The 53089-nt window shown below is 31.6% G+C and overlaps 1 protein-coding gene across 1 annotated transcript; it reads left to right on the forward strand.

Annotated features, from left to right (window-relative positions):
- Positions 1-23554: 23554 nt before the first annotated feature.
- On the forward strand, positions 23555-50411 carry LOC132739907 (uncharacterized). Its single transcript, XM_060727739.1, has 4 exons — positions 23555-23663; positions 47775-48414; positions 48947-49105; positions 49798-50411. Exons 2-4 carry the CDS (start codon positions 47848-47850, stop codon positions 50392-50394), a joined length of 1323 nt encoding a protein of 440 aa, XP_060583722.1. The 5' UTR covers positions 23555-23663; positions 47775-47847; the 3' UTR covers positions 50395-50411.
- Positions 50412-53089: the final 2678 nt, after the last annotated feature.

Below are 53089 nucleotides of genomic sequence, written 5' to 3' on the forward strand. Positions count from 1 at the left end.
CCTCATTTGTACGTAGCCATCAAGTGTTAGACTGCATCTTGGGAAATAATCATTATGTTGTACTACCAGTACTAGTTAGTCCAGGAAGTAGATATAACAAACATACTATTGAACTTGTATTTGAGCTCTCAAGATATCAGGGGCGGATAAAGCACATGGTTTATTTAAATTTCATTTAGAAAATGTAACTGTCCTAAAGAGTTATTAAAAGCAAATGACCAATCATTTCATCTTAATAAAAATCTTATTTAAACTAGTTTTTAAAACGTGATTCCTTTAACATTATCTTCCTAAAAAATCTCTATCTTTATAATTTACAAATACTAATTTTCAATTTATTAATTATAGGGCTTTCACAAAGAAAATGGAAAAACAAAGATAGTTAAATATGATGCAAAAGGTAACACATCTATTTCCCACTAACTGTGACTATAAATTTCATTAGATCTCTGGAAAATACTAAACCAATCAATTATGCAGTTTAAACATTGAAGTTATTCAAGCATGTTGATAGATAAAGATCTCTGCCAAGCCCCCAGGCGGAGTTTAACAACTGGATGACAGCAATAAATGTTTTGATAAGGGAGTACAATACAGCCAATATAGTTTGAAACTGACAAAAATATATTCCAGCCCAGCTGGTAAATGTATCTTTGGGCTGACCTGGGGGGGGGGGGGGGCTGCAGCCGTGAAGCCCGGGCCTGAATCCGCCACTGGATATAAGGGTGGTCGGTCATTGCAGGCGCAAAATGACAAAACCGTTAAGTTTGATTTATTATGAAGATACAATGTATGAAGCAGAACAACATCGACACATTATAATAAAGCATAGTTTAGGAAGAAGAGCCAAAAGAAAAAGCTGACCGTAATCTAAAATACCTTAAATTTATATAAATTCCATAACAAAAAAGGCCACTAAATAAAAGTACCTAGATAAATGTATCCAACAGTCAGGTCGGCCTCATGATGAAAGTAGTACTTGTATTTGAGCTCTCAAGAAGTAAGAGTTGTCGCAATGTACAGATGCAAAATAGTGAACCACTACTGTAAATGTGGATTTATTATGAAAGTACAATGTATGAACAAGAACAACTAGGACAAAACTCGAGATTGTTTATACAAGAAAAAAAAGTCGACCGTAATATGAAAGCCTAAAGTACCTCGAAATATGTTTCAAAACAAAAGCTGGCCGATTCACAAACATATCTAGATAAATAAATTTAACAATCAGGTTGGTCTCATTAATAAAGTACATTTGCATGAATATCAGAACCACGCAAATAAGCTCGCAGCACAATACAATACTTTAATACAAACAAACAAAACAAACTGGCTGAATTATGAAAGTATTTAGAGATAGGTTTCGTAAAAGATACTGGTCGATTAATAAATGTACTTAGATGTAAGAAATGATGAAGATAGGTACTTAGAGATAGGTTTCACATTTAACACTTGTCGATTAGTAAAAGTACTTAGATATCAGAATCCAAATAAACAAGCTCGCAATATAATAAAGTGCTATGATAGTAAAGTCAAAATGGCTGAATCATGAAAGTACCTATATCTAAGAGATAGGTTATGCACAGGAAACATGTTTCAATACTTGTGTCTAAACATTTTAACAGAATCTGACCCATTGTAAGTAAAAAGATACTTCACAGGTGTTTCCTTGAACTGATTTTCCAGAAAGAAAGCTCCTGAGAACAACCAGAGAAAATGTAATACAAATATTTATAACCGTATCCCTAGAAGACTTGGATTCTATAGCTCTTTGATTTTTTTTTGTCATTCGGTTGCAAACATTCCCCATATCATTGAGAAAACCTTTCCTGTAATTCTAGCGATTTCTCTGCCAGTCGAAAATGGTAATTTTACTGAATAAATATGTAAGAGACAACACCGACTTATCGTCTGCTTAGGATACAGATAGTTATGTTGCCTGATTTACGCCATGTCGTGTTTTCGCTTCTTTGTCTCCAAAATTAGAAAACACAAATGGACGAAATGGTGACTGAGTCGTCTCTTCATGTTTTCGCTATGACGGATTTTCGATGCAAAAAAGCGAAAATACGACATAAGAAGGGCGACAATGTGACACGTATTTTTTCGCATTTTAGCATGTTGAGGGAAAGTCGCGAAAATAGACATGGCGCAAATCAGCCGCCATAGATAGTGTTCTCTTGCAAATTACAAATTATATCTAACACTTTTAGAATTTGTGTAGGAATCACAGAACTGACTTTTGCAAGACAAAACAACACCATCCTGTGAAATCACTGATTTAACAAAATAAGCAAATTAAAAGTTAGTAAATAATGTCTTTTTAAACTCCAACCATCATCTAGAAATAAAACTTACCTGACCCAATTTTCCCGAATGTATTACACAAAAAATCTCAGACATTTGATAAAAAACTGGGACGATGAAAGATCAAACGGAAAAACATTGACCATGAAAAACACACTGATGGGAAATGAATCTATGTGCTAGTATCCAGAAGTTATATAAAATTTAAACATAAATCAGTTTTTATAAAAAATACTCATATGCAATTTTCCAGTCTTCAATGTTTAATGTTCTTTCCAGTCTTGAATGTTAAATGTTCTTTCCAAACATATTTGTTTCAAACACTTTGTACCTGGCTATTTTCAGCTACCGATAATCTACACAAAGGTACACAAATAACTTTCAAGACTAAACCTGAACTCATTAATTATGCCACGACACATTTGGAACGTTTAAGAGGTGACTTGTTATTTTTACATGAAATAACTCTTCGAACCTAAGTCGATAACGAATTCAGCCGGTCTTAATCACATCGTGTCTACCCAAAACCTATAATGACCACACAATCGACCTGTAACAGTAGAAAGATCACTACACTTTAATTATTATTTCGACTGTTTTTTTTATTATAAAATATCGGTTTTGTGCAACAAAATGTCTTTAAATAAAGTATTTTTCCTTATCATAAATCATATTTAGATAGGAATACTCATCATTCTAATCACTGCTTGGAAATTGCGGCCTTTGACTGTTGATCTTGCTTAAACTGCATGGACTGCTTTAGTTCAGGTTGTCGTTGTTGTTGTTGTTGTTGTTGTCGTCTGAGTTGCCAAGGGAAACCCAAGAGTTACAGAAGGACGAACTATTTCGTATTCTATCTTCCGAGTTAGCCATTTATGTAAACATAACGTATATGTTTTCTTTACAATGCAAAGTTTTTGACTGAAGAAAAAGTCTTAACAAAGATAATCAAGAATTTCTTGCACGTAAAGCTGAAGTCCGTGCAAAAACTGATTACAATAAATACTACAACTTTAAAGGTTGATATCAATCTGACTAAAGTTCAGATTTAATCATTTCTTACATGAATGTCTGATTTCCCCTGATTATATCATAGAACCAATGTTATAATAAAACCCAAATGCAATATATCATATAACCCTTTGTATCATAGAACTTGTTGTATCTCATTGAACCAGTTTTCATAGAACGCGTTGTATCATTAAAACAGTGGTTAAAACAGAACCTGCCATTAAACCCGTAGTATTGTTAAATCCGTGATGTCATAGAACCCGTTATCTCATAGGTATCATAGAGACATAATTTGTATAATATATTGTGTGGTATTAATCAAAATCAATGGTATTTTAGAACCCTTGGTTGATTTTAAAGCCGTGTTATCATCGAACCATCGAATTCATCAAACCAGTTGTTTCATAGAACCCATGGTACCATTGAACCAGAGGTATCATATAACCGCTTATATTACAGAACACGTGGAAAGGTAGAACCTGTGTAATCTAAGAACGTATTGTATTATAGAGCCCATTGTATAATAGAACCTGTAGTATAATAAGAATCGAGCATACGTTGCATGTGTTTCTAAATAAACTTGTAAAATAAAGAACATGGTTTACATAAATCCATAAAAAACACGTAAACCAAGATATTAACAGAAATGTCCAAATAATTAAATGGACAAATGTAGCAATGATCCTGCAAATTCCTCATAATTTAACATATAAAGGTGGCATCCACAGATTTATGTTAATTTTCATGCATTTTTTAAAAAATCTTTTAAAAAGTAATATACTGTCTGTGACTGTGAGATGGTCGGGTTAAAAACCTTTCCAGAATCAAATTTGATGTCATATTACCCAAAGTTCTAAAAATAATAATGATAATCTACCCATAGGATCTCCAGGCAGACGGATTGTTTCTGTGTGTAACAGTTATTCAAATACCTTAACTATATTTTACAACCATATGTGAAATCATTTCCGTCTTATGTAAAAGATACATCTGATTTTTTTACGCAAATTAATATCTTTACAAAAACTTTCAGATGATTCTTGATAATGAAAAGTATAGTAGTAAATATCAACGGAGGAAATATGTACTCTTCTCAAATTGACACTTGAAAATAATCATTTTCGATTTAATAAGGAAAATTATTTACAAATTTTATGTACCGTTATGGGTAGTTCGACAATCATGTTCTATGGCTTCGGCAAACGCATCGTTATTTATGTGCAAATTAGAATCCGATTTTTTTTTAAACAGTTATGATCTGAAAGCTACGAAATGGCTTCGCTTTCTAGATGATATATTTTTGATATGCAGCTTTACATGATTCCATAAACAATTTAAATACGTGTCACTCTACAATTAAATTTGCATACAACATATTGGAAATAAATGTGTCATTTCTGAATGTTAAAATTCTTAAAATGAAACTAGTACATTATCAACGGAAATTCATATAAATTGTTCATTAATATCTGGACTACTCTAATAACTGTAAAGAGGGTATATCATACAGCTAAGCTAAACATTACAGACGTATCTTTTTAGATAATGATAAATTTCATGAATCTGTTATCAATTAAGAATCCTTAAGAACAGAAATTATCTTGCTAGCAAGCTAAATTATGTATTTACAAAAGTGAAAATTCAACCCAAGAAGAAGCTCTAAAAATTATAGGAAAGATCACAAACCAGCGCCAAATCATACCGTTCGTTATCCCTTATCACCCGTCGTATAAATTATAATGAAAGACTGACATCATATAAGGACATGTTGACATCATATAATGTTAAGTTGACTCTATATAAAGACGGTTACACATAATATAGTCATTAATGCACATCGTATAACAAAAGGTTGGCACCATATAAGGACGTGTTGACATGATATACATTGTAATGTTAATTTGACTCTATATAAAGATGGTTTCACATAATATATTCATTGATGCACATCGTATAATGAAATATTGGCATCATGTAAGGACGTGTTGACATCATATATTGTTAAGTTGACTCTATATAAAGACGGTTCTGAATGGTTCCACATAACATTTTCGTAATTGCACATCATATAATGAAAGACTGACATCATATAAGGACATATTGACATAATATATTGTTATTAAGACTCTATATAAGGATGGTTTCACATAATATACAGAAAATGCACATCATATAATGATAGAGAGACATCATTTAAGGACGCGTTGACATCATATAATGTTGACTCTGTATAAGAATATTCCACATAATATATTCATAACTTCACATCATATTATGGCAGACTGACATCATATATTGTTATTTTAACCTTATATAATGATGGCTCCACATAATATTTTCAAAAATGCACAGCGTATAATGATGGATTGACATCATATAAAAACACGTTGACATCATATATTGTTCAGTTGACTACATATAAAGATGGATCCAAATAATATATTAATGAGTGCACATTGTATAAGGACAGGTTGACTCAATATATTGCTATATGGAACATTTAGGTTTATAATTATAAGACAGCCAAGGCTTTCCATAGAATACTGTCAAACTTACCGAATTCACGGTGATAGGCCTTTCTCGTAATTCGTAATGGAACACCAAGTCCGGTTGTAGCCACAGGAATACATTCAAGCTGACCAAACCCACGCCGACAGTCCTTTCTTGTAATTCGTAATGGAAATCAACATCCGGTTTTTGCCTCAGGGTAAACAGTCAAGCTTACTAAGCGCACGGTGATACGCCTTTCCTGTAGTTGTTAACGGAAAAACAATTCCGGTTTTAGCATCAGTGAATACGGACAAACTGACCAAACCAGAGTTTTCGGTCCTTGTAGTAGCTCTTAACGAAAAATAATAACGGTTCTAGCCTCAGAGAATACAGTTAAGCTGAACAAACCCACGGTGACAGGTCTTTTTAGTAGTTCTTAATGAAATCAAAGCACTGAATGTACTGATGGGGAGGCTATGAGAGAATGTTTCAGACTTATAGTTTCTTTTCTTTTTGCTTAAAATATGCTACCAAAATAAAAAGATATGCACATTGCGCTATTTATCCTTACTGTTGTGTTCAACCATTCATATATATGGTTAATGTGGTTGACTATTCATTTTGTTAATATTCCAGAACATTTCATTGAGGTCTACATGCGGACTTTTAATCATGCAAATTTTGAAAAAACCTAAACTGTCAATAATAAATGACATACCAGCAAGTATGACGACTGTTCATTATCAGATAACATAACAATAACATTTTACAACTGACGATTCCTTATCAAAATATTCTAGGACTGTTCATCATAAATACTTTATGTCATTTTAATATTTTTGAATGATAATAACAACTGCAAGTGATGCAACATTTTTATTGAACATAAAAATTATACACGTTTAGATGTACCATAATTGAGATCAATAAGATACTGTCTTGTGATGAGTATTAATATTCATGCTCTACGGACAGAAGGTTGTCTTCTCCAGAAGCAAATCTCGAATAAAATCACGTTTCAAAAAATTATTCCCATTTCATTACTGACGGCGTCGGATAATATTAAAGCTAAATATTTCTTGAAAAAATACATATCTGCAAAACTTATTCAAAACTGAATCAACCTAAGTGAAAATTGATCAGGAAGTTATATCTTCTTTTTTTACCGCCAACACTCAACCAACTTATGGTAATTACTAGTTAATCGATAGATTCTACGTGTATTTTTAAACCTCACTAGCTTGAAATATATACTGCGGAAAATCTGTTGTTAACAGGGTGTGCGGTTATTACGTAGGATTTTCCCTGTCGACCATTTCCCGCAAATAGATGAGAACATCGAAGCCGTCAGTGCTATGAATGGTGTTATAAATGGCGTGTTTTGGAAGTTTTTGTTGAAACTTCTCCAAATCCACCAGAGGCGTGCACGTCGCGGAGAAGGCACACGGAAGGTCATAGTCAAGTCATGATAAGTACCAGAGGTGATTGGTTGACCTGTCGTGACTTACTCTGGAGGTTTGGCGCTAATAGATGCCGTTTTTGTTGTCGTCAGTCAGAAAGTTGATGCCTTGACGGTATTGTCGTCTCCTTGACCACCAAAGAACGAAGAATGGGCTTCCAGGAAGAATCTGCTTGAAAAAGACGTCCCCGATGCTATAATTTCGGACATATTGTTATTCCGGCGCCGAGTATAAATAAACTTAAAACACACACACTTTTGTTGAAAACAAAACAAAAAAAACAACAACACGTTTTCTGTAGTAATTTTTCAAGTGTTAAAAAATGAATAAGAAATTCCTCTTATGCCGCCGATTACTTTTAGAGCACAAACATAAAAGTTCTTTTTTTTATTTTTCAAATAAACATTAATCACTTCAGCGCGCGCAAATATCGTTTTAAAATTAAAGTTTCGTAAGATATGTTAATGACTTCCCGATGCTCGACTGTAAGTAATTTGTATATGTATGCGTTTTTTTTTTACTTTTTTATTATTTTTTGTTTTTGTTTTTTAATTAAAGCTTCTTATTCTTTAATATTTTTATGTATCTCATAATCTGTATTGAAAATTTGAATTTTATTACACATGGACTATCAAATTATGATGTATGCCCTAGAATTGAATAAACTTTCTAATTACACAATACGGGGTCATACTGATCTTCGCGTCTTTCTCTGAAATAATTATTTCCTTGTTAAAACATATTTGACCACATATATCTGTCAATTAACTGTTCACTTTACTTCCGATTTTTGTTGTACGGAAACACATGTTTCTATTTGTGTTTTCTAATCAATTCGAATCTATAATCAGTTTAATGGGATCACCACCGGGTAAACGACTACTACGTACTTTGGTCATGTTTCTAACCCCAAATATTTGAATGTTTCTATTGGGATTAAAATGAGCATAGTTAACTAAACAACTGGTTGTATAAATCCCTGACCTGCCTAATTCTAATTATGAGATTAGTGAATATAAAAGACTTTCACTACAAAATTTTCCTAAACAAAAGAGCACATGTTTAAATTTATTCCTATACAAATGAAAGATCAGAGTAGGGATCTGTCAATTGCCAAAGATACTTTTATGTTAAATGTTTGATTAATGAATTATGTAAGATGAAAATATAAGTATTGCTTTTTTTATTTTGCTAATGTAAAATGTAATATTGTGCTGGAATTTTGTCGGAGGGTCCTTAGGGGTTTTGTAGTTAAATAGTTTTTTTCGGCGATAATGGTTCAAGAATATAATGTTTTCAAACTATATGTTCATCACCATCAGTGAATTTTTAGTTAAATGTATTCAAAATATTTACTTACAGCTATATGATATAGCGGTTTATGAGCGTTTTCCGCGTACAGCCTCCTGGGGTGTACTAATAAGTTAGTTTTCCTTAGTTATCACGCAAGCATGATCCATGTCTCTGATGTAAGCGACAGTTTACAATTATTTGTCTTTAAAAAAATATTAAGGACTATTAATGGTTTATAACAAAAAAAGAACATGCATGATATTGAGAATACGGTGTTGCAACATTCTAGTTAATGACCCGTCATAAACAGTTGGTCGCTGCGTAGTAATTGGAAAATTGTTATCAAAAATAATAAAGAATATTTGCCACTAAATTAAAGCATTTACTAATAAATGTTCATTTATGCTTTTTGTTAAAAAATATTGATAAAGTTATTATTTTGAAGGGTTTTCATACCAGAACTATTTATTACAGACGTACGTATGCCTAAACCTGATTACCGCGGCAGTATGACGTCACGGAGTAGTGATTTAAACAAAAATCAATAATTTTTCAGAGAATTATTATCTTTACAAATTGCAGATATGAAATTAAAGAATGAAAATATTTTCATATTGTAAATGTCTGTGATGAGTGATGAGTCAACTTAGAAAAAATCAAGGTACTATTTTTTGACCTGATTACCGCGGCAGTAAGATTTGACGGACGGTTATTAACATTGGGTCGGCATAGCCTCCCCAAAAACCATGTCCGGTTCTAGCCTAGTGGAATAAAGTAAAGCTTACCAAACCCACAATTATATGCCTTTCAAATAGTTCTTAACGGTAAACCAAGTCCTTTTGTAGCCTCAGGGTATACAGTCACGTTAACCAAACCCACCGTGATAGGCCTTTGTAGTACATTTAAACGGAAAACCAAAACCGGTTTTAGCCAAAGGGAATACAGGCAAGATGACTTTGTTCTCCATTAAGAAAAACTAGAAACGCCTATGATCGAGAGTTAAGTCAGCTTGTCTGTATTCCCTGAGGCTAGAACCGGGCTAGTTTTTCAGTTGAAAACTACTAGAAAGTCGGTTTTGCTTAATTGTACTCTTTAAGGCTAGAACCAAACTTGAATTTTAGTTAAGAACTACAACAAATGCCTATTACCGTACGTTTAGTCTCAATAAAAGGCCATTCTAGTTCATTCTTAATGGAAACCGAAGTCCTATTCTAGCCTTAAGGAATACAGTCAAACTGACCAAATCCACGGCGAAAGGCCTTTCTAGTTATTTTAAACGCAACTCCAAGACGGGTTGTCGCCTCGGGGATACAGTCAAGCTGGCCAAACTCACGGTGATAGGCCTTTCTAGTAGTTCTTAATCGAAAACCCAGTCCGGTTCTAGCCTCAGTGAATAGAGTCAAGCTGATCTAACCCCGCTTTGAGGCCATTCCTTATCGAAAACCAAGCGGTTCCAGCTTCAGTAAATACGAGAAGCTGACCAAAACCACAGTTTTAGGCCTTTCTGGTTTTCCTATCTGAAAACCAAGTCCGACTCCAGCGTCAGTGAATACAGTCAAGCTGACGAAACCCACAGTGATGGATCTTTCTAGTAGTTCTTTACGGAAAAATGTCCGGTTAAAGCTTCGAAGTATACAGTCAGGCCAAACAAACCCACGTTGATAGGGATTTCTTGTAGTTTTAAACCGAAAACTCAGTCCGGTTCCAGCTTCAGTGAATAGAGTCAAGCTAGGCCATTCTCGTAGTTATTTTTTTATGGAAAACCAGGTCGTGTTCTAGCCTAACGGAATACAGTCAAGCTTACTAAACCCACGGAGATAGGCCTATCTAGTACAATTTAACGGAACACCAAGTTCGTTTCTACTCTCAACGAATTCAGTCAAGCTAACCACACCCACAGTGTTTCGCCTTTCCTGTAGTTGTTAACAGAAAACGAAGTCCGGTTCCAGCCTCAGTGAATATAGTCAAGCTGACAAAACTCACGATAATAGGCTTTTCCGGAACACCAATTCCGGATCTAGTCTTATGAAATAATACATTAAATATTGGAGTGAAATTGTTTGAATTTGTGAATTTTGAATTGGTATCCGATAACAACTGCCTATTTTCATTTCAATATAATTGTAAATTTAAATTGATAAATCAAATAAAAGTATTTATAGTTAGAACAGAATAGAACAGGTTAAGCATACGGGAACTTAAAATGTACAAAATTAATTAATTAATTGATTTAATTAATTAATTAATACCATTTGAGATAGAAACACTCGCATATGACAAACGTGTAGATTTTCTTATTGATGTTCATATTTTATTATGTACCAGCTATATGTTCCTTATGATAAAAGAGGGAAACTCGTAAATAAAGTGAAAATAAACCAAATAAACCACACAAATTATCAATCCTAATAACAAAAATAAAGAGTAAGCATGCAATTGGTTGTGTCTCTTATATTCGTCAGCGTACCGTCTATTATAATTATACAATCAATATTTTTACTGAATACATATAGTTTTTATTTGAAATATGATTTAAAGTTAGTGTTATTATATTTCCCGTGACATTTTATTAAATGGGATATTCACTGTATGAAGAAAACATATATCAAAAATAAAACTACACGTATATAGTATGACGAGAGAAAAATAGTTTATAATCTAGTTGAAGCCGAATTCGTATTAAAGATTCTAAGGCCTTCTCTAAAACGAACGAAAATAATAAGCTGGTATATTCGTAACGGTCAGTTTGTGAAATCTTTGACTTACTGTCATAAAAATGTAAACAACTCAACTATTACAAACACACAGGTGATCAAAACAAAACAGATAAAACACAACGTGACATACTATATTTTACACTGTTAAGCCGTCAACATTAAACTTTGACAGGAAAGAGTCTGAGTCTTTCTTTGTTTCGATGCGGGCTTTATTGTCAGACTTGTCTTTTATCATTATTACACCGTCTACGGTCCATGTTCTGCTCACAATCTTGTCTTTGAATAATTTGCGAGTCTGTTGAAACAACAGGCTACGTGTATGTGTAAGGTCTACATTGAGGTACACGCACGATAACTCACAAATTTTACGATGATGTCCCTTGGTTTCATATTTGAAGACGTAGCTTTGAATGGCTTTGCCCTGTGCGACCGATCCACGTCATCAATGGTAATTTCAGCCCCCACTGCCCGAGCGACGTCAATGCACGATTTTTCTGTGGATTAGCCACTTTTTTCTGGTACGCCACTAATGCGTAACAAGTTACGCCGAGAGTACTGGTCCGATCTGTCTGTTTAGCCTCTGTTACCAGGAGCTGGGTTTCAAGCTCGGACACTCTGCTTTGCAAGGTTTTATTTTCAGCTTCAAGTGTCTCGACTTTAGAGTTGATATTCGACATAACACAATTGTTGAGAGTTCGGTCTGAAAAGTGGTTTTAAGAAGCGAGCTTATTTTCATGAGGTCTTCATTAAAGAGGCGTATATGTGGTATTGGTTCATCCAAGACAGTGATCTGACTTTCTTTGTTTCGTTATGATCAAAGGGCGACGAGAGTTCCCTCTTATTACTTTCAGAAGACACAGGGTTGCTTGTGATCAATTTGTTTACACTCATATCAACTAACAGGATAAGCTTTGGTTGTGGTGTATTATTAAAATATTTGTCAGCGTGACAAGATATGTCAAGTCGATATGTAACGGTGTATGTTCATATATGGTATAAAGTTATTGGTATAAATGTTTATATAGCTATTCAATGGAGCGCGTCATCAGAAAATTCAAATCAAAGTTTTCTTGCTCACCATTATAAGCATATCAATAATTTGCTTCGTACTCCAAGTAAAAAGTTTTGTAAACAATTTTGTGTTCATTAGTCAAGAAATTGACACTTATCAAGCAAAAATTTGTCCGCGCAATTTTTTCTAACCCTCCATTATTCTAACCGGAACCGGAAAAAGTCAGTTGAATTAAATATTGTTTACGAATTATCATAGTCATTATATTTCTAAACACAATCGCGTCACCTTTCAGGTTCTATGTAAAATCAGTGATATAGAACATTCTGAGATACAAAACAACTTAAATATATCTGGAATATCAAGGGTGAAATGTTAATTGAGAATTATTGATGAAATAAATCTTTAATGTTCCGCAGCACTATTTTTCACTATAGTGAGACATATTTTCGCATTTTCACTTGTGTCTTGCCGGATTTCTTTGTTCTAAATACAGCCAATACAAAATAAATTAAGGGGAATTATTTCAAGTTGTAATATAAAAAAAAATGTAAATAATAAACAAAAAAGTCATTTTTTTATAAATACAGGATTTATCTTCATTACTGGAACTCATGAAATTTTTATTTTCATACCCCCCGATCAAAATAAATCCTGTATTTATATTATGCCCCCCCCCCCCGAATTCCTCCCCCCCCCCCGAATTTCCTCTATTTTTTTCTTAATTGTTTGAATATCACACATATATATAAATAATAACATTAATTTTTATGTACATATTTACCATTGCAAGTACCATTATTAAAGTACAATGTATTAACATATATTAGTGATATAAATTAAAACAGTCGTGGATATAAGACCAAACAAATCATTAATTTTTATATCGGTTATATTTAAAGATCTTATTCTGCTTTTTTTCTTTTTTTGCTAGATCGGTTTGATGGCGCCGCTTTTAAACTACAATATCAGATAAGCATTAAATTATCGGACAGAACACAACTCCATGGGGATGTGTTCTCTTTTTTCTTTATTTAAATTGAAAAGTTTAAACATGAAAATAAATCATGTTTTCGTATTCGTATAATGTTGTGGAAATATAAAAGAGAAAGTGACCCTTTCAAGATATACTAAGCGCATCCTCGAGTAAAATATTTTACTCACAGATTTTTTTTGAAATCTATGAACTTCCTACTAAATATGAAAGAATGAATAAACTGCCTCAATATTACGGGACAAGTTAAATTAGTCCTTTCTTAAAATAAAATTTAAAAAAAAGTTGTTTTAATGACACTAAAAATTCATAGTGTCACCACGTATAGTGTAGAATCTTAAACAAAACGTGAAGATTTTATATTTACAAAGAGACTGTGTTGCAAATATCAATAGTTAGTTCCATTTACAAAATCTGAGCATATAGAAATCTTTAAAATCATCTCAGAAATTATATATAGTTTCATAAATATTTTATTATCTTATCAGCAAAGTCATTATTTAAACTTTATGAATAGATTATATACGAATAATGCACTAGTTATATGCAGAATAAGGTTTAAGTCTCGGCCTATAAGAAACGAAGAAAAAATGAAATATTTTCAATAAAAAAAACACTCAACAATTAAAGTACTTTTGATAACTCCTTTAAGTATTTTCTACAAATACACAGCAAGTTTATATTAAAACCGGTTTATCAGGTTTACAGTCGATACTAAAAATAATCTACTCGGGTATTCCAATGTGTGACGTCACACGTCACAGGTGACTTAATTTCGCGTTATATTGATTAATCCTGTTGATCGCTTAAATGTTTTAGCTGTGAGTGTAGCTTAATTATTTATTAAAGCGTCGGATATTAGCTTTAAAAAGGAATTTGGAGTGCAACGTCTCGAGTTAGACGGGCGTGAAGTTATCGAACTTAAGACTGTACAAAAGAAGGAAGCGTTCAGGATCTGATATTTATTCTTGAAACGTAATTTCTATAAATAGACAATTGTATTGCCTATTGGTTACTCATTGACTGTGAATATAATAACCATTAGGTTAAGTTTTCTTTGGTCAGTTGTTCTACTGAGATTTCATTTGTACAGTAATGAAAACATTTTAAGATGAACCTTGTGCTCAATTGTCATACCACTAGATTTATGTTTCAAAACGCAATGGATTATTAACTGATTAAAGTAAGTAATAAAATTTAATCATAACATAATTTAGTCCAAATACTTAGACGTAACCGCGGATTTGAAGCTATTTTTTACATGGGTCAAATCCGCTTTAACGTCTAAAGATATCTATTTAAAAATCCATAGCAAAATGAAAAACAATAAACATGCACAATCATTCAAACTTCCGATGTAAAATGTTACAAATAATCATAATCCTACCGAAAATGTGATTTTTCCTTATCAAAATCAACTTATTCAAATTTTAAACAATTTAAAACACATCCCATGTAAAAATTGTGTAAACAGCCTCCAAATTGTGTGTACTACGCAATGCGGTGATTGCTCGAACCATATTTTTTAGACGAAAGTTTTAATGCGCGCACCTGTCAGCGTCTTTAATCACAACAGAAATTTTTTTCGTTCAGACTAATTTCGTACTATTGTTTTTTTAGTGACGTCACAGCATGACCGGGAATTTCCAATATGGGGGTCACCGCAAACTGTCTTTCATGTGTCTTCTTAAATATATGGATAAATAAACTACTTATCGTGAGTAATTATTGCATATTTTCACAGATTTTGGGAAAATATGCTTCCGTCTTTTATGTAATCAATTGCTTTTTGTGATAAAAAACATTTAAGTTGTGATTTACCGGTAAATTCAAATCGACTCGAGAAGCATGTCGATTTGTGCTATGGGAAATTAGCCAGTTATGGAAAGACTTCGCATTTTTCGATAAACGTCAAAATGTAAAAAAAAAGAAAATGCGATGTCTTTCTATGAAGGACTAAACATAATTATGTATCGTGCATTTTTTTGTTATTTAACTGATTCAATATTTTCATTTTAACTGTACTTTAACAAAGCAGACATCATCATTTTCTTTGAAAAATAGTGTTATAATATGCTTGTGTGCGTGCGCGCGTGCGTGTGTATGTTTTAACAAAGGTCATTGGGATAGTTAACAAAGGTCATTGGGATATTCGGTCACTTTCGGTTTCAAAAGACTTTTGAAATTTGGTATAGAGGCACAAGCGTTTATCTATGAAGGATATGTTATGTTCGTTACAATTTTATGGCAGGTGTTACGTGGATGACAAAGTAGGACTTGTTGTATAGCGTTCACCGGAAATAGCTTATCAAAAAATCGAAAACGAAAGTAGATCTAAAAAGGTTTATGTCGGGCTCACCCGAGGTTATATTCCAACTTGTTTTTCAATCATAACTTAATCATTTTTTTCCAAACTTTCCGACGAAAGCTGTACAACAGTGCTATTGGTATAAACTGTAAAACACTTCTAATGTGAAGGATACGTTTAGACCTTGTGATGATGTGCAGTGTTGGATTTTGTTCGACAGACGGATATTAAAAGCATGTATGCATAATGACATTACATCGGTACCTATCTAGTTGTTAACCTCATAACTTTAGGGAGTAGACTCCTTTCCTTATCAAAATTAAGACGTCATTTTTTATTTATACATTTTTTAATTCATACTCTGTAGCTTTTATAATATTTTTGTTCAAGATTTACATTGCACCAACAAAGTAGCAGACGATGTATAGAAATAGGGAACCAAGCCCAAACTTTCTAAACAATTATAGAAATCATACAACGCGTATAAACAATCTCTTTTGTCTTGTGAACAAAGGCTGCACACCCTAGACACATGAATTGTAGACGGCCGTTTCCTCCCCCGAATATTAAAAACTAAAGCCAATATGTTGTACAAGCACTAGTCCAGTGACTTACACCGTAAACACATGAAAATGTTTGAATACATTTTCAAGAAATATGTAATGGGGTTATGTCAATCATATACTCAATGAGGTTTAGATGGTTTATTCAATAAAGAATAAAACCTGTAATAAAATAAAACAACAATAAGACATCACATTACAAAACAAATCTTTACAAGACAAATACATTTCACAAAATACATAATACAAAATATTACACAACAATTCAAAATTCTGGAAACAAAGTTATCCCTCGGAAGCATTAATCACAACAAAATAACATAAGAATTGCAGACTCGGTTTGATTGAGTCTGTACATGAGGGATAATGAATAAGTTCAACATCCCTCACGCCCCGTAGCACCGGCTTGAGCGGTACTCAATTCTCAACACTTTATAGTGTTGGCATCAATGATCCCGAAGGACCAGAAAATATAACAACACTAAAGTGAAGTACGGGGCCACTTTTTACGGCTGCCACACGGCACTTGACACCTGCTGTTGTAAAGTACAAAATTCTGGAAACAAAGTGATCCCTCGGAAGCATTAATCACAACAAAATAACATAAGAATTGCAGACTCGGTTTGATTGAGTCTGTACATAAGGGATAATGAATAAGTGCAACATCCCTCACGCCCCGTAGCACCGGCTTGAGCGGTACTCAATTCTAAACACTTTATAGTGTTGGCATCAATGATCCCGAAGGACCAGAAAATATAACAACACTGAAGTGAAGTACAGGGCAACTTTTTACGGCCAAATTACAAGTTTCAAATTACAATAAAAACAATTTCACAATTATTGACCAAGCGACGTTATTAACGTCATTATCTTGAAGATCCCTTTAACGGGTGAAACCGGTTGATATTTCTCTTCAATTATTTATTACAGTTTTGATAATAAACAATTGCAATGTAAACTGGAAAAGGCATCACTTCATTCTTTTTTTTCCCGCTATATATATATATATATATATATATATATATATATATATATATATATATATATATATATATATATATATATATATATTTTATATATATATATATATATATATATATATATATATATATATATATATATATATATATATATATATATATATGTATATATATATAACAAAAAATTACAAAAAAGAGAAAAACATTAACATTAGAAAGAATACTAATTTAAAAACTTTTTTACGCCTTAATCCATATACATGCGTCTGGTTCTCATTCTATTGTCACATTGGGCAGGTCGGGCCATTTGGCGTCCCCAAAATTCCATTTTTTACTCTTAATTTTATAGATCCAGATCAATTTTTAGAACCCTAAAAACTTTTTTTTTAAAGGCAAATAAGTGGAGTATGCCGTAAAAGTATGTGTTGTAGGGTTCCAGTGGGAGGATAGAGGGTTTCCTTCTTTGTTTCTTGTCACGTCTGGTCCGATGGTCGACCTGCTGACTCAGCGGGTCTGCTCTCTCGAGCCTGCGCTTCCAAGAATGTGGCTGCATGATTATTTTTTTAAGTAAAAAAATACTTCGAATAGACCAAGTCGCATTGGCTAATCTAAAAGCTTAAGCTTCCTATTTTGATTTAAATTTAGATTAAGGTATTAGCACCCTAATGCATTACCTCCGCTTTGAAGAGTATTCAAATAGGCTAGAATTACTGTTAACTACATTGAAAATGAGGGCCATGGGTTCAATCCCCAGAAGGGTCAACTTTTTTTTTCTTTCTTTTTTTCTTTTAACATTATTTATGTATCTCTCATGTCCAATATGGAAAGAAAAAAGTGTTTAATTTTGAATTTTTAATTTATATAGGTATTTATTGGCTAAATTATGCTAAATCTAGTAATAAATATGGTACCTGATATATTCAAAGTGTAATATAATCAAAACTAGACGGTAAAAGTATTTCATATTTAACAAGATCAACCGATATACTTTTTTAAAAATTTAGGGAAACTTTGAAAACAGGCACTCATTTGGGTAAATTTTAAGAATTTTTTGAATTAGGCTTCCTTAGTAGAAAAATGGTCAGACATGTGGTAAAAATGGGTGGGGTAGGGTAACATTTTTATACAGATTTCATAAATTTTAAATAGAAAGCATAATTTTGCTTATGTGGATTGTTAGCTGAATGGTACTATTTGTTTCTTACCAACAATTCATGGGAAAACATTTTTCATTAGAATGTTATTGCAGATTATTTAAAGGTTCCTCATTTCTAAAAAGGGCCCTCATAACATCATAGCTTGAGTTCAGAAAAGTGGCCATAACTTGATTTCCGTACGGTAAACTTTGTTTAAATTTTGCATACAGGTGTACTTTAAGGTATACATCTGACCTATGATGTCAATTCTTTAGTTCCTGATAGTGCCCATTAGGGTCCTAATACCTTAAATGATATGCACGGGAAGACATATCAAGAACGGGCACGTGCAGCAGACCAAAGCCTCTAGGCTATGGGTGTGTGATGTCCTTATAAACTTACTAACTTACGAACGGTATAGAAAGCTCCTTCAAGTATTTGGTTGTAAATTCTTTATTTGACAACAATATCATAAAAGTAGTGAATTCGCACCCTATGCCCAATGATTTTTAAGAATCGGTTACATATTTTATAATTTTTGACTCGTTTTATTAGTATTAATATTTTTGTATTTTCGGCCACCTGTGAACAGCAGCTTTGAATGCACACTTCTAGTGCTACAATATTTCAATTAAGATTTGACAAGCATATTTTTGTTTGACATTTTTAACCTTTAAGCTTAGTACAAGTTTACACTACTTAACTAAACTTGCAGTCTCCAAAACCTGTTTTTTTAACATTTCAGATGGCAGATTAAAGTCTAATTAATTGGAGGCAATGAATTATATGTATCATATATTATAAGGCCTTAGCACAATGTTGGTATCCTTTGGCTGGCCAACAAAGCATATCCAGTTGGTCTGATGTTGAACCAACTATGATAATACTATTTGTGTGGTTGGTCCATCTGAGGACCAACGATAATAAAATTTCTGCAGTTGGCACAACTGAGGGCCAACGATAAGAACTGCAAATCAGTCATTGGGGCATCTTCACGGACTTCACTGGCTCAAACTCGGTGGGCTAGAACACCCCGTTTTGCTCGAATTGACTTCTAGGTCCCGGCAAATTTCCATATATTTTATTTAAAAAGACAACGCTTCGCTAGAACTACAATGGCTGGAACGTTCGAACTCGGACTACGATCCCTAGAGTGTATGTAGAATGTAAAATGTCATTGATGGCTCGAACTCAAGATGTCAAAAAATGAACGGTATAATGATCATTGCCATTAATGTGCGAAAATTAGATTCGCTAATTTATTTTTCTTGTATATCTCTTAGCGATAATGACATTTCGTGTTTTATAAATGAGGATTTATTAAACGTGATATGCAAAAACGAATCTCTTTTAAAAAGTAAACTAAAATCGTCAGTTTGAATTGATCTGTCGATGTAGCGCTACATGTATATACATGCATTTCTTTTGTACAATGATATTTGATTTTGTGCTATAGTGATATTGAACATATGCTTAGATTGTTGATCGACTTTTTTTTGCTGCATTGTACATGCATCATGTTTGTTGGTTTTATTTCATTAAATAAGTATGAAAATTCTGTTTATGATTTTTACTTCATCTCGGTTCAGATGTATGTACCAAGGATTGGTCCAACATTGCCCCGATTAGCAAACTGGCATAGGGCCAACGTTGTAGACTAGTTCGTTGTTGGACCATCTGGGTTCGTCTCTGTAGTTTATTTGTGTTGGTGCATTTTGCTATACATTAATAAGTATATGCAAAATGTATGTTGTATTATAAGGATCAATGTTTCAGCTTACCAAGATCGAAAGTATCAAACCATATCCCTCGAGTCTTGGCCTTAATGTCCCCATATCACCATTTTTCAGTCTTTTAATTTGAACGCTCAAAGGAATATTGAAGCAGGTATAAACAACATACAAGCCAGACACATCATTATCATGCATGATTTTCCGTCATATAAGGCAGGCGGCTATTTACATTTTTTTGAAGAAAAATACTCATTAGACCCTCCACCATTTTTACCGCGCCACTGCGTATGATGTAGTAGTCTAAAAGACGCCTAAATTTAAGCGATTTGATTTTCGTCGTCAAAATTTGAGCGACTACTTTTTATCAATTTGTACAAACAGGTTTTCCTTCTTGAATGTAACACTAACTATAGCGTCCTTAACATTAAAATAGCGAGTTCAATTTTTCTTTTTATTGTTACATTTAGCAAAATTTTGAAATAACGGCTTAAATTTGACATCTTAGACAAAGGATCTTTCCTTTTTGTAGAAGAAATGAATATAGGTTAAGGCAATATGACGAGGCCGATATACATTTCCGTAGGTTTCTTTCTTGAAAACTGCAATAACTTAGGCGTCCTTAACATTAAAAAAGCGAGTTCAAATTTTCTTTTTAATGTTATATTTGGCAAAATTTTCAAATAACGACTTAAATTTGACGGCTTAGACAAATGATCTTTCCTTTTTTTAGACGAAATGAACATAGATTAAGGCAACATGACAAGGCCGATATACGTTTCCGTATAAATGTGAGGCGTTTATTAACTTTCAACAAGATTTCATTAACACTGATTACATGTATACGGTCAACTTTGAGCGAATAAAACAATTTAATGTTCATATTAACATGTTATGAGATAATATATTTTGAAATATGACCAACTTTGAAACCATTTATCACAAGATACTACTTGTAGCGAATCAAAAATAAGATAATTGTGCTGACGTGTTAATTCGTTTTATTTCTAAAAATAAAGATTGAATATCTAATTAGATTTCGGCATATCGACTGACTTCTAGAACGGTGAAACGCTAAACATGTATTAAACATACAGATGAACTAATTCGATTGAATGAAATGATAAAAGAAATCAATTTTGATTTTATCAATACCGTAATGTCATATGAATTCATTAATATTGAATGACCCACTTAAGAATCTCAATATTTATAAACAGAAAATATGATATCTACCTTGATTGATATGTTGGCTTGAATATTGATTTTATCTGTAAATAGGAAAGTCCTGACGTGTTTAAATTTCATTGGTGTATCCAAGGACAGTCAGGTGTAGGGCGCGTAGCCAGGTGTATAACTACTTCCCGCTACCCAAGACCCCTCTACAACTATATACAATTTAAATATGAATAGAATTATTCCAAAAGACAATTATAGTTAAATTGCAAATAAGTACATGCACTTGTTATTGCAATATGTTTCATCATATACACGTATGTATTAAAAGATCACTTAAATCTGTAACATGTTGAAAGTTTATAAAAGGTCTCACAATTACAGCCAACACAATTCTTATTACTAGTCATGTATTGTGTGGTTTTATTAACCTGTCAATTGAATACTAATTATACTAACCATGCACACAATATATTAATATTCGATAGATTTCAGGTAAGTTGCGTGAGGTTTGATTGAATCAAATATAATCGTGCTGAGCGTTATATAGCCCAATAGGGTAAACTAAGGTTTGATAATTTATAAATGTCCTCCGTGTTGTAAGATCGAGACCGCGTAGGTCCATCTTTTTATCCCCCGCCGATGGAATCGGGAGGGGGATATAGTTTTGGTGTTGTCCGTCAGTCCGTCAGGCCTTCCGTCCATCCGTCCGTCCGAATTTCGTTTCCGGAGTAGTTCTCTGCAACTACTGGCTGGAATTCAACGAAACTTTGTGGGAATCATCAATATCAAGAGGAAATCGTCATATCGTCAGCTTGTTCCGGTCAGACCCTTTAACTCAGAGTTATGGCCCTTGATTAGTTATGTAGTATGCATATAGAGTAAAAATCGTTTCCGCACTACTTCTCCGCAACTACCGCCTAGCATTCAACGAAACTTTATGGGAACCTTCAATACCAAGAGGAGATGCGCATATCGTCGGCTTGTTCCGGTCAGACACATAAACTCAGAGTTATGGCCCTTGATTAGTTATGCAGTATGCATATGGAGCAAATATCGTTACCGCGCTACTTCCCTGCAACTCATGGCTGGAATTCAACGAAACTTTATAAGAACCTTCAATATCAAGAGGAGATGCACATATCGTCGCCTTGTTCCGGTCAGACACTTAAACTCAGAGTTATGGCCCTTGATTAGTTATACAGTATGCATATAGAGCAAATATCGTTACCGCGCTACTTCCCTGCAACTATTGGCTGGAATTCAATGAAACTTTATGAGAACCTTCAATACCAACAGAAGATGCGCATATCATTGCCTTGTTGAGGTCAGACACTTTAACACAGAGTTATGGCCCTTGATTACTTATGCAGTATCCATATTGAAAAATATTTGTTTCCTCACTTCTTCTCTGCAACTACTGGCTGGAATTCAATGAAACTTTATTGGAACCTTCAATACCAAGAGGAGATGCGAATATTGTCGCCTTGTTCGGGTCAGACATTTTAACTTGAGTTATGACCCTTGATAACTTAGGCAGTATACAACCAGAGCAATAATCGTTTCAATGCTACTTCTCTGTAACTATGGCTGGAGTTCAATGAAACTTTATGGGATACTAAGAGGAGATGTGCATATTTTCGCCTTGTTCCGGTCAGATACTTATAATTCAGATTTATGGCCCTTTATTAGTTATATAGCATGCATACATCTCATTGGCATTTCCAGATATTACTATTTAACACAAAGTTATGGCTTTGTTATTGCCTTGAATATTTATCAAGTTCAAAGAATATTACTGTTTATGCCATGATTAATATATAAATAAAGCTTTATGTCTTCAGTTGTTGTGTAAATAATAACCATTACTCGGCGGGGAATATAAATTCAACGAATTTGCTGTTTTATTTTCAATATTATTGAAGCTATGATTGATTTTTATATTGTTCGTTTTATTTTAACATGTTTTGCGCTTATTTTGCTAATGGGTATACTCTTTTGAAGTACTAGTAACATGTTTAAGAATTTATTAATATCTAAAATTAATTCGGATTAAATAAATAAATGTTATTTTAATGCCGTAAAACGCATGCACAATACAAATGGAAACACAACAGTGTTTCTAAGTTGCTTCATATCCATGTGAACAATTTTGCAAGCATTATTTCCTTTAAAATAATTTGCAAAAGTAAAAGAGTAGGTCTAAAACAATGGCAACAGAAAGGATCGAACCAAAGATCTATCATATACTAGTATAAGGTAAACACATAACCGATTGTGCAATTGCGGATGTGGCAACGAGCTATGTTTTAATGAAAGGAGTGTTGTTTTAACATAGCAAACGTTAAACTGATAATCAAGAATAATTTCTTTCAGGTTTTATTCACAATGAGCAAAAGATAATGTTGTGGTGATGTTTTTACGCACTAGTAGTTGAAATACGCCTGGTATTCTTGGTCTACCAGTATAATATGCTAGGCCTATAGGTAAGTAGCACACATAGGCATTCAGCCAGTATAGCGTTGACTTGATAGTTTATGTAGCGTTTTATGTCCTGTTTTTAGACACAATTAGCTATATACCATAACTTTGCTAGAAGCTTAAGTAAGCTTCAACAAATTTGTCAGTAATTTAATAAGAAGAAAAAAAGTCTGTTTTAACGCTTCACTGGAATTTATATATCAATATACATAAATGTAAAATTTCATTTAAGTGTCATTAAATATACACAAGATATCAAAATATGTAGACTTTTTTTGTAAAAAAGTATACATAATTGACCTACAATTGAGCATCGGGGAAAGCTTTAAAGCTTCAATTTATATATAGATTTACGAAAATCTTTAAAACTTGAAAATGATAGGTGCCTCCCAATTGATTATTGTTTACAATATTGTTAAAGGTATTTTATTTTCTTTTCTGTTTTATTTCCTTTAAATTAAAAAAGTAGAAAATTAAAGTGAAAGAAACAGTGATATTTTATAAAAACAATTGCATTTATTTGATGTATACAAAAACCTTTGTTTTGACAAATCTAAAGTAAATTGTTTTACATAACTATTAAATATGATATTAAAAATCTCTCTTGAAATGTAATAATATTCTTTATTATATACTTATAAATGAAATATTGAAAACTATAATTGTTATGTTATAATGCGTATTTTCATTTCCCGTTTTTTTTCACTGTAAAAAATGTTTTTCACTGGTGTCTTGCCGGACTACTTTCATCTAAATTTAGCCAATACACATCATTTAAGGGGAAGTCTTGCAAAATTAATGTTATAAAAAGAGAAACATGTATACAATTAACAGAAATTCATTTTTTTGTAAATACAGGAATTATTTTCATCTTGTGTTATGAAAATAATCATTATTCCACTCTTGGCTACCGCCACTCATGAATATTTATTTTTGATATCACTCGATAAAAATAAATCCTGTATTTTATAGAAAAACTTAAATATCCTCTATAATTAAGCATTTTACATTTTTTTCAGGTCAAATGTAATAATATTCTTTATTATATACTTATAAATGAAATATTGAAAACTATAATTGTTATAATATAATGCGTATTTTCATTTCCCGTATTTTCACTGTAAAAAATGTTTTTCACTGGTGTCTTGCCGGACTACTTTAATCTAAATTTAGCCAATACACATCATTTAAAATGCGTTCCAGAATAAAAAAGGAAATTCCAGATGTCCTTTTTCCGGGGGTCGACCTACAGACACTTTTTCAGCAACAAATTTACATGCAGAGAGAGAGATTAAGATAGGGGAATAATTCCCCTATCTTTTAAACCTCCGACGAAACGCATTGCACCTGTTCGTTGTGCGGATAATATTTTACTATTTTCTATATGGGTTTATTTCCTAAGGATAATGTTGAAATCGTTGCTCGGAGTTATTTGATGAATAGTCATAGAACAAAATATTTCTCTTACTTTTGAACGAGTCGATAATAATGCCTTATTAATAAATTGAAGACGACCAATACTTTTTTAAAATATGAAATAGGGCGGTAAAAAAAAACTAATGCAAAAATATCTGATAATTTTTTCGGTACATGCTTACATACTTTTGTTTGAGAATATATAGTAGAGAAAAAAATCATACAATATTAATTCACATAAAATAGATAAAATAATAATGGACTATATAAAATATGATGACATTTATCTATTAAATATGTCATCAAATTGGGAAGGACAACAATATGTTAATCAAATAACCCACACGTTTGGTTCTTTACTTTAAACTATAGGCATTTTTATCTTGATGCTATTGTTTATACTATATTAAACATGTAATGTAAAACATATTTTTATTTATTTTACACGTATGAATAAATCATTCAAAATATTGACGAAATGTAATGCGTTTTTATTCATTTCCGTATTTTGTCTGTATAAGCTTTCTATTAATGCAGTATAGCCTATTTTCGTCAATATGCATATTACAAATAAATAAAAAAGGGCTGTAATAGCTGCACTCATTTTAAAACAGAGGGAAGAAAATATTTGACTGAAATTTATTATATTTCTATAATTACGCTATTTGCGCCGCGTCACGACAAAACCAACATAATGGGTTTGCGACCAGCATGGATCCAAACTAGCCTGCACATTCGCGCAGTCTGATCAGGATCCATGCTGTTCGCTTACAAAACTCTTTAACAAGTACAGAAACTGATAGCGAACATCATGGATCCTGATCAGACTGCGCGGATGCGCAGGCTGGTCTGGATCCATGCTGGTCGCAAACCCATTATGTTGGTTTTGTCGTGGCACGGCTCATTTATTTTCATTATGAATATTAATTTATTATATCTTATCCGTGTCTTAAACGACTGGTGAAATATTTATTTTCATTCTTCTCAATCAAGTAAATAGTAGGGAAAAAACAACTTAATCTCCTCTTTTCATTATATTCTTAAACATCCTTAATATTGCATACATAAATTAGATAATTATTTTTCCTGTTTTTAAACTTTCAGAATTTACTTTTTACTGCAGGAAAACTTATTCCCGTATTATCACTAGTGTCTTGCCGGACAACATTTTTCTGAAGTCAGCCACATCACAAAATTAAAGAATTGTCTTTCAAATTTTAAAAAGTCGAACATGAGAAAATGTATATAATAAACTGATTTTTTTCTCTCTAAATACATGATTAATCATGAAAGTTTTGATATTTCTCTCGTCGTGAAATATCTATTTTCATACTATAATTCCTGTATTTATAGAAAGAAACTTAACCATCACCTATTTAAATTGAATCATCTTTTATCTTCTATAGGTAGCGTATTAAAAACAAATATAAATGATTCCGTCGTCACTTATTTATTATTTTATTTTTAGTCCGATACATGTGTAATCCATTGTCCAAGATATGTTTGTTAATTGCTGAAAAATAAAACAACTAAAATAGAGAAACAGCACTTGGTGAAATCTATGTATGGTGTGATATCTTGTTGATTTTTTCTATTACATCAGTTTCTTCACATCAAAGATCCTTTATCTGAAAACAAATATTGAAACAACGGTTAATCGTTTTATAATACAACCTAGTTTAACTTCATCGTTTGTTTTATTGATCACAAGCATTTAAATGAAATAAAAAAATAAAGTAGCTTCATTTTGTATGGATTTATAAAATGTAAAACCAGATTCTGTATTTATATATATATTAATATGTATTTATTTATTTATAAAAAGCTTAAACTTTTAACGTAAATAAGATAAATAAGAAAATAACTCCCATACGATGATTTCATAGCATATGTATTTCACTCATATAATTATACAAGGATTGTTTAAAACATATCTTCCTTTCACTTTACCTGTACACTGACATTTGCCTAAAGTATTATTTCAATATTCTACAATAAAATGAAACAATAAGTGAAATTTCTTGCAACCTGCTGCATTAGCATAGTATAAAAGGTGTCATAAATATAAAACATTAAGTGAATAACCCCCGCCTATTTTTAATCAAAACGCTTGAATCGTTCTAGCTAATAAACCAGTTAATTATAAGATTCATTACAGCTGATGTAAGGGTGGACTCACGCCACAACTGAGAATTCATTAATAATTTATCGGCTAGTCGAAGTTCATGACCTCGTGTAAATTGTTTACAAGTGTCTGCAATTTGTATCAATTTTCAACATGGCTAATGAAGCTACGACTTTCAGCGAACTTATTTGTTAAATTCTTCACATGGCCTATAATAGATACAAAAAGATACGCATTTTAAAATAATTTTATTCTAAATGTTTTAATAATATCGTTTTAATCGCTTCATTATTATGTTTTATATTTTTTTTTGTATCTAAAGATATCATATCAATATTCTAACAATGTGAAAAGATAAAGAAAATGTTACTAAATCATTTGTATTTTCTAAAGAAACAACAGAGATTTCTTCTCAGTTTTTTATTGCTTCAACCTTTTTCGTCTTTTGGGTCTTAATATAATCGATAATCGACATAAAATGATGTACAACGAACATATATTGCATAAAAAGTCAACTTTTTAATTCATGATAATGATAAATATCATATCGCCTGAACAGAAAAACTGAAATTAATACCTTTGATTTGCATTTGATGATCGCATAATCTTTCGCTCTATTTAAGTGTAGTCCATTTGATTATAATTTATAAAACAATAACACGCTACCACATCCTAATAAATGTTGTATACATTGTACTTCTGCGCATCATGTTTCCATTACGATGGGATAGCTATAGTGTCCGCTTAATTCGTTCCAGATATTAAATTACGCGTCAGAATGTTCCGGTAGCAAATTAGATGTAACACCTCAGTGTTAATTGCAGACATAGACGATTACCGCACTGAACTTGCATTATTGTGTCATAAAGGTAGTAAAATGTAAAAAAAAAAATGTTTTACTTAATAGTTTACAACTGTAACAATAGGATGAATTTATAAATTGGTCATCACGAGCTGTTATGTGTATCACGTGTACCGAAAACTAGTTTTAAGGCAATAAAATTGGTAGCATTTCTGATGCATAATTAGACTAATCTTATTGCAGAGTATATGTATTCATGCGTATATGTCTAGATTAAATTTTAAGGAACTGTGAAGTTCTATTTTTTAAAATGTTATCATTTACTCAGTATACAAATCAAGTCGCTGTGAGATAAATAACAACTAAAACAAACATTATTTAAATGAATTAAGTGTCACTGATAGTTAAACATATTTTCTATCATAGAGTTTCTTATATATATCAAACTATTAGTAAGAAGAAATACTGATATTTCAACAAGAAACTAGATTTATATTTCTTAAGTAGCCAAAGTTAAGCATTTTGATAATAGTGGAAACTTTCTCTCTATTCAGGTTGTTTAGAGTGCATCTTGTCTATTCAGGGAAATGATGACTTTAGACTATAATAAGGTCATTCATTCGCGGGCGATACAAACTCCAATATTGTAATCAGCCGGAAACATAAGAGCACGCGTTTTCATTGCAAACAACATGCAGTTCCGCACAGTGATACGGGGGTATCCATCTTCAAATTAAATGTTACGTCTTTAGACAGAAAGATACTATATAATTGACCCTCCGCGAAAATTGCTTAAGCTTAAGTACCGCTGTTCTTATATTCATAAAATAAAATCTTAACCGTTAAACAAAACAACCCGTTTAAATGTCCCAAGATCCAACATACACGTATAATTGTTTGACGGACGTTCCTAAGAATAACGCCTAATGGCAGGTAATCAAGATAACTCAAACCCAAACAATATACAGTACAAACTTGAGTAAAAAACAACGAAGTACGCATTTCAAAATATAAGATAGGTACAAGCCAATTAAGTACTATCTTATTCATTTAACACGTAAGGAACTAATATTTCATTGCAATTAGATTGTACAAGCACAATTAACTTATAATCCAAGATATACGTTGCTTAATATATTGTTCAAAACTTCGCTTTTTCAAATACATGTTCATTATGACCCGGATGCGCATAATTGACAGGTATGTAATACGATAACATCTTATTTTCATCAGGTAGCAGTATTAGCCCAAACCAAAGTTAAAACTAAAAGGTGACTCAGTACATAACTATAAGCATACTGCTATATTTCACTTTGTGATAACAATAGACATTTTTCTATCCCCATTAGCCCAGTTGAAAACATTAAATGATTGCCGTATGTATATTGACGTAAAAACATCGTCGGCCACGTAGCAGAATTACACAGGTACCCCAATATAACTATTGCGAGACTTATGGTCTTTACAATATGAATCATTGAAAGCAAGAAATAACGTTAACATTTATAGGTTGGTACGAATAAAGACGGCACCAGCTTCTAGAGATAAAAAATATTGTTTGTCACGCAGCGGAAAATCACGGATACCCCCAAAGTATTATAGTCAGGCTTATGGTTCCTACAATATGAATCATTATACTAAGCATGAAATCACAAACATGTATAAAGGTGCGTATGTATTAAGATGACACCAGACTTCCCCCAAGAATAAACGTATCCATAAAGGCAGAGTTTATTCCGCTGTCCAAACTATATTAAGCGAGGTGCTATGTCTCAGCCTCTCACTCAGACTGGGCACTAAATAAGTGATTTCCAACTTCCTGAAAATGGGAATTCATGGTGTGAAGCATAAACGCGTGTCATTTGATGTTTACACAGACAACTTACAAAGAAATAAAATGTTTCTATTATGCCTAACTTTGATTTTCTTCTTTATCTTGAATATTTATCAATTTAAAAAGAATAATATATTGGCGAAATACCTGGTAAGGAACATGGTGGAGTAAAACTCAAGCTTACAATTTTGTCGTACGCGCAGGGGAACATATTTTAGTAACAATTTGCCCTTTACCGTTGATCACGTGACATCCTGTATTGTGACATGTATTTGTATCAATGTTTGGGACAGCATCATAATTTGAAAAATCTATAAGGACTCTTCGATACCAAAAAATATACCGTCTTTCGCAATTACGTTTCATTAGGCTTTTTTTTCCATAAATTTAGATGCACATTTCATTTCTATCTATCAAGATTAAATAATCCAATTTTACATATACTTTATGGTTCAATATAAAAGTGGTCAAGATTAAAAGATACTCTAAATATACCATATTCATATAAGTAAAATTGAAACTGACTTAAAATGATATCAAGCGACGAAGTAGAACAACATCACTTATATCACCGCGGTAAGAGCTGTTTTGAACAGTGTTTCTAAGACGAATAATATAAAACAAAATGCACACAACAACATAGGAACACAATCTTTATTTGAGAAAAATATGAAAATGCATGTAAAATTAATTAATTAAAATATCACACGTACATGCACCTATTAATTACATTATGTGACATCGAATTTTATTTTGCATGATCAAGTGATTTTTACTTTATGCCTTCTGACGTTGGACAACAGATTGTGCAGGATCGGACATTATACCAAAGTTATTTAATCCAAATTAGTTGGTTTGTTAAATTAAAGCAAAAGTTTGTATTAAATAAATGTAACTGTAAGAATTACATGTTGTTATACATTTTCACAATAACTATAATGTTAAATGTATAGAATTAACGTAACGTTATATTTTGCCGTCTTAAGCTACTGTATTAAGCGAAACGCGTCAATTACTCTGTAAGATAAAACACTTTGTTGATGAAAGGTTATGATTATTAAAGGTATTAATAATTATTTACAAATATTTTGTAACTTTGAAATCAAAACAACGACATTAATAAATAGAAATATTTATATCTTTATGAACAAAAAAGCTATTGCTTTTCATGTGACTGTTTTCACAAGGGGATTTTGCGTTGAATTGCTTTGTAGTTGGCTGGGTTACACTGAACAAGCAGACACAAGTTTGTTGTAAAATAGAAGTCTTATTTTTCATTTTATAATTAAATCATTAAACAAGAGAAGCATTAGATATTCAAGAGAAGATATGTATATATTGTATAATTTCAAGCTATTCAAGTGTTAAGTCATGAACACATATTGATAGTTAATTTAACAAACATAGAAAGAATTACTGTGTATTAACAAATACAAATGAGTGTAAATAAAACATAATTTACATTCAATAATTAACATTCAATAAGTCAATAATATAAGAAAGTTGTTTTCTGTTATATTCAGTTAGTACTTATATTTAACACAAGATTGATAGATAAAATAAATACGTAGTTTTTAATACTACAATATTAGAAATGAAAATATATAAAATTTCTTACCTGAACAAGCAGACACAAGTTTGTTGTAAAATAGAAGTCTGCCTGTTCAGTTTGAAGACTCTCAATTTATACCAAAAGGGTAGACCAATAAATGTCACCTTGTCAAGAAATACTAATTAAACATATATACATGAAACATTAAAATGATATAATAATTTGTAAACATCTACAGTCATTTTGAAATACACTACTCTTTGGTGCTGACTTTTTTACTGTCTAACTCTGCTTGCGTCACTCTATCTTTTGTAGCTTTGAACAATTCATTGGTGGCATGGATTTAAATCTTGTTTGTCATACTGCCCTCTAATACAAGCTGCTTACCATTCCTTGAACTGGTCTGGCAGACTGCATCAAAACTTCCGTTAGGGTCGCCCTGTATTGCTGAGAGGGAGAAATGAAACGTTCTCAAGCTGTCCCCACCCTCTGGTATTTGGATACTCCCTTGGTTTCCTTGAAACTGTATACATGGCTTCTGTGTACATGAGGGCTTTCTCCGTAAATATTCCTCTATTATTCGCAATGAGGTATCTGTCAATTTAACTTGAACTACACTTCTATTTGAAGTAGAAATTGAATTTGAAGAGAGACCATATTGAAACCCTTCTTCCAGTGCAGCCATTTTGGGTCTAACTTTTCTTTTAGTGTTATAAATGCCTTTTGACACTCTTCAGACCATTCAAACTTCACATCTTTCCTCAATAAATTATTAAGTGGCCTTACAATTTCGGCGTAGCCTAAAATGAACTTGCGATAGTAATTAGTTAAACCAAGATACTCTCGTACATTCTTTTGACTTTTAGGTACTGGAAATGATTTCACAACTTTAACCTTTTCAGGATTAACTTCTATCCCTTGTTCTGAAAAGAGATGACCTAAATACTCAACCCGAGGGGCAGCAAAACGACACTTTTTAGGTTGTAATTTGAGATTAGCTTGTCTTAACCTGTCAAAGACCATTTTCAAATGAACAAGATGGGAAGACCAATTAGGACTATGAATTAAGATATCATCAACATAGACTAGGGTAAATTTGAAGTTTAAACCCTGTAAGACTGATGACATGAGGCACTGAAAAGCAACGGGTGCATTACGCAACCCATAAGGCAGTCTTTTGAAGTTGTATGTACCACTATGACAGATGAATGTAGACTTGTGCTTAGTCTCAGGATCAAGGGGAATTTGATGGAAACCAGCTTTTAAATCTAAAACAGTGAATATCTTAGACTGGTTCTCAGCAACTGAGTCAATTACATCCTCAAACCTTGGAAGAGGAAAGTTGATAGGTACAGTGACAGCATTAAGCTTTCTGTAATCAATTGCAAATCTATATGTATTGTCCTTCTTCCTACACATGACCACCGGGGTCGCCCACATTGCATTTGAGGGCTCAATAAAGTCATTTTTCAAGTAATCTTCAATCTGTTTTTCAATTTCGACCTTTACTAGTGGAGGATATCGGTATGCATTTTGTCTTTGTGGAGGTGCATTGCCAGTTTCAATCCTATGGGAGTGTAACTTAGTACAGCCTAATTGAGAAGTGTTAGTTGCAAACATATCTTTATTTTCATAAATGAACTGTTTTAATGAAGCCAATTGCTCAGTGTTCAAAACACTGTTATCTAGGGAAATACCTAAATCTGCAAAAACCTTTTCATAATCTGGTAGACATGCTGTTGCGGTACTGATATTGACAGGTTTGTCATTTGTCACTGAATTCTCCTGTTTACTGCCAAGAGCACTAACAGAATTTTCCTCAATAGGTGTAAGTTTACCTATTACAGAATTGCTTCTTAAAGTGACTGGTACAGGTAATGGATTTAATATTCGACAAGCTGAATATCTGTTTACAGATTTTAATAAAGCTCTTGCACATGAGACCTTTTTGTTCAGTAATGATTGAACAGGCTCTAAAAGTACTGCAGTGTTGACAGGTACTTTAGACATATTTATAGGGACTAGTGTTTCAGACATAGGCTGCAAGGTTACAGCTTTCTGCAGACGAGCAAGTCCTGTTACTACACTTGAAACAAAATTGACAATTGGTATACCAGACTCACTCCTTAGAGTAGAAGTACTGAAGTCAAGAGAGCATTTATTCTTAGTGAGAAAGTCTATTCCTATTATAAGGTCATGATGAATATCATCGAATACATGGAATTTTTGAGTGAATTTGGCATTTCCTATGTTAATGTCTAACATAATGCTACCTTTGACTGGAATAAGTTTTCCACTAATACCTTTAACTACGGGAAACTCGCTTTTCTGGAGAGGTTGAGGATTGGGGAAAATTTTATGTAAGAGGGATTGTTTTACGCAACATATACTTGAACCGGAGTCAACAAGACTGCGAATACAGTATTTTCTTATTATGACATCCATGTAATTGTTTTCAAGCCTTGTTTGTACTGAGATGTTTGCAAGTGATGGGATATTTTTGGGTGTGCATGTTACTTTGATTTGACCTTTAGTGTGTTGACCTTGCTTGATACAATTACTTGAAGTATTTTTGTCTTTATGTTTTAGCCTTTCCAAATGGTTCCCTCTAAGACCACTGGCAGGCATGGACCCCTATTGTCGTTTGGGTTTACTTTGACATATTGTTGACAGGTGACCCTTTTTGCCACATTTGTCACAAGTTTTATCTTTGGCGAAACATTGATTTGCTGTATGTTTAGGAAACTTTCTTCCACATCTGTAGCACAGATCTTTAGGGTTATGATTATTCCTATTGTTAGGTTTTGACCAAGACCTTTTGTAATTGTTTGTTTTAGATGGTGTATGGTAAAAGCTTTGTGCTGCATTAACTGATGCTTGAGTTTCTGCTATTTGGTTGACCTGGCCCTTAATTTCTGCGAGGTGTACACCCATAGCTTTTTCAAGTAGATCGCTAAGGGCTTGTTCTGAAAAGTTGACCTGTGCTGGCATCACTGAGTGTGCACTTTCTGACAGTTCTGCCGTTTTGATTAAATCCTCCAAAGTTGTTGGTGGATTTCGCCTTAAATCTGCCTTAATGTGAGGTAAGACGCCATTTATTATAGCACTTAGGACAGTTTTATCTTCAATATCTCCTAACCTTGCCTTTTGTTGTATTATCGTTACAAAATCGCGTATTGATTGTTTTGAATTTTGTTTCATTAGGAACAATTCAGAATGAATTTGAATTGGGTCAATACGTTTTCCAAATTGTAAAATGAACCTTTCTTTTAGTACCTCAAAATTATTTTTTATTTCTTCTGGTAAGAAAAAGAACCAATTAAAAGCAGTTCCCAGAAGATAAAATCCAAATGTTAACGCCAAATCGATATCCTTAAGTTTAAGGTATTGGCCATAATAGATGTATCTATTTAGCCATACACGAGGCTCATCACGTGCGGGGTCAAATTTCCCTACAATGTCAATAAACAAGGGCCTACCTTTAATTTCTGGTGTTGGTTCCATTGTTGTTTTTCTAGGGTTGTCCGATGTGCACGTGGAGACTTCTTTAGTGAGCCCGTTGGATCTGAGATTTCTTACAAACTCTTGTTGTGGTTTCCTTCTGCTCATTCAGTGAAATTTGCTATTTGCGGATTCTCACACCAGTTTTCACAAGGGATCTTTGCGTTGAATTGCTTTGTAGTTGGCTGGGTTACACTGAACAAGCAGACACAAGTTTGTTGTAAAATAGAAGTCTTTTATTTTTCATTTTATAATTAAATCATTAAACAAGAGAAGCATTAGATATTCAAGAGAAGATATGTATATATTGTATAATTTCAAGCTATTCAAGTGTTAAGTCATGAACACATATTGATAGTTAATTTAACAAACATAGAAAGAATTACTGTGTATTAACAAATACAAATGAGTGTAAATAAAACATAATTTACATTCAATAATTTACATTCAATAAGTCAATAATATAAGAAAGTTGTTTTCTGTTATATTCAGTTAGTACTTATATTTAACACAAGATTGATAGATAAAATAAATACGTAGTTTTTAATACTACAATATTAGAAATGAAAATATATAAAATTTCTTACCTGAACAAGCAGACACAAGTTTGTTGTAAAATAGAAGTCTGCCTGTTCAGTTTGAAGACTCTCAATTTATACCAAAAGGGTAGACCAATAAATGTCACCTTGTCAAGAAATACTAATTAAACATATATACATGAAACATTAAAATGATATAATAATTTGTAAACATCTACAGTCATTTTGAAATACACTACAGTGCTTGGGGGAGTTGTCTGTCTGACAGCTGTCAGCTGTAGCTGTGTGAAGCTGTGTGACACTATACATTTATGTTAACATATGCTTGAAAGCAGTGATAGTTTAGAGAGTAGACTGTACGGTATAAACTAGTGTCAAATAATGGTCAAAATGGCTTAATAATAGCAAAACGAGATAAGGCCTCGATTAACGCAGTTTTAGTAATCCATCAGAGGGTGATTTGCGAAATCAAATCACAAGCATTTTGGAACTTATATAAATATTATAAAAGATACATGTATGTTATAAGATATAGCTATATACACATAAGATAAATCAGTCTTACGAAACTTTCAAATCAAGAGATAAAATATGTTTTCTTTCTCCACATTTTATGGATCTTATCGTTTTAACAGTACCAACCGCTTAATATTTAGAATGCCAACTATTCATGTAGGACGTTCTTTTGTGATGTTGTTTGGTGTACATATAATAATTAACATGCAATATATATACTTTATTCAGAAATAAGACATAATATGTCCATAATCTTACATAGCTAAATTCAATGATATACAAAAGGTTATAATATCTCAATTTCATAATCAAATATCATCTAAATAGCCGTTTTTTGAACAGTATATAAACTATAAATAACAATTGTTATCATAAACTGATCTTATCTTCAGTCACCTGAAAAATATATATCTGAGTGATCTTAATTCACAAATCTTTTTTTATAACAGGTGATAATTTATTCTACCTAAAAAATACAATTTTAAGAATTACAGAATACGATATATGCGAGATATAACAAATTTAAATGCTTGTACATGCACATGTATATATCAGTGTAATTTACATAATTCGGTTCAAATAGTTTGTTCTTAGTACAAAACGTTTTAAGACATACAAAGATAACTTCTGAATAACGACTTATCATTGTTTAAAAGCTCATTAGCATTTTAATACATAAGCATTTCTCAAAATAAAAACTCTTTTATATAACGTTTGCGTAAATCAATATACAGGGGACATTCTAACAAAAAGTGAAATTCGCCCTCTAATGTTTTACAGATTAAACATTTACGATCTGAATATGGGATTTTTAAAGGTTTATGCCACCTTCCTGTTTCGACTTCTAATCTGTGAGCCGAAACTCTTAGCCTTGATAATGCAGTTCTTAATTGCGTGTTTTGGATAATATCCAAATATGCCTGAAATTTACATGTTTCATATAGATTATATGTTCTTGCTCTAGATTACCCTTGTAATTGACTAATCCAATTTTGAATGAAACCATTAGTAAGTCTGCTTTTAAAATATTCTAAAAATAAAGTTTTATTTCCTACTCCCTGGTTGACTAAAAGTTTGTATCTAGCGAGTTTAGCTGTGGAACAACTCAAGAAATTGAACTAATGACACTTTGACCTGTTATTAACTGCGTAATCCGAGAGTTTATGAGATGTCAGGTAATTAAGATCGAATTGATCTGAAACTGGAAGGTGTGGCAGCCAGATATTGTATGACATGTACTGAAAAAATGCTGAGAAAAGTGTTTGAATAAAAGAAACCCAGAAAATAAGCAAGTACTAGAAGTTACTGAATTACTCTGTCAAACGAGTGATGTGTAACTATCGATAAGCAGTTATAGAGAGCGTTTTTATGTTAACATTTCCATAGATAATGTTAAAACCTGTTTCATGTTAAATAATATACAATGTACATGTAAGTTACATTACATAAATATTTTTAATGAGTCTTCAATCAACACATCATTTAAAAAAAAAAAACTTTCAACGGAATATGATTGTGTTGCTTTAGTTTCTGTGCAGATCTTACCGATCAATTTGAAAACAAATATAAGAAACATAAATCTGACCAAAATATAGGCATGTTTTAATGAAAGCAAATTATGCACAATGAAAAACATATACATTTCAATGTCGGAATGACATATGATATCGTGTGATACATATTAATATGATAACATTCACGATTCTATCAGCGGACGGAGGTCTTAATTCATTACTGCATCATAAAATAACGTGTCACCAAATTTACAGTCATATCTTTTATGGTGCAATCATAGAAGAAATTTGAGAATATATTAGACACAAAAACCTTCAAATTTATAACAGTAGCTAGCACTAAGGAAAGTAAACAAATATTAGTCATTAAACATAATTCATCAAAAGTAAATGTCTTCCACGGGTCCCTATATCAATCCTAAATTAAAACACAGGCCTTAATAAGTTTTCACTTATAAAGAGAAAAAAAGAATCCCAAAAGAAAGCCCAACACGGCATAATTGAAAATGTTGCATGCATTTTCCATCTTATATGTTTCCATCTTATATGTTTATCTTTGGAAAAACATTCATAAATTTCTTATAACCGTAAATAATTGGACGAAGCTCATATGGTTAATTAGTCGCCGGTAGAAACCGGCGACTATATTTGTAACAGTTTGATATTTTGCCTATGGAAGGTTTAGCCCTTGAAATCTGAAAATAAAAGCATATCAATCATTGAACAATTAAAGACAACACTTATTTTTCAGTAATCTCAAAAATTCAAACATATGATGACTTTGCTCAGTGAAATGAATATGCACATATTGACATCTTAAAAGCCAACATTACAATTTTCATAAAATGAATCAAAAACGTATCCCCAAGGATCAGTTATTGAATATTAGGGATACTTTTACTTTTTTTCTATGTGTCAAGCATTGCTATTTTATAATATATAAATTATGAAGGACATATGAAATGACACTTCAGAATTATTTGGTTGTTTATATTTTATGAGACCTATTATATTACATTATTTTATCTAATTATAAACAAATTCTCCCTGGTCTTTTGGTAAGAATCACGTGACTACATGTTTATACATTTATATGTTGTATATCGTTATAAAATCTATTAATAGTAACATATTGCTGATAAGACAGGTAACTTGTTAATGGTTGGCAAAATGTGTGGTGCAAACCATTGTAATTTTGTACAGATAATTGCATAAGTTATTTTTCATTAATCAGTTTCGTACTTTATAGCATTAGAAAAAACCTGTTTACTCATATTTTACACATTAAAATAAATTTTCAAAAACCTTTTCAAAGGATTAAACTTTCCTTTCTGTAAAACTTTCGACAAGAAAGTTTACGTTGAACATCCCAAAATAATGTTATGCTTAAAAGGCACATTATTGAAATATATAATGGTAATAGTTGATTTCGGTATATTCCGTCGGTTTCCGTCACGCAGGTTTCCAACTGTATGACTTTAGGGGTCCGAAATCTTATTAGATACATAGGAAAAAATAAACTTTGTGTTGATAGTTTATCGCACTGAAAGGCAATTTAACGTTAACTTTATATATCGTATAAAACGATGGGAATACATGTATTGATTTCAACTAAATTATATATTTTTTCTATAGCACATAATAATGATGTACAACAATTTTACAGTAAAATGTATTGTTTCATGAAATAATTAAACATATAAATTATATTTTCATAGTCACTTTGCAAGTATTCGATGACCGGTAATTATTTGTCGGTAATCATCTGAATCTGAACTAGTTACCTATACGGATTTCAATTTATGGCACAACAGTATATGTATATAGTACAATTACAAGAAGAATTACCAGCATAGCACTTGCCTTACAAGCATCAGTGGCAAACATTTCTCAACTCATTGTTCCTCTTATTTTTATACTTGAACCATTAAACTTATATTTTCTTATATTTATGATAATACAATCATTTTTCTATCCGGCGACTTGATGCTTTAGCATCAAAATCTCTACTTGTTCTTATTGTCTCTATTTTATCGCCACATCAACGTTGTTTGTGCTGTGTCCAGGCTATAAAAAGTTGTCCCGTACATTCAATCAGAGATGTAATATTTCCGGTTCTTAAAGGTCGTTCTGAACGACATTATTGTTGTGCCTGTAGTAATTTAGTTCTTTCTATTTGGCTATTATCTTATTGGGTGGTTCCAGTATTCCTCACTTGAATACTGTTTAATCACCCTTAGGATATGTAGCCGGCTTTGTCTTTTGACGTCTTATTTGTGATATGCGGGGTTCAAAACCTCTGATCCCCTTCTAAAATTCCATTGTATTTAGTTCCGCCCATTGTTTTCTTGTTTAGGGCACACGCATTTACTTTACTTCGGGATCATATGCCGCTTTTCATGGAATGGCACTTAAGTTTCACATTTAAGTTCCTTGATAACCGCCATATAAAACACCTGCGGATGATTCTAAATCTAAAATTGTACCGGTTCATGTTAAATGTTAAATTCTGCTTAAGCCGGTGCTAGGGGGCGTAGATGGTATATTGCACTTGACAGTACCGTCCATGAACAGGCTCAGTCAAATCGAGCCTGCAACAGTTTCAATTTTGCCGTATTGGGCTTTCTTTGGGGATTCTTATTTTCTCTATTTGATAATGGCCTTCCCCCAAAAATACTTTATATATACAGTATATGTATAGTGATCTTAATTGAGGAATGCCAGCAATTTCATGAATTTGTTTTTGTTGAGAAATCAGCAAAATAAATAAATAAAGAAAGAAAAAAAAATAGTAACCCCAAATGAATTGAACCAACATCATCTAATACTGAGTTACCTTACAGCTATTTATAAAGAGGCAGTTGATTGATGTGTTTTCGCTCCCGACAAAAGAAAAACATAAGAAAAAAAAGAAAGAAAGAAAAAGGAAAGAACAAGAATAAAGCAATATATGCGACCGTTGAATATTTAAAGACGTCAAATGTTAGAGACGGATTGTAAACTGATACATCGTGGAGAAAGTATTATTGATTCAAGAGAAGTGGAAATAATTCATTTAACAGATAAACCGTTTGATTTTAGCAGAATATTTTCATGTCAATGATTATTTTTGATTATATTATTCGGAATGTTCTTCATCGATGCCCCATCGGAGTCTCTATGAAAAAAAAATTAAATATATAGCAGGCGCATAAAAATCTCAACTGTTATATAATAATTGAGTTGTCTTCCTATATGAATCCATGAAAGCATTGCACATCTATATATCAATACAGTTTTCAAATGATATGCTCATTGAAGTTTACTGAGTATAATGGGTTTGTAAGAATAAAGAAAAGGTTCAAAACCATGCAACAATGCTAGTTAAAACTTATAAATGTTATTTTCTATCAGTGTTAACATACCAAACTGACCATACTTTCAATGTTTCAGTCCAATTTAAGTTTCAATGTAATTATATTTTCATTACAAATGAAACTGACTGTCAAATCCTGAAATGATATTAATTGGACATATATGTTTTTTTCATTTTCTGTAACTTTGTACGTGTCTTGTCAGAATATTGAATATTCATATGTGCGATTTTGTTTATGTTTTTCCAATGTGTGCATGTAAAATCATTTTGACACAAGTCTGTAATCAAAACATTTATAGAGAACGGTTGTGTTTCAAGTATACAAAACAAATCTAGTGAATCGTGTTCATTATTACGCACATAAGTGACAAGTAGAATAAACATCTCACTTATCGCTTTTCGTCATTATATTGACAAAGTACTAATTAAAAAGAAACAAAAACACAAATAAGATTTGTATATTTTTAATGCTTGAATCAATTAAGTGTTTTTACAACAGCTTGTTGCTTTTCAAAACCCAAGGTTTCAAAACAAAGTTTATCAATAATTGTATTGAATAAAAGGATCGAACAACCTGCTTCAAAGGAGGGGTATGTAAATTAAAGATTCATTTTAATTTCTTTATTTTAGTCACATTCTTAATATGGCAATAAGTACAATTAATATCTTGATTTTCTGTAAATAAGATGATATGTTCTGAGATTGAGTTTACCAAGCGTATTCTCATACTAGTTATTTATTTTTAATATATGTTATAAACCGTTGGTTATTTAGCTGTCACAACATATTGCTCCGTTATTTAGATGCCCACCTGTTTCCTATTGTACAAATAGATGTCGAACATACAAAAACGGTGTAATTATATTGCAATGGTGCATCAATAGTTTAGTGTAGCCCGTCTTCTCCATTTCTTAATGTGTTTTGTATAATACCTAACTTGTTGTCATAGTTGTTTGGTATAGTATAAGCAATATTAGGTTTTAATCTTTAATCATTACCGTTATCAATCACAACTTACTATTAAACGTATGTCCGTTATATGTTTATTTATTGCACACTATTTGAAGAAAGTTTTGCGTAAGAAGCCGATATGGAAAAAAGTTTGTGAGAGAAACGTATGTGTCTGCTGTTCGTGCAAACAGATAAACGAAAAATGTGTGTTGTTATAGAAAATGCATAACAGAATAATAGAGAGAGTAATCAGCAAAGGGAAACTAAATATTTAATATAACTGACTATGAAAACATGCCATAGTTCTTTCATGTATTAGATGCAGGTACACATGGCTAATACTCGAATTTTGAAAACCATAATATATTACCAAAAGACGTTTACACTTTTGCAATGTAACTCAAAAACGCCAAAAATTATTTATCTATTTTTCATATCTTATTAAATACTTAAATTTTTCCAGGACATTTCAAGACATTGAATAAGGTAGTACAAGTATCTTCCACAAGTACATGTACTCACCAATATTTACGATAAGAGATTTGTTAAATACAAGAATTCAATTAATCAGTTTCGTTCCATGAAACGAGCACAATACCGGTGTTTCGATAAAAGGCGTGAAAACAGCGCGCATCCAGATTCATGCTAATTATCATGAAAATGTAATTGAATGTGTAATATTGTGAAGTAAACAAAATGACGCGATTAACACATTATCAATGGCACTTTAAAACTACGAAAATAAAAAAAGTGGTCAAAATATGTATAAATAGCTTTTACTGCGTTAGTAACGCAGTAGAAATAAAGTTGTAAATACTAGAATTTCAATCATTAATCGCACATAACAATTATGTAAGATATAACTTGCATCTTAAACCTTTTTTGTTTTCCTTACATCTTATTACATTTTCTCAAGTTTGTTTTTATTGAAATATTTTGACTTATCTGGCATGTAGCTTTAAACTTAACAGGATGTTAATTATGCACTTATAATTATGTATTTTCCTATTTATAATTAGGACACATGAAAAGTTTTTCTTCTATGTCATAATTTAAATTCATTATTAATCTTAATAAAATAATTACGCTTTTATGCCTATTATAATAATTTACGATAGGATTTTTGTCTAATTATTCCTAGTATATTGAAAATTGCAGACAGACAAATAAAACATCTTATAATATTTGACATTAACAAAAGATATCTATTATACGACTTTGTATTGGGTATTTTCACGTTTTGAAACGAATTCAGCATTTTTGTAATCGCAGAATTAACCGAGTTTGACCCTTAGTCGATGAAAGGTTATTCAACATCTGCTCAATTAGAGAAGAAGAGAAAATCAGCCTAGACTGTTTGGGTTGAAATAGAAAATAGTCTCAGGGAAAAGTACATATGTGTTATGTAAAATGTGTAAGTTTAAGTGTGTACTAAACACTGAATGACATTGATTTGAACTAATAAGCAAAACACAACAAACAATGAAAAATGGCTACTGAATCTTCAAGAAAGAAGTACATAATTGTGATCTGAAAGTGCGTTGGAATTTGTTAATTAATCAGGTATATATAAACTCTCCATTTTCATGTTTTAAATAGATTGATTATAATATTTTCCTTTCTGTAATTGTATTAAGCATCACATAATTATTACCTTTATTTCATAAGGCTTTAATAAAATGGTTCTTACCTATGGTTGTAGCTTAGGTACCTCTCTTTTATTTCCATGCAAATGTGTGCCATGGATTTTAATTAACGAATCATAACATCTTTAGTGTAAGGATAAATCAAGTTGTTGTAATTCAATTGCTCTAAACACATTATTATTTCAATTTTACATTTTACTGTACCATACACAAACATTCTTTAAAATTAAACAAACGTAATAATTTTACGCATGTTATAAAACTTTATAAATTATTTTTAATATATTCTTATAAAGTTTATTGTTAATGGTTGTTTTTCTTGCATATAATATGATTCTTAAGTATAGGTTAAGGTTTATTTGTACGTATCAACAAAAAAAAGCGCCAATTTATTTTTGTAAATACTTACTAATAAATTTTAACCGGTCGTTTCTATTATTTTTACAAACAGTCGATTTACTGGACTGAATAACAATTTGCCGATTTACCAAAGTAAATGTGTTACGATTCATTTGAAGTACTGCAATCCTATTGGACACAAATAATTTCAAACACTAATTTTTTTTTTATTCGTTCCAATTTGTCCGTAAATAAAAAGTAACATATTAGAATTATTATTTATCCTTGCATTAAATTACATAAATAAAATTACATCTACTTGAAAACCGCTTTTTGTATGCCATATGATTTTATAAGACTCATATCACACACAAATCAGATTGAGTATATGATACATGCAAATGTTGTCAGTCTTAAAATGAGTGATAAGTTTCCAATAAAAGTTTGATCGTTTGAAACTATTGAATAAATGTTTGATTTATTTTATTTTATTTTATTATATTAAAGCAAGTAAAGAATTTGATGACGAAAAAATGCAATGAAATTGTTCATTTTATATTACAGATTACAGAAGAAAGAAAAAGGCATTTGACATAAAACAATCAATTGGACGTATAATGGATATTAATATAAAACGGCGTCACATAAGGAGTAGCAAAAAATATAATGTTTGTTTTGACAAGTGATGCATCGGAAAAACCGCGAACACTTCTAAATGCGCGATGAAGACATCAGGCATAACATTTAGCATTGACGTTGCTGAAGTGATTTTAGTATTCTCAATTTATCATGTTTCAACTAACGTTGTTTTTAATTTGATTCCGGAAAATGTATAAATATTATGATTTGTTTAAAGGTGCTTTCAGTTTTGTGTAATATAATATTGCGCCATATTTTAATATTTAATAATAATTGATTTCTAAGGCATATTGTGTCATAAACTTCTGTTTTTTTTCCATAATCTTTGATACTTAAACTTAAAGTCACGTAATGCCTCACAATACTGTTAGTTTCATTTCTCCAACATTTTTTGGGTAGCTTGTAAGATTTCTTAAAAATAGTGCTCACTTATTTTCCATATAGAACAATTTTGCGATTGATAAAGTTATTGTGAATAAGTTTTCGTATGGAAGTCAAAATATTTACTTTGTTTACATTTCCATGCCTTTATGACACATTACTGCACATCAAACCATACTTTCCTCATCATGCTCTAAATCTATGATTTAAACATTATTGAACACATGTTTGACATATCTAAAGAATTTAATAATTATGGATTTCAGAGACATATTGGCCTTTAACCTTTTTAAAATTTTAATACTAGCGTTAAACACCCGATATCTTTCTTTGAAACACATTTTATCCTTAACATGTTTCAATGTTCAAATTGATTTTTATATGTGATTTTCGATAATCAGTTATAAAATTAGATATGTGATCAGACTTCTCCATAAGTAATTTATTAGTTATTTTAATTAATTTGATGATTGTTCAGTAACCTCAACTTTGTCTTAATTTGGGTTTGTTACAGGAACAATGCATGAAATTTAAAAATTGAATCTTTAAGCTCTTTCTATACATACATTTTATCGCAAGTTAGATAATTTAGAAAGCAATGAAAAAACAAAGAAAATCACATAAATAATATGGGGAAAAACGATCAAAAAAACTCATCAGTAAAAATTCTTTTGAATATATTATAATTGTAATAACAAAGCAGCCTGGTTGAAAACGGCCTAATATTTTTCAAGATACTTTTGATTTTAGATGAAAATAATAGTTTCATTTCCAGTTATGTATTCATATTGTCTCCTCTGCTTGTATTTATTTAAGTTTAACTTGTGTTGCATAAAAGTTATCATAATGTTAGAAAGCTATATTTTTATCATATTATTTATAAAACACATTTATTCTTTTTTTTATTTAATCACTGAAGATAGTGTAGACATTCTCACAAATTGTGTAACTAATCAACCAAAAGTTTAACATAATTTCTCCGTTATGCGGTACGACTTTTAGTGCTACTGCTACTACTAGAGAAATGATTAATGTGAAATCGACTGTCTGTGAAATGGACATTAATATACAACTAGAGATTGTACGATTAGCCTCTAATGATTGCTCACAAGATTTGGAACTTCTTTGAGTGAAGATATTTTAGAACATTGAATCGGCACTTATGGAATATGCATGCATAGCTAACAGCTATCTTTAAAATGTCCGCATTATTTTGAATACTATAACAAAAGTATCAAAAGTTGAAGAGATTTGTCATATTGCTATAAAACTCTTTTGAAATAAAACTTTGGTTGAATGAGCTTTGTATTTTTTATTTATTTTTTATTATTATTTATTTATTATATATTTAAGATATTCACTCAGCAATAAAACAATATATTTTCATGACACCAATCAATCACATTATTGCATATATAAATAATATTGATATACTGCATTTTTATTACTTATTAACAATCTGATGTTTTTAATCACATATCAATTACTTTATAATTCATCCATTAATAATGTATTTTCATTTATTCTTTTTGATTAATCAATTTAATAATTCGTTCTTTTTGTTTAATTATTGTTTGATTATTTACTATTAATTAATACATAAATAAATAAATAATAAGTAAATAAATAAATACATAAATTAATTGATTAATTAATTTTTTATTCATTCATATAGTTATTTACTAAACTATTTTATTCATCCCTTTATTTATTTGTTTATCTAATACTAATTTGAAAAAAATAAGTAAAACTTAAAAATCTTCCTATCATTAAATGCTAAATTAAATGCTATACATGTATTTTACAAGTAAATTACATGTTCATTTTTTTTAAAGAAAGCAAAGATGATTATCTTTCACCTATTTCCCACTTCAAACAAATTTTCCTTGCCCATACTGAAGTAATGGGTAATTTGGAAACACATCCCCGTAAATATAACAGTTATATTGTTAAATATAATCTTATTATTATTATTATTATTATTATTATTATTATAAGTATAATTATAAGTATTATTAAAATGTAAATAATGATTACATTGTAGTTAAAAGAATAAGCATTTTGTATAAATAAGAAGTTAATTGACAATAATATGATACTACTAGATTAAAATTGAAAAAATACTAATATCAGTTTTAGGTAGCTTTTAACTGTTTTTTTTTTCTTATTTTTGTTGTTTATTTACTATATATTTTCATTATGACAGTATGATGTATGATGGAAAATTCTAATTAAAGAAACAAATTGTCCAATAAAACCAAATGTTTGCGTTATTTTACTAAACCATATATCATAAAAGTATTTTCTACTACATATTTAATGACAATTAAAAGCACAGACAATACTTACGCATGAGGAATATGGAGAAAAACGTTTCATGTATATTCATTTTATTTAACAGTATTAGACAATTTGAAGGCACTAATACTGATTCCGGAGAATAGACTGCAAAATGTCAGCATTACTTACCCATTTAAAAGTATAAGAAATATATACTTCTATGTATACATGTATTCATCAAATAAGTCTGATCATTATCTTTAGAAAATAAACCAATATAAAAAGATAGAGGACTATTATCTGAAAAACGGACAGATACAATGCGTTTCGTCTGAGGTTTAAAAGATAGGGGAATTGTTCCTCTATGTCAGTCAACACTCCATTTCTCTCTCTCTGCATGTAAATTTGTTGCTGAAAAAGTGGCTGTAGGTCGACACCCGTAAAAAGGACATCTGGAATTTCCTTTTTTATTTTGGAACGCATTTTAAGGGGAAGTTTTGCAAAATTAATGTTATAAAAAGAGAAACATGTATACAATTAACAGAAATTCATTTTTTGTGAATAAAGGAATTATTTTCATCTTGTGTTATGAAAATAATCATTATTCCACTCTTGGCTACCGCCACTCATGAATATTTATTTTGATATCACTCGATAAAAATAAATCCTGTATTTTATAGAAAAACTTAAATATCCTCTATAATTAAGCATTTTACTTTTTTTCAGGTCTGGATTGGAGCTTACAAGACACGCCAATATATGTAATGCTTTACTTCGAAAAGCCAAAAGTTCGCAGACAATGGCTTCATATAGCCCTAAACTGTTAGAAAAGAAATACAATAACTGGGTTAAAGCTCAGTTAGCTGTATTGTTGACTAAAGAAGGAGTTGAACCTTTTGTTTGTTATGAGATCAAACAATTTCAACTGAAATGTTTACATGATATATGTTACCTAAATGGCTTACCAAGTGGGACTTCTTGTTCCGTTTGCTGTACAGAAAATCTTGTAAAGTGTCCTACAAATAGAATATGTAATGTTGGGCGTGGGAAATGTATGTATCATCGGAATGTTGCAACACGGTACAATTCGTCTGGCTGTCCTATCAAGATATGTGATAACTTCAAAACTGAAATACAGAATGCACATAGGTACTTCGGTCCGTCGTACAAAAACAGTGATGCTACCCAGTGGTGCAGTAATTTCTGGGAAGTAGCAAAGTGCTTCATGCCCCCAGATGGGTATAAAGGAAAGGCATCTGCAGCAGAAACAGACTTTAATGGTATAATCAGCGTTATCCTTAATCACAAAGACTTCCAGGGTAAAGTAAATGAAAACCTCAATAACAAGATAAATATATTTGAAGAGGTAAACAATATTTCGATACTGTTTAATAATTATTATGAAGACTTATGTTTAGTACTTGGTAATTAAATATGTATTTGTTTTTTTATGATCTAAGGAATTTAATACTACGGTATGATAGTTATAATAAATTGTGATTTCATCTTGTTTTCTGGAAAAATATACATGTATACTAGTAAGGAATGATTTTTACTATTATTTAACAGTATGCTAGTTTACAGTCAGTATATTTCATAAGCCAAAGAACAAAGAACGTCAAACTTGAGAAAACTGTACCATGAAGTTAAGAAAAAAATTTAACATTCAAGTTATTTCTTTACATGATTTGTATTTAATGTAATATATGTATAATGTACATTTGCAGTATTTATTATCATATTTGTTCTGCTTGACAATTGCAGCTATGTATTGCATATGTTCTATAGAAATATTGTATTATTGTGATAGAGCTTTCAACCCTTTTTTAGATAAAACCATGTTTACAATGTTTTAGATAAAAAAATACATATAAGAATTGTTACTCTATTTTGACCAGGCAAGAGAAATTGGAAGAAATGTTCGACATTCATCAACTCTTGAAGTAGAAGACTCAGACCTTCAGAATTACTTTCAACTATTACAGCAACTCCTTTCTGACCCCGTGTATTTAGGTACTGACACGCATGCGCAGAATGCTAAACAAAAACTTATACAGGTGATTAAACTATTTCAACATTTGAATACGTTACACATTTCGACGTATGACTAGAACACAGTGCATTACATTTTGGAACAAATCATGTTGTTTACAAAAAATATACTGTTTTCCTTAACTTATGGTCGATTATCGTTGATGCGTTGTAAAATAGGATGCCTGTTATTTACTGATCGTAAACATTATAAAATGTTTCGGAACAAAATAGTTTGCTCTTCTTAAATGTTGACCGTATTGCAATGGCTCGTAAGGAAATATACAAACATTTGATCTTATAACCTGGTAGGGTGTGTCATAATGCCCTCCAAAAGATGCAAAATAAAGTCAGACTATTCAATTAAATACACGGCAATCATTGTTTTTTGCTGAAGATTTATACTAATTTTCAAAATATTTTGTTTGTAAACATACCTGGTTACGCCCTTGTGACTTTTTCTCGACACAGGAACAAACACTTATTGTGTTTACTACAATAGGCAAAGGTTTGCTTATACATTTTAAACTATCATCATTTTGATCAGCATGTAATTTACAAATTAGTGATAACAAACATTGTACACGTACTTGTTACAAATAGATACTATAGATCAATTATATCTTTGAAATGTACACTTTATGATTAAAAGATATTGAATTCTGATGTACTTGTATATTTATTGATATTGTATATTTTATGGTCTTTATAATTACAGTTAGAAAATGACACTCTTGTCATTGGTAAAGATGATATAAGAAAAGTACTAGACGATGTGGCAACAGTACTTCAAGACAAGATGAAGGCTGGATTAGATGATCAATATGAAAAAATTATGCTAGAAATGATTAGAAGAAAACAAGAAGATCTTCTATCTCTTGAGTCTAAAACTGCTGAGGGAACAACACAGATACAAGATAAAACTGATGCTTCTGTGAAAAGATTAAATGACGAACAGGGCAAAGAAATTGATATAATTCATAAACAAGGAGATAAAGAACGAACAGACCTGGCTGAATTAGGAGAGACGTTACAAAAAGAACTGAAAACAACAAGTAAAGCTGAGAAAGAAGAACAGTATCTATCTCTTGAGTCTAAAACTGCCGAGGGAATGACACAAATACAAGATGAAACTGATGCTTCTGTGAAAAGATTGAATGACGAAAGGGTCAAAGAAGTTAATACAATTCATAAACATGGAGATAAAAAGAGAAAAGAGCTGACAGAACTAGGAGAGACGTTACAAAAGAAACTGAAAACAGCAAGTAAAGCCGAGAAAGAAGAACAATATTTTGATTCCAAACAAAGTAAGTGATATAACATTTTATCACATGACATCATCATTTTTCCATGTGATATAACTATTACGAATTTCTTTGTGCTTAACACCTGATAAAATATAACAATTAAACGTCAAGGTTTGCACCACACATTGTTCTAAAATCATTAATTCATTATTCCTGAGTACAAAAATCTGTATCAAATGCATACTGTACTCCATTTAACCTCGCTTTTATTTTTAGCTCACCTGTCACAAAGTGACATGGTGAGCTTTTGTGATCTCTTTTCGTCCGGCGTCCGTCCGTCCGGCGTCCGTCCGTAAATTTTTACTTTAAACGACATCTGCTTATAAACCGCTAGGCCAATTTCATTCAAACTCCACAGAAATGTTCCTTTGCTAGTCAACTTCAAAAATTGTTCAAAGAATTTAATTCCAAGCAGAAGTCTGGTTGTCATGGCAACGGAAAGAAAAAATTTAAAATATCTTCTTTCAGAAAACCTTAAGTGCTAGAGCTTTAATATTTGGCATGAAACATCATCTAGTCAGTGTCTAACAATCTTGTTCAAATAACTGCCCTGGGATCAAAAATGGCCCCGCCCCAGGGGTCATTGATTTTCCTTATTTATATAATGTAACTTAAAAAGCCTTCTTTTAAAAACCCAAATAGCCAGAACTTAGATATTAAGCATGAAACATCTTCTAGTCTACCAAGTTTGTTCAAATAAAAGCCCTGGGGTAAAAATCGACCCCGCCCCCAGGGTGTCATTGTTTTTCCCTATATTTATACAGTAAAAACTTAAAAAATCTTCTTTTAAAAACCCCAAGGAGCTAGAGCTAAGATATTTGGCATGAAACATCTTCTAATGGGTGTCTACCAAGTTTGTTAACCCATTACTTCATGAGCGTTTTGTGAAAAATGGCTGTTTTCATTGAAAAGTGTGACGTTACAAGTTCAAATTGATATAAAACTATATAAACTGCTTCAATACTACAACTTGGCACAAATGTTTACTGGACCATTGCCTTTGCAACAACATGCTCAGGCTTAAAGATCCTGTTACAATAGGGGACATCTCAAAATTGCCAAAAATCAGTATTTTGCATTAATTTTTTTCATCAAAATTGATTTCAAAAGGCTGCAGCTTCTCAATTGATTGAGATAGAGTCAAATGCTTTTCAGCGTTGGTTACACGTTACCTAATGATCGATCTGGTCATTTTAAGCCTCTCACAAGTCCAAAATTTTCTTGGCGATAAGGGGGAATACTGCCCCCTTCAAACCCCCAGAACAGAAAGAGGCACATTCCCCTTCTAGCAACCCCCTGATGTATCTTTTGATTGGGGGGGGGGGGGTCGCCGAAAAAGTGGTAACTTTTTTAAGCAACATTTCTCAAACAGAAACAAGTGTAGGGGGCCTAAATAAGGCATTTTTCACCATAAGAGACAACAAAAAGGGGGGGGTGAAAAAGGCGTTAAAAGTCGTGTATATTGTGTAATGGGTTAAATAAGGGCCCTAGGGTAAAATTTGCCCCCACCCCGAGGTCATTGATTTTCCTCATATGTGTATTGTAAAAATCTTCTTATAAAATACCAAAGAGCTAGAGTTTAGATACTAAGCATGAAACATCTTCGAATGGGTGTCTACCAAGTATGTTCAAATAAAAGCCCCTGGTTCAAAATTGGCCTTGGCCCAGGGACCTATATACAGGTGAAGGATTTCAGGGCCATCATTGCTCTCTTGTTCAAGTCCAAATCGAAGCCAAATCAATCCATTTTGTACACCTTCAAGCCTCGTTTTCATTTTCCGAGTCCAAAATGTCCATATCAAATCCAATATGTACTCAAATTGACTGAATCTGTAACATACATTTTTTTGTTAGACCAAAACACCAGAATTGTTCATCTTAGGTGTCATCTTAAATTGAATGTGTTTTCTCCTGAAACATTAATGATGGTAAAAATAAAGAGTTTGTTATACATTGTTGATTCTAGCCAATAAATTCTATTATTTCATTTTTCATTTGTTTCATATTGGGGGAATTTCAGAGGTGCTTAAAAACAAAAACCAAATTTCGAACATTGAACAAAAGAAGGGGAAAAAGTAATGAAACATAACATATTTTAGCGTTTAGGTACATTTTATAATTTATGGTAAATAACGAAAACAAGAGTCAACAAAAAGGCCTTCTGCATGTAAGATATTAAAATAATTGTAACATTGAGTTTTCATTTTATTTTTGTGGTCACCTTTAAAAATTGTTCAAAGAATTTAATTTCATGCAGTGCAGAACACTGGTTGCCATGCCAACCGAAAGAAAAATCTTAAGCAATCGTGTTTTTAAAAAAAACAAAGAGCTAAAGCTTAGATATTTAGCATGAAACATCTTTTAGTAAGTTTGTTCAAATAAAAGCACTGGGGTCAAAATCGGCCCCGCCCCAGGGGTGGGGGCATTGTTTTTCTCTATCTGTACGAGTATATAGTAAAAACTTAAAAAATCTTCTATTAAAAGAAAACAAAGAGACAGAGCTAAGAAATTTAGCATGAAACATCTTCCAATAAGTGTCCACTAAGTTTTTTCAAATAATAGCCCTGGAGTTAAAATTGGCCCCGTCCCAGGGGGTCATTGATTTTTCTTATATTTGTATAGTATAAACTTAAAAAAATCTTTTAAAAACCCCAAAGAGCTAGAGTTTAGATACTTTATTATGAAACATCCTCTAGTGAGCGT

Source organism: Ruditapes philippinarum, unplaced genomic scaffold (assembly GCF_026571515.1).
Source record: "Ruditapes philippinarum isolate M1 unplaced genomic scaffold, ASM2657151v2 ctg6769_1_1_1_1, whole genome shotgun sequence".
Classification (NCBI taxonomy): Eukaryota; Metazoa; Mollusca; class Bivalvia; order Venerida; family Veneridae; genus Ruditapes; species Ruditapes philippinarum.

What these genes read in the sequence shown, in the direction of transcription:
- LOC132739907 (XM_060727739.1), top strand. Translation starts at nt 47,848, where the DNA reads ATGGCTTCATATAGCCCTAAACTGTTAGAAAAGAAATACAATAACTGG. An exon ending in AGATAAATATATTTGAAGAG is followed by an intron (nt 48,415 to 48,946) that starts GTAAACAATATT and finishes TATTTTGACCAG; the next exon opens with GCAAGAGAAATTGGAAGAAA. An exon ending in CTAAACAAAAACTTATACAG is followed by an intron (nt 49,106 to 49,797) that starts GTGATTAAACTA and finishes TTATAATTACAG; the next exon opens with TTAGAAAATGACACTCTTGT.